Source organism: Miscanthus floridulus, chromosome 6 (assembly GCF_019320115.1).
Source record: "Miscanthus floridulus cultivar M001 chromosome 6, ASM1932011v1, whole genome shotgun sequence".
NCBI lineage: Eukaryota > Viridiplantae > Streptophyta > Magnoliopsida > Poales > Poaceae > Miscanthus > Miscanthus floridulus.
This window is the reverse complement of record NC_089585.1, coordinates 84,854,988-84,926,088: the sequence shown is the minus strand read 5'-3', so window position 1 is coordinate 84,926,088 and position 71,101 is coordinate 84,854,988. Positions and strand designations below refer to the sequence as shown.

Genomic DNA, 71,101 nt, shown 5'->3' with positions numbered 1-71,101 from the left:
TACAAATCTTTCATCACATGGAACCAAAGCAGAATACACATAGATATATATATATATATCAGCCCAGCCATCATCGCCAGGCTTGACATCAGAAGGCAGTAATCATACACAATTCACAGAAGTGCATACACATATATTCCACTGGTTCCAAACACAGTAGCAACCACATAGTTCCATCACAGATCCACCACATAGTTCCACCACAACTAAACCATAGAAGTTCCACCATACAAGCATAAAGCACCAAGTACTAACAAAGTTCCAACCATAGATCAAGTTGTAGCAAGGTAGCAATAACTTAGACAAAAGCCCCATCCACAGAAACTGCTTCAAACCTACCTCAATCTTTCTGAAGTTTCAGGACAGCTCACAGCAGTGCATTAGTCTCTTCAAACTTGGTATGCATCCCCTTCAAGCTTGGGTCTGGCGCAGCAAACTCTGGTTTTCTTGAAGTGTGGCCTGCTGAGCTTGAAGCTGTTCTTGCAATTCTTCCTGCTTCCTAGCAGCTTCATCTCTTTCAGCTTGGAGTCTTGCCTTAAACTCAGCTTGCATGCATGCTTGTGCTACTGTCGATGAGGCATGGCCAGTCTTCGATGCTCGAGGGACACCAGTGTTGGGAAGAAAGGTGGATGAATGGCTAATCTGGCTGAGACTGTCAGCAACAATCTTGGAGGGCGACTTTTGTGCTTCTCCTTCTTTTGGCTCTCTTTCCTTCTCTGCCACCATTTGTGCCTACAAAAATTGAATGTAGTAAATAAGAAGTCCATAGAATAGTGTTCAACCAGGCATGTAATTGAGTACAGTAGATGTATCCTATCATTTTGTAACTTACATATATTTCATTAGCAAGAGGAGTTCGACCACTTTGGGGACTATTCATGCATTCACCAAAGAAATCAACAGCATCAGGTTCCATGTCATTGTACTTAGCCCTCTGCAACATTTAAAAAACTTGGATTACAATGAAGCTAAAGAGAGGGTGAACTCTGAAATCTTAACTATGAGGTGCCACTGAAATTATTTGTGTGACCATGAAATCTAAACTAGGAACACTTAGCAGCAAGATTGGTTTTACTAAAATCTGATCTAGGAACTAGGAACACATGCCAATAGCTAGATGCCAATTATTGTGCTAGAAATCACTAGACATAAGATTGGTTTTTGTATATTCTAAGAAATCAAAGAGCATGTGATAACTTGACACAAACCAAGCACATGGTAAGTACTCTATTAAAATTGACCCATCTTTCTTGCTAATTATACAGAAAACACAATGCCAGCTTTGTAGCGAACTTTCAAGCAAACATGTACATACAGTTTGCATTGCACAGTAACAAAAAGGTTCAAGCCATTCATCAGGCAATCAGGTTTGCCTCCAAAACCTTTCACATTTCAGTGGAAGAAGCAATAGTATGCTTACCAAGCTGTACCGATGGCCAATATAGGACCTAGATCCAGTCCTTTGGTGTAGCTGCACTTGGCCTCGGTTGACTTTATTCTTAGCACATCTCTCCTGCACCACAAATGCAATACGAAGTTTACATTGACATGCACAGTTTGCATTCCATATTAACAAAAGCAGTCGATGCTGATCATGGACCTGATTCTTTGGGTCACACCAATACTCCACTAGTTTGATCCATTCCTCTTTCTTCATCTTTGGTGGAGGTTCTTTGGCCAACAACTGTTCTCTTGATAGTGACTCATTGAAGTACTTCCTTTTTAGGTGATACCTTGTCAGCCTTACTCCCCTCTTAATGATATCAGTGCATGCATCAAGGCTTGGTCCCTCGTTCTTAACGTCCACATCCAACCTAGACTATAGGCACACAAATGATTTAGTAGACACAATTTTCACATGGGATTAGACTAATGTAGGGAAGTACTTGGAGTGAATTAGATATCTCACCACCACTTTCTGAAGCACTTTTTTGACTTCTTGTTGCCCCGCCTCATCGTTATAATCCTTCCAGGATGGGAAGATAGGCAAGTTGTCTCTAAGGAGCACACCAGTTTCTAGTGCCAGCTTTGCTGCCTAAAGTGGTACATTAGGTCTTTTCTTCCCTTCAGCCACTTGGATAGCTAGCTTCTTTCTTCTATTTAGCATCTTCTCTATTCCATGACCCATGGTTTTCTTGCGGACTTCCTTTCAGCACACTGCATTGGCAAATAATAAGCAACATGTGTTGCTATAGCAGTAACCAAGGATCATACTGAATGGAGAAAATAATGTTTGGAAACATGTATTGTTTACCTAGAACCAAGTCACCAACTCATTCTCCTTCATCTGTATGACGCTCTGAAGTAGCAGCCCCAAATTGTTCAACTGACTCATTGAGGTCATTGCTTTGCCTAGAACTCTGTGCACCTGGCAAGGTTTCTAGCACTTGGTTTACACTAGTTGTGGGAGTAGGTTCACGAGATAAGGTACCAGGGTTTGGACTAGGCGTATACCTTGCTATAGTTTGCCTAGGAGGACTAGGCACTATGTTTGGAAGAGGTGAAGACATGGCTGCACCAGCTGTAGACATGGCTGCATCATTGGGAGTAGGTTGATGAGACAAGGTAGCAGTGGAGACACTAGGATGATACGTAGAGTTTGCACCAGCCATAGGCTTGGCTGTAGTTTGCCTAGTGAACTTACGAGGACTAGGCACTATGTTTGGAAGAGGTGAAGACATGGCTGGACCGGTCCTAGTGATTATTGGATGAGTAGGCACTGTGCTTGTAGTTTGGTTGGTCTGGCTGCTGCTTGTAGTGAGCTGGGCTTGCAGTTGGCTGGTACTAGAAATAGGTGGAGGTTTAGGGTTAGCTTTGGAAGTGTACTTAGGAGGCAAGGGATGTATTATTTTAGGTGGTGGATGGCCACTAGGCGAAGGCATGGCTACACTTTGCCTAGTCAATCTGGTTGGTGTGCGCGGTGGCTCCTAGTTGGTAGCCGCCTTTGTTGCCAGCTTTTGCTTCTTCGAGCGAGTTCCTAGCACCATTGGACTTTCCTGACAAGAGAAATGTATCTTATTAATTATGAAATAAGTGTCAAGTAGATCAATGAACTGCACTGAAGAATATGATTGAAATGGACAGACCATAAACTTGTCAATTGCCTAGTAATGCATCTCACCTCATCAGAATCATCAGTGTGAGATTGGTTATCAATATCAGATGATGGATCATAATCATTGTCAGAATCACGATTGTCAGATAGTAGTTTCTTCCCTTTGCCCTCGGGCTATTTTGGCATAGAACCTCTAATCTCTTCTATTAAGATTCGAATACCCAAAGATTTAAAAACATCCTGAATTTCCTTAACATTCTTGTCCCTGTCCCGCTCATACTTGGTTTTGGTCATTTTCTTCTATTACTTATTACATGCAAACGCATAGAATGAGCAGAAACTGGAGTCAGTTTCTGAAAAGAATTTGAAGAAAAAACTAACACATCAGTAGTGAAATTGTAAAGAAACAAAAAAAACCAGAATAAAATGAACAAAATGGGTTCCTTTGTCTTAACTAGTGGAATTATTCAATTAAGCAAAAGTAGTTTAGCATAATTCGATCACAGTGTTAAGCCTAGGCCCATCAATTCACACAACTAAAGGTAGGATCAGAGAGGACTCTCACAAGCAAGTGTAGTTTGTACTGTCTTTGTAGTTAAAAGAACACACAGTGAACTTGTGAAATACTTGGTGCCTACCATTATGAAATATTAACACAAAGCACTTAAATTTTTGTGTCAATGATTTTGCTGGCAGTGGCAAGGCATCAATTGTGTTAGGCAGACAACATGTACTTCACAAGGATCTAAAAGGATTCACATCTCCAACATACATCTCCAACAAGAGCACTTCCCATCACACAAAACCACATACATCTCCAACATAAATCTGAAAGGATTCACATCTCCAACATACATCTCCAACAAAATTAATAGAATTTGTCACATTGAGCACAAAGCATTGATCTCGACTAACATTGCAGGGGAGGGTGGGGTTGGATCTAGCAGTTGGTCTTACCATAGACGACGGCTGAAGCACGTTCCTGGAGGAATCCCAAAGAAACGACGACGTGTAGGCCGACGGCGTCTGCTTTGTCGGAGTAGAACGGTGGACCAACATGGAGGGTTACAGGGTGGTGGAGGTACCACTAGCATTGGTGTAGTGGCGGTGCCCCACCTACCTCGGGCCAGTGGTGGAGGTACCACCGGCGTTGGTGTAGTGGCGGTGCCGCTCCATCCTCTGGCCGGTGGCAGGTGCGTGGTAGTAGGTTTAGGGTTTTGGGATGGTGTGGTGGCTGGTTTAGGGGAGGGAGGAGGCAGGCATGGTTTAGGTGAGGGAGGAGGAAGCTAGGGTTTAGGGGAGGGAGGAGGAGGCCATGGTCTACGGTGTGAAGGTACGGAGGCGGGCAGTTTGGTGGTGGCGGGCGCTGTGGAGGCAGGGCAGCGGCGGGGATGGAGATTGGAGATTGCTGACCAGGCAAGAGGATAAGGCGAGGAGGTTTTGGATGGCTTGAGCGGGAGGCGGGGAGGGTCCATGTGTCGGCGAGCAGGAGAGCACGGGTGCGGCAGTGAAAAATTGGGCTGACGCATGGGCCCGATTTGTCGGTGGCACGTGGTGGGCTAGCCCAGATGTTCATCAGCTCCCACCATTTGTTCAAACGTTTTGTTTTTTAAATCTGTGGCAAAATCTTGTAACAAGTTTTCTCCTACATACTATCTCCAAATCAGACATTTTTTTTCCTAAAAATTTCTAAAATCATGATCTATCAATATGTTGAGTTGTTTTCGGCCATATTTTCATGGTGCAAACTTTGATCAAAGGAAGAAGTTCAACTTTTAAAAATTGCAACTTCAAACCAAAATTTGAAACTCCAAATCACTTCATCTGCAAAAGTCATGAATACAAGAGTTGAACAACTCATCAAGACCAACAATTCTTATTTTGGTCATTTGTCCATCCGACAATGTGATAGTAAAGTAGTTCATAAATTCTACAATCTAAGTTAGAGTTTCATAAACTAGAAGTGAGACATGTAATTTTTATGAACTACTTTACTATCACTTTGTCAGATGACCGAATGACCAAAATAAGAATTGTTGGTCTTGATGAGTTGGAGTTTCAAATTTTGGTTTGAAGTTGCAATTTTAAAAGTTGAACTTCTTCCTTTGATCAAAGTTTGCACCATGAAAATATGGTCGAAAACAACTCAACATATTGATAGATCATGATTTTATAAATTTTTAGGAAAAAACGTCTGATTTGGAGATAGTATGTAGGAGAAAAACTTGTTACAAGATTTTGCCACAAATTTAAAAAACAAAACATTTGAACAAATGGTGGGAGCTGATGAACATCTGGGCCCACATGTCATTGAAATGCTGGTCCACTTGGCACTAGCCTAAATAAGAACTGGGCCCACATGTCATATGTAGAAGGGTGCTTCACTTGTGCTGAATCAGAGCACAGGCCACAGAACCCATCACTGAGTTTGGCCGCTCGGCCACTATCACCGGCCACCCCTTTGACCCCACCTGTCGGCGACCGTACCTCCACCTACAGCCACGCCACCTCAGCCCCCCTCTCATCAGCAGCTGTAGCCGCCACCCCTCGCCCCTACAGATGTTGCCCCTCCCCCCTGCCTCCTGCTCCCCCTCCCTTCTCCTGCTTGCTACCGACGGCGAGGCAACTCGTGGTGGTGCTTGGCTAGCCAGTTGAGCTGCTCACCATCATAGAAGCCCCCACCATGCCATCACAGAAGCCCCCACCATGCCATCACAGAAGCCCCCACTAGTGGAGCTTGGCCAGCCAGTTGAGGCAAGGTGGATCTATTTTTGCTAAAATAGAAGGTGAGCTGAGTGAAGCAGTGTTCCCCTTTTGAATTTTTCTTACATTGCCTTTACTTGTTTGCACCTAAATACTTGTAGATCGAGATGGATAGGAGATGGATTTATAAGAGTGCACCATTTTCACTAGACTTTATGTCTGGCGTTCAACAATTCATGGAACATGTCAGAGGTAGATATGGTGCAGATGACAAAATCAAGTGTCCATGTCGAAAATGCCTGAACCAGAAAGAAATAAGCCAAGATGATGTACAAGAGCATATCAAAATCAATGGTATGTCTAGGTGCTATACAAGGTGGATTCACCATGGAGAGGAAGATAATGATGTTGGTCAAGATGATGATGGAGAACTTGCTGTTGTACCTGAAGATATGTCATGGGATGGAAATGAATAGGTACCACTTGATGAGGAAGGACAAGCTGAAGATGTCATAAAAGATAGTGCACGGGGAGTTTAGGGGATGATTCAAGATTTGCACGCGGCAGCAAGCCATGGCTTTGGTGGTGACTTATATAAAGAAATCATAGAAGAGGCAAAGCATGAACTTTATCCAGGTTGCACCGAAGAGTCTAGGCTAACTTTCATTATTAAGCTGCTGCATATAAAAGTGTACAATCGGATGACAATATCTGGGTTCGATGCATTCCTTGCATTGCTTTCATCATCTTTGAAGAATGTGCCCAGCCTTCCTAAGTCATATAATGAAACGAAAGCTCTGCTTCGGAAGCTTGGTTTTGGTTATGTTTTTATTGATGTGTGCAAGTATGATTGTGCCTTATTTTGGAAAGACCATGAAGGCGATGATCATTGCCCAGTTTGTGGATTCACATGATGGAAAGTGAACAAGGAGGGCAGAAAGAAAGTTCCTCACAAGGTCCTTCGTTACTTTCCAATTATTCCATGCCTTCAGAAGCTTTTTATGTCGAAGGAACGGGCACAATATGCAAGATGGCACAAGGAAAAGAGGGTACCAGTTGAGAATGAAATGAGACATCCTGCTGATGGGGAAGCTTGGAAAGAATTTGATGAGACTTTCAAGTCTTTTGCAAATGATCCCCGCAGTTTGAGGTTAGCCATTGCTATAGATGGATTTAACCCATTTGGGCAGATGACCAATTTATATAGCATATGGCCAGTGATAGTGGTTCCATACAATTGGCCACCATGGATGTGTATGGATCAATCCAATTATATGCTTGCTTTGCTAATTCTAGGCAAAAAAATCACCGAGCAAAGATTTCCATGTGTTCATGCAGCCTCTAATAGCAGACTTGATTACTCTTTAGGGTGGTGTCCCTACTTATGATGCTGTTGAAGGCAAAGAATTCAGACTGCGTGCAGCGATTCTATGGGGAATCAATGACTACCCTGCATTAGGCACCTTGTCAGGCAGAACCATAAGGGGTTACTTTCCATGTGTGCATTGTGATGAGAATCCATGTTCTGAATGCCTGAGAAACAAGATTGGTTTCATAGGACATAGATGTTTCCTTCCACATGACCATCCCTGGAGGAAAAATAGAACTTTTGATGGCCACCATGAAAATAGAGACCAGCCAAGGAAATTTAGTGCAGATGAGGTTATGGCAAGGTTGGATGAAATTAGCTATGTTCTAGGCAAGAATCTAGATATGCTAAAATCAAGAAAAAGACGCTATAATGGAGAACCAGTTTGGCATTTGAAGGTTAGCTTGTATGATTTGCCATATTGGTCAAAACTGAAGCTACAATACAACCTTGATGTTATGCACATAGAGAAAAACATATGTGACAACATTTTGTCAACTCTACTTAATATTCCTCACAAGACAAAGGACACAGTCACTGCTAGACTAGATTTGGAAGATAGAGGTATAAGAAAAGAGCTTCATTTGGTGGAAGACTCCTCAAAGCCCAAAGCTTGTTACGTTCTAACACCGGAGGCAAAGAAAAAGTTCTTGGAGTATGTGAGCAATGTTAAATTTCCAGATGACTACGCCTCTAATATATCAAGATGTGTCAATCTGGAGGGAGGAACAATGCATGGGCTAAAAACACATGACTGTCATATACTGCTTCAGCGTATTTTACCAGCTGCCCTTCGTGGTTTGGTGCGCAAAGATGTATATGAAGTACTTACTGAATTGGGAAGGTTTTTTAGACAACTTTGCTCAAAAACTATAAAGGCTGATGCACTACACCAGATGAAGAATGATATTGTCATTATCCTTTGCAAGTTGGAGAAAATTTATCCTCCTGCATTCTTCGATGTTATGGTTCACCTAGCAGTACACTTACCGGATAAGGCACTCCTTAGGGGACCAGTTCAGTATGGGTGGATGTATCCCATTGAGAGAAGATTGGGCACCTTTAAGCGTTTCATCCACAACAAAGCAAGACCAGAAGGATCTATTGCAGAGGCATACACTGTCCTATGAGTGTATGACCCAGTGCTCAACATATTTCAGTGACATTATTAATAGGTTCACTAGGCCCGAGAGAAACTTAGATGGAGACATGTCACCCAATGGTTACTCTATTTTTGCACATGGTATTAACCTATTGGGTGCTTCAAAGTTACATTACGAAGATAAAGACTATGACTCTATGGTTTGGTTTGTTCTAAATAATTGCGAAGAGGTTGATGAATACAAAGAGTGAGTAATTGTTGTGATGTCATTGCATATAACTTTATTCAATATTGGTGTCACAAAAACTAATTAACTTATTCCTTTATTGCAGCTTGTACAGGGAAGAATTAGAACACCAATAGGTGAATGATATTGAAAAAGTGATGTCAACACAATTTGCTGCATGGTTCGAGAAACATGTGTGTGTAACTTAAGAACCTTTGACTAAATGATTTATGATTCAGTATATTTTCAAAGTAACTAATTCTCTATCTTTGCAACCTGTAGATTACCAGATTGAAATGCGAAGGCACAACTGACATTGATGAAGACCTATACTCACTTGCATGTCAGCCGATCAACCGTGTGCATTCATACACAGCATGTATAATCAATGGGGTAAGGTACCACACTAAGGCTTGTGAAGAACATAGGCAGACACAAAACTCCACCATCAAAATTGAGGGTACTCACAATGATGGCACTATTGACTTCTATGGCACAATCACAGACATTATTGAGTTGGCTTATGCTAAGAACAACAAAGGAAATAAAACTATTATCTTATTGCGGTGTGAATTTTACAATCTTGAGGGAAGGACATACCAGATGAAAGATGATGGTTATTTCAAGAGCATTAACATCCAAGGCCAATGGTATAAGAATGATCCTTTCATTCTAGCCACAGAAGCTTCACAAGTATTTTTCTTGGAAGATAACAAGTTAGGTCCATCATGGCGAGTGGTACAAGATTTTGGCCACCGACATATATTTGATGTAGAAGAGTCCAACACAAACCAACCAATCCATGAACAAGTGCAGATGAGATGTCAGGAGGCATACCAAGAGGAGAATACTTCTTCCAAAGATGGTATAGTTGGGGACATTTATCTTGAAATGGATTTGCTGCACATGGATCAGCCAGGCAGCCCTGTCAGTAGAGACCTTGTCGAGAGCATCCGTCGACATGAACATACAGCTCAAGGTGAAGAAACATACGGCGAAGATGAAGATGACGAAGATGAAACCTTCCTTGAGTACCATAGTCCAGATGAAGGCAATATGTCAGATGAAGATAGTGATGATGACTAAACTTTGTATTTCTAGAGATTTTTGTGAACCATCCACTTCTATTAGTGATTCTGTTGTAATTCTGAACCATGAACTTCTATTAGTCATTCTGTTGTATTTGTGAACCATGAACTTCTTTATGTGCCTTATTTTGTTGTAAGACATTATATGCAATGGTTATGTTTCAATGGATATTTCATTCATGATGCAAGTTACTCAGGCTATAATGCTGCCTAGATTTCATGGACATGATATATGTATATACTGTTGCCCAGAAAAACATGCTGCAAGTTTATATGACACATGACATTGTCATGTAAAATACAAAGTTTGTCATGGAATGCCCAAAAAATCTAGAGCAGGTTATATTTCTGAGATTATGACCAAAGACTAATGTCATGGAAACTACAAAATTGTCATAATATATACATTGTGCCAAAATTTCATCCCTCATAGGTTACACATCAAACACAGATCACAATTGCACAGGTTACATATTCATGCACACAAGAGAGGTCCAAGAGCACAAAGGCCCATAGTTCATACATGTCTTGCCAACACATACATCCAGCACAATAGGTTCAACATGTTCTTGCCAACACTACAACTTTTGTCAACATTACAGACAAACACATAAAGGCCCACACTTCATCACAATTGCCTACTTCAACACAACAGCTACAACCAAGAAGATGGCCAACAAAAGGAATATTGTTACATTCACACATCCACACACAAGACAAATGCAGCTTCCTATGTCTTCACTATTCTTGCCAACCATCTCCTTGACCTTGTTCAGATTTTCCTCTAAGCTTTCAATTTTTCCCACAAGCTCAGGAACATCTGTTGTCAAAACTACTGCAATGGTTGGGTGAACTGATGGTAGGTATCCATTATCAACAAGAAACACCACATACTCTTCCTCGAACCAATACCTAGAACATGACCCCTGCATCCAAATTACAACAACAGGGAATGAAATTAGGGCAAGCAAGAACAAAATTTGGGCAATGCAAATTGAGCAATTGCACTGACATTTCCATAGCTCTTCCTAGGACACTTGAAAAATCTCTTTCCTTTGTTAGACCCAGACTTTGTCGTGGTAGCAAACACCCTAACATCCCTACAATCTGGGCATCTAATCAACAGCAACCCAGTCACATCATCGATTGGTGCCTGCAGATCAACGGCACTGGCCAGAGGCGTAGCATCCACAACAGCAAGGGGTCCAGGGTTCCTAGGGCACTCCTAGCTGCTGTTTGAACGACTGATTGCGAGCATTAGATGATGAAGCCTGCGACATTAGCCCTAATTAAGAGAGAGGGGATTGATTAGGAACTGTAATGGCAACACAAAGAGGAGCAAGGAGGGGGATGAGGGTGATACTGCCGACCAAATGGAGGGGGGACAGGAGGGGAATGATGGTGGCACTGCCAACCATGCACACCTAGGGAGTAGGAGCACGCAGGCCTACAAGGTGATGGAGTGGCATCGGTCACCGGAGATCCGCGCTCCGCCGGCCACTGCTTGCAGCGGATCTTGAGCTGCCTCCGCCCAGAGGCCGCCACGCCAGTCAGTTGGGGAGAGGTGAAGCTGTCTCCGCCCTGATCCCTCTTGATGCCGACCAGGCTCACCCAGATGCCGCGACCCACCCTTCGTTCGCCGCCCTCCGCTCTGACTAGGGTCCGCCGTCGGATATCCACCACCGCCGCCTGCTTCAGTCCAGGTCGAGGAGACGGGAGAGGGGACGACTGAAACTAGTCAACACAAAAATGGGTAGGGTCCACCTGCAGGGGTATATTGCTGTTGGAGCGCGTCTTTTATTTGGGAAAAAAATAAGGTGACGCCAGAAAACCGTCACATAAAGACAGGTACTAGCGTCACAAAAAGAAACCGTCAACCGACAACTGGTGAATGACAATTTGTGACGAAAATTTATACCTTTCTGTGACACAAAGTTCAGTGTCGTCATAAATAGTTCTGAACCTCGTGAGTTTGTGACGACAGGAAAAATTTCATCACAAAATGTAACATTATATGATGAAATTAGTCCTTGTCATGAGGAGTTTTGTCGTAAAAAGAAGGATTTCTTGTAGTGTTCCCCGGTGGAGAGCCAAAAGGTATTCTAGTGAATTGCTCGTGGCTTGTGTGATCATCATCTTGTGTTGGTTGTGCGGCACCCAATTGAAGGTTTGGCATGTGATGCCAATTAGCGCGTGAACCTCCAAGTGAGTGAATCGCCACAACGAAGACTATCTTGCCGGCAAGCAAGTGAACCTCGATAAAAAATCATTGTGTCATTATTTGATTTCGAGGTGATTGGTCTTCATTGGTATTCATTCTTGTGATTTATTGGTTCCTTCCTCGACACAGCGGTATAATCATCTTGCTCACTCTCTTTATATTACCGCAAACTAGTTGTCAAGCTCTTTAGTATAGCTAGTTGTGAGAGCTTGTTAGTTTGGTTAGTGTGGCTCTTTAGTTAGCATTTGAGGGCGCACTAACTTAGTATAGTGACATAGCCATTGTGTGGATAAAAACTATATAAACTAGAATTGTGGTAGGTGGCTTACATTTTTAGTAGGCTAGCGCAACACTTTCTTCGCCTTATAATTATCTAACCGATTTGTTAAGTGTTGTTGTAGAAATTTTTAATAAGCTATTCACCCCCTCTAGCTATTAGGACCTTTCACCCTCTCTGTTGAAGCTTTCAATCAACTTCATATTGTGCAGTCATTCATTGAACACTTCCCTTTAACTGATCAGCATGACTGCAGGAAATCAGATTGGAGGGATTTCTCAGTCTCAAAGACTCTGATGGGTCATAGGCAAGTTCACCAGGTTCACAATTGGCTCTGGGATTGTTTTTGTCAACCCAACACAAAGTATTTTTCTGGTTACTGCTAAAGGATCGACTCAGCACCTAGAAATATCTTAATGAGGAAAAATATGTTTCTGGAATCTTATAATTGTGTGCTCTATTAGCAAAATATTGAAGAAACAAATGCTCATCTTTTTCTGAACTGTCAGTTTGCTAAGATCTGTTAGAGTTTGATTGGCGTTACAATTAGGGAAAATGGTGTTCTTACCCTTACACAGATGTGCAATTGTGATTTTGCCCTCGTTTAGCTTCGTGATTTTGCCCTTAACTATAGCAAAGTCAACGCGATTTTGCCCCTGGTCAACGCGAATTTGCCCCTGTTTTTACCGTTGACCAGAGGCAAAATCGCGTTGACTTTGCTACAGTTAAGGGCAAAATCACAAAGTTAGAAAAACAAGGGCAAAATCACAATTACACATCAAAGTAGGGACAAGAACACAAGAACCTCTTACAATTAAGTCAGGTTCTGATATTCTGGAGGTAGTTATGCAAATCAGAGACCAAACTCACCCTAACTTCTTCCTGACTGCTGCTGTTATGATGTGTTGGGGGTGTCTGGACTGTTAGGAATGATCTTATCTTCAAAGGCATCCAGCCGATTGTCGAGTCTGTCCAAGAAATCTTCAGAAAGGAAATGAAGATCCTTTCTTTAAGGACAAAGGCTAGATATACCCATACTATTAATTTATGGATTCAAAACCTGTTGTAATCTCCCTTCTTGCTCTTATCTTCTTTGTTTCTTTTTTTTCCTGAACTCCCCCAGTACTGTCAGACTTTTGTTTCTTTTATAACTTAATAAATTTCCTGTAGGGGCTTGGCCCCTCCAGTATCGTAAAAAAAAGGGTGATAGGCTCACATGGCTTCCCATAACTTTTGTAGCATCTACACTATCAGTGCATCCCTCTAAACTCTAATCCTTTCGTCTGCCCAAGGCTTTTGCATTTTCCTTTCTTTCTCCAAATAATCTTTGTGGACCCTTTCATCTTCCAATGATAATTGTGGAGTCTACGCTCTTAGTGCACATATGTAGGGATGAAAACGGTATGGATATTTTCCGATCGTATTCGAAACCGAATCCGTTTAGAGGGGTTGAGATCTGTCCGTATCCGAGTCCGGATATCCAACATCCGATACCGTATCCGTATCCGAATACTCAAATCGCATATTTATGATGTCGATATCCAATCGTATCATATCCGACGTAGTTGACACTATCCGTATTCGAATCCGAATCCGGACAGAAATATGAAAACAAATGTAATATCGGTGATATCCGATCCGTTTTCATCCCTACACATACGAAAAGCATCACACTAGCGATTCGTACTAGTTGTTGGAGACACACTAAATGCAAACGAGAAAAAGCCCCATCACGATGTTATCTATCTATGTTTTATTCCCTTCAAACTTTTGTTTTGTGGGCTAGATCCCTCTCTTTGGATCTACATTATCAATTCTTTGTTTGCGGAATATATGCTAAAAAATAATATTGGTGCCGATTTAGTTTAGTTAATGTGGATATATGTTATCTCTGTAGCAATAACCATCTATTCCATGATCTAACAATATGGGCTCTGACTGAAGTCTAAAAATTTTGCACACGGTATGAAATACAAGGATAAGTGCAAAACCCGTTCGATCTTTCATTATCCTCGCAGCAATCGCCATCTATCCGGTGCTCTAATAATATATGGGCTCTAACTAAAGTTTAAAAAGTTTGCACATGCATGAAATGCAAGGATAAGCGCGAAACACCGTTTGATCTTGCAAAACGCTCATGGTCCGAGCGAGGCTTGAAGAAGGCAGACATAGATTACCCTGGTCCATGGATCACTTGGCAGAGTTGGCACGTGAAACCTACCATGGATCTCCCCCAGTTTCTTTATTCCATTCTTCCTGTCTACCTACCTTCTTTCCGCGCTCATGTGTCCGAGAATCGCGTCCCTTGCTTGAACCGGAGTGCCAGTGCCTGCTGTCACTGAGCAATAACAAGAGCCTCTTTAGCGGAGCTGTGCCAAACGTCTATTTTGGAAAGAGTTTTGTATGGCAGAGCTAGTCAAGAGCTAGAGTCATTTTTTTGCCTGCGTAGGAGAAGCTAAAAAACGAGCTTCGCGTGTCTCCTTGCTGTGGGTTCACATCGTCTAGTACGAAGAAGCTGTTTTGCCAAACGTTTTTTCAGAACGGTTTCAGCTCCTCCAGAGAAACTGCTCCTTTAAAAAAAAAACAGAGCCAAAACTATTTTTAGAGGAGAAACGCAACCGGCCCTAACAACCCAGCCCAGCTCCAACACCGACCAGGCGAGTCAAGTGATCGTGTCGTCATCGCGTTCGAGAGCCGTCCGTCCCCATCACCAGTTCACCACTCCCGCTACCAACGGTCCGAGTGAATCCTACCGATCGCGAGCGCCGCCGCGTCGTCGCCCCCACCCCGTCGTTGCCCCGCCTCGGCTTCCATCACCGTGCCGTGCGCGGCCGCGCTCGCGGAGTCGCGGTCTCGCTTCGCGATAAGGCTACTCCTCGTGTCCACTAAAACCAAGACCCACCACCTCCTGCGTAGAAAGGGGGAAAAAAAGGGGAAGCCCCTCTCTCCAAGTCACGCGCCTCTCACCTCGCCGGCGCCGCCCGCCCGCCCGCCCGCCTCAGCCGCCATGAGCGCGCTCCAGGCCTCCCTCCTCCTCCGCCCGCTCCCCTCGCCACTGCCCCCGCGCCGCCTGGCTTTCTCTCCCCTCCGCCTCCGCCTCTTTCCCCCGCGGCGCACACACGCCCCGCCGTGCCCCGCTCCGCCTCCGCGCATTGGTCCCCGGCGCGCCGGAGCCCGACGCCCCCGAGCCGCCCGCGGCTGCGTCCTCGGCCGCGACGGCGGCGGCGGAGGCTGAGCCCGAGCCGGAGGCGGCGGCAGAGGCCACGACGGCGGCGCAGCGCGCCGCGATGAGCGGGAAGGAGGAGCTGGAGGACCTGGTGGATAAGGCTAGGGCCTGGGCCATGGCGGTCGCGGCCGCGGTGGTGGCCGCGGTCAGGAGGTTCGTCGACTGGCTGGCGTCGAGGGACTGGATGAGCTGGTGGCCCTTCTGGAGGCCCGACCGCCGGCTGCAGCAGCTGATCGACGAGGCGGACGCCAACCCCAACGACGCCGCCAAGCAGAGCGTGCTCCTCCACGAGCTCAACAAGTTCAGGTGCGTTGTTTTGCTTTGACAATTGGGCGAATGTGGTTCGGGCTGAGTGGATTGCGTGCTGATTTATACGGTTTCGATGGTTTGACTTACCTAAGGATCAGTTGTAGCAAGGTTCTTGAGAAATTTGTGGCTATGAATTCCCAACTTTTGCGATGTTGAGTGGATTCTGCACCCTAGATATACCTCTATGTTGATTTGCCTCACAAAATTAATTAGAAGCAACGTGAGGAGTGCTTGACGATTCATATACTGATGGATCATTGACAGGAGAAAGCACAAATATTAATGATCTGGAACTTATATCAAAATAGTCCAATTTTTCTTATAGTTGGAGTCCTAGTACCTGCACTATCATTAGTAGTGGTTGTATTGTTGACATAAGCATCGGAGTCCTTTTCTCTGCCTTCTTTTGGTACAGTTTGAAAAAAAAATGACAATGAAGAAAGTTTTCTTCTTTTGTTGGTTTGGTTTGTACTGACCATTGCATCAAATCTTCTTCGAATTAGAAACTAAAGAATGGTATGTTCACCTATTTGAATTTCCTGTTTTGATGTGCACTGAAAATATGGCAGCCCTGAAGATGTCATTAAAAGGTTTGAGCAGCGAAGCCATGCTGTGGATAGCAGGGGGGCCGCAGAGTACCTGCGGGCTCTTATTCTCACTAACAGTATAGCTGACTACCTTCCAGATGAACAATCTGGGAGGTCTGCAAGTCTGCCAGCCCTGGTAAGTTCATTTTGCAACTCTGTAATACATAGATGATGAAGTTTTATGCACTATCTTATTCTGTCAATATAGCTTCAGGAAAAAAAAAAAAAAAACTGTACCACGTTTGGTAACTTAACTGATATTCAATTTTCCAAATCCATCTATCAGCTCAAAGCTTATAACTTCACACTCTATGCATTTCCTTCTACTATGCTTTCGGCCATTTTGTGTTTACTTCTACTCTGTATTAGTCACCATGTTGGCAACTTGGCATGTTGTAACTACTTCACTCTCTGTTATATGCATTTATGTCAGTAGTTGCAAGAGTTGAAGCAACGTGTATCTGGGAATGAGGACAAACCTTTCATGAACCCTGGGATATCAGAAAAGCAACCTTTACATGTTGTAATGGTAAGTCTACCAGATCTTGGAGGAATGCTACTGATTTATTATTCATGACCATTTTCATAGGCAAGGGGCCAAATTTTACCCTGTGATCTTAATTATTAAATCATGTTTTGATAGATTTTGTTGCATCGTTAGGTTGACCCCAAATCTACAGGTAGATCAACACGTTTTGCTCAAGAAATCTTCTCAACAATCTTGTTTACAATTGCTGTCGGTGTAATGTGGTATGCTACACCTTCCATCCTTCTTATTAGTTGTGTTTTTTTTTTTTAATTCCTAGTTATCTTTTACACCATAGTGTTTGTACCAACCTTTTTTGTCCAGTGCCTACTTGGCTTAATGGTCAAGTAACTGAGACACATTTAGCTTGAACCAACCAGCATGATGATACTATTTTTTTTTTCAGTTTTATGATGTGATGCAAATTAAACAGAATTCCCATGTTCCTGCTATCTTATGCTTTAAAATAGGCACATAATTGTTTCTGTTGTACCCAGACTTCTAGTGTCCATAGGTGGTTCCTACAGAATGTGATGCATAAAGAAAAGAACTTTGTCTATTTTCTTTTGAGAATTGATAAACACTTTTTTATTGAAATGAATAATTCTGAATCAGTTAATTGCTTGGGCCAAACTACTTATATGTTTAACTTTACTTTGTTGATGCTCACTGCATAATATTTTGTTCCAGGGTGCTGGGTGCTGCTGCACTTCAAAAGTATATTGGGAGCTTAGGTGGAATTGGGGCATCTGGTGTTGGTTCTAGCTCATCATATTCTCCAAAAGAGATTAATAAGGATATCATGCCAGAGAAGGTATCTGATTACTCTTCATAAAATATTTTATACAAGAAGAGTATCTTGGTCCGCTTTGGGTTAATACATAAACTTTATTAGTGTTTTTCTTTCGCACCATTCTGTCTTCATTGTGGTTGTTTGTTTGTAATGTGATGTCTCAGTACAGAAAACAAACACATATTCAAATGATCCTTCTATGCTGTTACAGAATGTCAAGACATTTAAAGATGTCAAAGGTTGTGATGATGCAAAAAAGGAACTTGAGGAGGTAGTTGAGTATCTCAAAAACCCTTCAAAGTTCACTCGCCTTGGTGGAAAGCTACCTAAGGTAATCACTCTATGCCATCCTGCGAGTAACATTTTGTCGTCACCTTGCTCTTTGTGTTCTATATATCTGTCGTTTTTATTGGATGATTGAGCTGTTGTGAACCTTGCTGTTTTGCAGGGCATACTTTTGACTGGTGCTCCAGGAACTGGGAAGACTCTACTAGCAAAGGTGAACTTGTTTGGAGCGCTCACCACTTAGCTATTTTACTTCTTGCACATTGCATTAATCTTTTTTGTTTATAGATATACCAATATGTGCTGTTGTGTCATCTCCAGCTGTTATCCTATAGTTTTCGTGCTACTGCTGTTGTCTTGAAAAAACATACCTTACATGAGTTGTCCTTTTGCTGCAGGCCATTGCTGGAGAAGCTGGCGTACCATTCTTTTACCGAGCAGGTTCTGAATTTGAGGAAATGTAAGATCTCTTGTAAGGTGCTATCTGGCGTTATAATTTTCCTGTGTTGTTCTGTAACCTTAATTTACCAAATTGTAATTGTCTTTACTGGTTCAGAAAATAATCCATGGTAGATGTATGCAATTTGAATTTATATCTCTTATAAAGCTAATCCCCACTACAAGTTCTATCTCAACATGCGAGCCATCCACATCATCTCCCACTAACTATCCACATTATCTCCCACTAATAGCCATGTCACCCCCCCTAACTTCCAACCTTTTTAATGCAAGCTATATCCACGTCATCTAATATACATGAAATATAGAAGGCATCCATATATTGCTATTTGTTTCGCCGTTCCATCATCTTATAATTTGATCTAGTTTTGTTAGTTTTTTTATTGGATTTTTCATTGCCTTGCTCAATTTTAATAGATGTAAAAATATGTAGATTTAACTAATACATGCAACATGTTTATTTCTAAGAAAGTCCGGCAGCAATGCAGCGGGATATTCTTCTACTTTATTATATTCTTTAACACAATTGAAAAGTTACTAGAATGGTAATGTCTTAGCATTCATGACAAACTTAAGTCTGTAACATCTGGAAATTAATATCCCCGCTATTAATATTTATTCCACCCTGCTATCAATTTTTTTTTTTATTTAACTATGACTTCATCTCTTCTCAGGTTTGTTGGTGTTGGTGCTCGGAGAGTGAGGTCATTATTTCAAGCTGCAAAGAAGAAGGTATTTACCCTTGTGCTCTAAACTTGTATTTTTCTGATCTTAGCTCCTTTAACATTTTCTCTCTGTCTATGGTTTATGGATCAGTCAGTTACTTTCTTTGACTACTTATTTGAGTATGCAGTAGAGGATATGCTATTACCGCATTGTTTTAGATTAAGTTGATGAGTCAATTGATTTCTTTCCATATAAGGGTAAATATTGATTCTTCTTTTGCTGCCATTGCAAAAGTAATAGTTCCATCCAGAAATATATCTTATTTAGGATCTTACTGGTCATGCTTTCTTTACTTTGACCATGAATATATACAAAAACTGCTAAGCTTTTTTTACAAGGAAACAGAAATAGTTGATTTAGTAACATGAATAATCTTATCATTATATATGTTATGAGAAGTTATTCTGAAATGCAATATTTTTATGTGTTTTACTGACAAAATACCATTGAAAACTAAAGGTTGAAGTTATATATTGGAGACTGATCTCGTCAAAGAGCCCTATATACTTGAAGAGAGAGGAGAATGTCTTTTTAGCCAGCTTTAACAGTCTCTCTTTACAGGCGCCATGCATTGTCTTCATTGATGAAATAGATGCTGTGGGTTCAAATAGAAAACAGTGGGAAGGGCACACAAAGAAGACATTGCATCAACTTCTTGTTGAGATGGACGGGTTTGAACAAAATGAGGTATTGCTAGAGATCACGTGATTGAATAGAGCATTGTTACTCAGAACTTTATCTTACTCTTGCTTCCAATTGATCTTTTATCTTACAGGGAATAATTGTGATGGCTGCAACAAACTTGCCAGATATTCTTGATCCTGCACTCACAAGACCTGGTAGATTTGATAGGCATGTAAGTCACCTGAGCATATATTTTCCTGATCTTGATGAAGTGTATCACCTAAAAGTTCTATCCAGTGCAGTGAAAAAAAAGAGTTTGATTAATTCTGTCGCTTTCTTCACTAGATTGTTGTCCCAAGTCCAGATGTGCGGGGTCGCCAAGAGATTCTGGAGCTCTATTTGCAAGATAAGCCAGTGGCAAATGATGTAGATATCAATGCAATTGCCCGTAGTACACCTGGCTTTAATGGGGCTGGTATGCACATTTTCCTTTGTTCCATTACTGAGGAAGTAGCATGTCACATTTCATTTATAAGTGCCATGAGGGATTTGAAAGGATTGTTTTATTCTTGTCATTAGCAGCTGCATCTTCCTGTTTTCCCTTTGTCATTTATGAGTTCACTTTGAATATGAATACTTACACATTTTTCATTTTAAGAAAAAGATGTTAAACATGCCTTGGGTATAATGTTTTAGATTTTAAGCTGATATTCATATTCTGACATCTCTTTGTTTCTTTCTGTTAGACCTAGCCAACCTTGTAAACATTGCAGCGATAAAGGCTGCAGTCGAAGGTGCTGACAAGTTGACTGCTACTCAGTTAGAGTTTGCCAAAGATCGTATTATCATGGGAACTGAGAGGAAATCAATGTTCATATCTGATGAATCAAGAAAGGCATGTTCTTGTTAACTTTCCTTTTTAGTAACTAAAAAGGAACTAGTAGTCCTAACATAAGGTTTCCAAAAAGTATTGAATGGAGAAACAGCGAATTCCAATATGTAACTAATTTCTTTTCTTTGTGTTCATTAGCTTACTGCGTACCATGAAAGTGGACATGCTATTGTTGCACTCAACACCCAGGGTGCTCACCCCATACACAAGGCAACTATCCTTCCTCGTGGGTCTGCCCTCGGAATGGTCACACAACTCCCCTCACAGGATGAGACTTCTATTAGCAAGAAACAACTCCTTGCACGTCTTGATGTTTGCATGGGTGGGAGGGTTGCTGAAGAGCTGATCTTTGGGGAGGACAATGTTACAACTGGGGCAAGAAATGACCTTCACACTGCAACAGAGCTTGCCCAGTACATGGTGAGTACCTCGTCTGTTGGGAAATGTTTTTGTATTAGATGTGTTATAAATGGCTTATCTAACTATGATTCTACAGGTATCAAACTGTGGGATGAGTGAAGCTATCGGTCCTGTGCATGTGAAAGAGCGACCAAGTGTAGAGATGCAATCAAGGATAGATGCCGAGGTACTTTTTAATAGACCGCTTAAATATTCTGATAACATTTCGGCTTTACTATTTCATTTTGCTAAACATTTAGCGAGCTTGCCTATATTTTTGGGCAAATGCTAGCTCATGTTGTATGCTCCTTCCATTCTCAAGTATATCACTGGTGCAAACTAGTGATCCGTGACTAATTTGCTTATGCATAGTCTGCATTAACTAGCCTCTTGATCAATGCCAAGAGGTGGTCTGCGTTAAAGACCTTAATGAAGTTACAAATTTCCTGTTGCATTTCCTGATTAGATGGTCTTGTAGGTGGTGAAGCTCCTAAGAGAAGCTTATGGGCGGGTCAAGCGATTGCTTAAGAAGGTTTGTCTCACAACTGTGATGGGTTCTGCCCTAGAATGATCACTTTCACATAACACCAGATTCTTTTAGTGCACTTAATGCTGATACATTTTCCAAACTTTGTTTTCAGCATGAGAAGCAATTACATGCTTTGGCAAATGCGCTGCTGGAGCGTGAAACACTTACTGCAGATGAGATCAACAAAGTAGTAAACCCCTACCAAGAAGAACCCCAGTTTTCCTTCCAAGACGAGGAGTTTGCCCTCACTTAAAAGATTCTTTTGTTGCATCAAGATAGCATTTGCCAACTGTGAATTGTAAATCCGTGTACAGTAAGTGGCGTCTAGATGAGCCATTGGAGTTCCTTCAGATGCCCCCTTCTGTAAAATAGGGCGCAACACCTATGGTGCATTTTTCATCTTGGCACCATTCCCATTTGACGAGCAGCCAATACATCAGAAACTGAGAAGATTGGTGTTGCAAAAGATGATGCCTGCTCATTGATAATTCTTGGGATGGAAGACTGCCATGGTGCCCGGCAAGGCTCTGGGTTGCAAAACCCTCCATACTTTGGTTTAGTTAGGATAGATATAGGTGTAACATTGCATATTCTGAATGTTAGGTTTCTGGCTAGGGTAACATGTTTACCACGTTCTTTTCACCTTTTGTATTGACATTTGTTGTAAGGAAATCGTACATATACGGTTGTTTTTTTGTCAAACAAGTATTGTTTGTTTTTGTCAAACGATAGACGTTCAATGTATTCGTATTACTAACATCTACTTGATGGTCCTGTCTGTTTTGTTTGAGCCTTGTTTCTCAGAACTGATGCACTGAAAACTGGAGCGTGGCGGAAAAGCTGCGAGGGGACACGGCGAGTGATGGTTTGGAGTTCAGTTGCTTGCGGAGAGGAGCGTGGTGGCGCTCTGGTTGATTCGCAAGGAATATTTGTTGCTCACTTGCTCAAAGTTCTTAGAATTCTAAGGCTTCATTGAAACAAGTTTACATATTGAACTCATGCGCGACAAAAACCATTGTCAGTCTTATTGAGCAGCCGCGGATCTTGCTGGCCACCCGGACGCCAAACCAGACACGCTCCTATTCCTATGCTATGCATGATTACAATTTTTACACGAACCTAAACGCCAAAAGAAGCTGTGCATTCCTATGTACCTCGTGCGGAACCAACCAAAGAAGAAAGAACCAAAGAATGTACACTGCTCAACAGGGCGAGCGAACCAAAGGAACGCAGCGCAAAGTTCTATGCCTCGGACACCAGCTCCTTGTTGCTGACGGCCACCGGTGCGGGAATGACGGTGCCGGCGATCCCCGGCCACCAATACTGCTGCAGCCGCTCGACGCCGGGCAGCTGCCACACGATCTCCGGTTGCTTCCGGCGCCGCGGTGGCGCCCTGGCCAGCGCGCTGAGCGCCCTGAAGTAGTTGCTGGACTCGTGGTCCCGGAGTATGGCGCCCCCCGCGCCGTAGGCTGACAGGTCGCTCAGCGTCTCGAGCGGGTGCGGCGAGTTGAGGAACGCGCGCAGCGCGCTGGCCACCAGGGCCCTCGGCGCGGCGTCATCCGAGTCCAGCCGGAACAGCGCCGCGCCCTCGGGGAGGAACGGGTGCCGCGGCGACACGCCGCTGTCGGGCTGCAGGATGTACGTGGCGCCCATGGGCGTGTACAGCGCCTTGTGCGTGTTGAGGCAGGGGTGGGTGCGGAGCACGCCGTTGAGGCGCTTTAGCAGCGCGATGGCGTGGCCCGGGTAGCGGCACGAGAAGGCCCTGGGCACGATGTCGCGGTGCATGGCCACGGACCGGACGTGCGCCTCGCCGACGCCCAGCGCCTCCAGCACGCGGTTCCCGCCGCAGAACACGGAGGGCGCCCCGAACGTGACGACCGGGTGCAGCGCGTCGGGCGTCACCATGCCGCGCGCCAGCAGCATGAGGCTGACCAGCACCGCGAGGCTGCCGCCGAGCGAGTGGCCCGTGAGCCGCAGCCGCGCCCCCGCGTGCGCCCGCAGGTGCGCTTCGATCTCCGGCATCACCTGCTCGTAGATGCCCTTGGCCGCCTCGTAGATGCCCCGGTGCACCAGCACTCCCGTGCCCTCGAACTCGGTGGGCTCGAACAGGAGGTTGGCCTGCCACGACGCAACCGAGTCGGAGCCCTGGATGACGAGGCACCGCGTCCGCGCGTCCGCCTCGTCGCACACGAACCACTCGCACGGCGACGACAGCGGCGACCGCAGGTCGCGGGCCGCCTCCTGCCGCGCCTCGTCCTCGGCGGCCACCACCGCCGTCACCGTCGACGCGGCCATGTACGCGGCCACGCCCGAGTTGTACAGCCTGCCCTGCTGACCCGCCTGCTGGTGCTGCTGCGGCGGCGTCGCGCCGAACGAGAGCAGGCCGCGCGCGCGCGCGTGGACGTAGGACGCGGCCGACGCCGCCACCTCGTAGGCCAGGTGCGACGACCGGATGGGCCGGCGCGGCTGCGGGCCGGAGGCCACCTCGTACGCCGGCGCGGTGCGCGGCCGCGTGGAGTCCGCGTCCAGCTTGGCGCTTATGATGCCGGCCTCCGCCTTCTTCTCCAGAGACGACGTCACGAGCCGCAGTCCGTAGTGCTTCTTCAGCTCCTCGACCTGAAACCAAACCAATCGACACTCATTCAGATACTTCGCATTTCATATCTGTCACTTATTAGTTAGTATTACTGATCGGCTTCATTCACGATCTACTAAAACTAACAGGTTCTCCATCGATAAAATTTCACTCAGAATAATGAGCATCGATCGAGTGTACGACTACAAGAATGTCGAAATATCAAGAAGAGTCAACACCAAATAGCATGGTACCATCACATCACGACATTGGTTTTTCAATAATTAACATAATTTTGCCGGTATATGGAACTTTCCAGCCAACTACCTAAAGGAAACAGCAGAAAACTACGTGATGATTTCCTCCATAATAATTCTAGAAAACTACACATCGACTGCTCCTAATCTCCAAGGGCACAAACCTAGCAGCTAACAGCAAAAACAACCATACAATTATTAAATTATGATCGCTAGTCCTCCAAGTCACAAGGCAGTAACAAAGCGTCCCCTGCCAATCAGGGGCAGCAGGCAGATTGCCGCTCAGCCGTTGTCGCATGTACCCACCTCCAAACGGGGCGAGATACTACTCATGCAAAGAATGGGCATCGCGCCGGCAGCGGCACCAGTTTCTTCCGGATGCAAGGAGCCTACGACGCCTATTTTCACTGGGAACTTGACGTCGAGCCAACTATAGCTGCGAGGCAAATTAAAGCCAAGGTCCTACCTAAATCTGTCGACCATTAATGGCGATTCCTCCATACCGCGAAATTCTTTATTCGAGTGATGGGGTATTCGGGTCAGCCCCACAAAATCAAAAAGGAAATTAAGCAACAAGTGGCAGTGGGCCCGCGTGCACCTTCAGGCCAGGCCCAGCCTGTAGGCGCGAGGATCCTCCTGGGCAGGACGACGAGCGGCCAGATCAGACGATCTTGGCCGTCGGGGTCCGAACGGACGGCCTAGGGTTTATCATTTTGATGCTACTATAGCTGTGTGTGCTCGCGCGATGGCTCACCTTGATCTCGGGGATGACGTAAGCCATGTTGCAGAGGAAGGCCAGCTGCGCGAACAGCCGCGCCTCTCCGAGCGGGGCCCGCGCCAGCAGCTTGGCGAAGGACTCTTGGTCCCACCTGGCATCCTCCGCCTCCTCCTCGCCGTCGTCCTCGTAGCTCACGCCGCACCCGCCGTCGTGGTGGTCAGCGCCGTCGAGACTGTAGAGGTCCTCGTCGTCGTTGTCTTCGTCGAGGACGTCGCGCTTGGTCGGGTCGTGGAAGCGGGAGCGGAGCTCCAGGAGGCGGTCGAGCCAGTGCGCCTCGGGCCTCCGTGCGGCCGGCATTTCCGGTGGCTCGGGCTCCGGCGGGCCGTCGTCGGCGTCCGCGACGGTGAGGAGCCGGGAGCCGTCGCCGCCGCCGTCGGGCAGCGGCGGCGGGCGCAGCGGCGCGGCGCCGAACTGGAATGGGAAGACGCCGATGGAGCGGCTGGTGGTGAGCGCGGCGCCCGCCGCGCCCCCGCGGCGCGGGCAGCGGAGGTGCGGGTCGGAGCGCGAGCGCCGGATGCCGGCGTGCATGGTCGCCGGCTCCCTCCTGCTGCCCCCGCGGTGGCGCGGCCCCGCCGCCACCGCCGCCGCTGCCGCGGCAGCGACGCTCGCCACCATGTCAGCGTCGCGCCTTCACTTTGCGATCTTGGAGGCGGAGAGGAGAGGAGAGGAGAAGAGAAGCGAGAGGGAGGTTAATTCGGGCCGGCAGCTGCCCCTGCCCCTCCGCGCCGCGCGGTGGAGGTGTTGGGCGTTGGTGGTTGGTGGTTAGCTTCTTGGTGGTGACCAGCTACAGGCAGCCTACAGAGACGGGTTTGGTTGGTCAGCCCGTGCGTTGTTGCCGGGGCGAGCGGAGCGGAGCAGAGCAGAGTACGGGGCAATTCTGCAAATGGCGATGCGGAGCTTTAAAGCGCACAGTTCGGGAAGGGCAGGTCGGCCGTGGCGCGCGCGGAGGTGGAAGTGGAAACCGAGGGTGCCGGGTCGTCAACAAGAAGCCGGAGACGCCACGACAGCGTGAGGACTGGTGAAGTAGGCCAATGACCGTGTTGACCTCACGGCGAATTTGGCCCCTTCACCCTTGCATAACAGCAGACTTCTTTGGGGAGAAAAATACTTGTAACCGACTTATAATAGCAACCGAACAGAGGCCCAGAACACTGAACACTAGCGGAATAGAGCCGGGAACCGTGGCTTATAAGCCGGCTCTTTGAGACCAGATCGGACATCGGAGGGGTATTTCCGGGAACACTGAACACTAGTAGGTTGTACGCGAGTAAAAGTAAGCGCTGGTGCACGCGGGGGCGGGTCGCGGGGGGGCGGCCGAAACGGGAGAAAAAGAAAGGGTCACAGCAAGTCGTCTCCGCCACCGGCAGGAGACGAAAAGAAAACGAGGCGGAGCAGCGTAGGCGCACTGGAATATGCTCGGCGCGGCTCGGTTTCGGTGCCCGCGATGTGATACGTGCCGCTTTCCGAGCGGGGGCGGGAGAACTCCTACTCCTAGTAGTCCTATAGTTTGGTTCTTTCGATTCCATCTTCATTTCTCTCCAGAGTCCTACAGTCCACAGACGTGTGCGGTGTGCCGAGGACGAGGGCGGCACAGACTTGTGCGCTTCCACGGCTGCAGGTGGCGTACCATTCAGGTGTCGATTCCACGCGAAAAAGGCGCAAAATCACAGGTGCCAGCTGCCAAGTCTGGGAATGCACCGCACCACCGTTCATGCTCCTGACGCGACGGGCCAGTGCAAGGTTTTACAAGTTTCAGATCGTTTCGTCCTGTCATAGGCCACAACGATACCAAATGAAGGGCATAATAAACATCGAAGGCCCTGTTCGCTTAGCTAATAAGTCATGGCTGAAAGTATTATTGGCTGATTTGTTGTAAAAAAATATTATTTATTGACTGAAAAAGTACCGCTTATAAAACGATCAGGTGTAAGTATGTTGGGATGAGTGAGTACCAGCAGATGGCGCTACCTAGGAGCAGTATTGTTGTAAGCTCCGTCGTAATATGTGCGCGATTTGACGTAATTGGAAAAATAATCGCCGACAGTTACTCCACACACCGTTCTTTTGTGTCAGTTACCACTACCGAACGCCAGCCCGGCCTGTTCATTTTCGTGCGGACAAAAGAGCTTCAACAACAGCAGGAGCTACCGAGCTAGCTAACCCTCGCCAGCTGCTTTTTCTGAGATTTTGATGAGCGGACAGAATATACGGATCGGTTTGGTTTCTTCAGGCGTCGGAGACGCCGTCCCTTGCGTGGACGCCAGCCATCACACCAACGATGCGGCCAACCTTGTTGCCGCAGCCAGTAACGATCGCTCACGCACGTCGTACTATATTTGCGATAGTGACAGCGATCGATTCATCAGCGACGACGGATTATATTTGCGCTTCCTTTTTCTTTTTTCTTTTCCTTGTATTAGAGGTAGAATGAAGTTGAGACCATTGGAGCATCATTCAGAATACTAGTATTATACACGTACAAGGTTTGATCGACGAGTACATTGGAGAAACTACTATTGTTGTGTATATACAAAGTCCCACTGGTAATCGCGAGGAGACCAATCTTGTCAGCATGCGCCCTACTCACCGCGGGCTGGCTTTACTCCGTCTCCGTCATGGGTATTTCCGATAGATCAGAGCGAGTGAGCGAGCGCGCGCGGTCGTCGTCGTCGCCTCCAAAAAGAGAGAGAGATGTGTGTTTGCAGACGCGATGCGAATACTTTTCAGTATAAGCATCGTTGTTTCAAATAAGTCACCTATTTATAAATTAAAAAATAAAATAAGCGATTGATTTTGTCAAACATCATCAACTTATAAGTCACATTTGTTTATAAGAAATAAGTTGTTCATCCATGCTTAAAACTTATAAGCCACTCTTTTTCACATGGGGGCTACACCTTTCACTTAACAGGTATGAGCTTATAAGTCATCTACAACCAACCTTTCACTTAACAGGTATGAGTTTATAAATCATCTACAACCAAACAGCCGCGATTTATAAGTCACTTGTTTTCACGCACCTCACTTAAACGGCCTCGTAAATTTCAGCGAAAGGCCACGGCTAAAAAGCAGAGCAGGTGTAACCGAACGAAATGGATCGAATACCGATGAATGCATTCCATGCCATAACATAACCATAAAGCTGGCCAGGCCGGCACACCGAGTACCACGACCGATCTGACCATGGAGGGCGGCGCGGTGCTGTTGCGAGAACAGTTGTGGACACAGCCACACACATGCCAGCCCTCTTTCACTCAGGTCTACTCCGACGTGTAGTCAGTCCGGCGCCCTCTGCAACTGCATGCATTCACTTCGACCGCCGCTTCGCGCTGTGCGGCTCGCTGCGCGCTACGTACCTGCCTGCCTCTCACTCCCATCGGCACGACGGGGGCGGTGGCCGGCCCCCAGCGCACATGTGCGAATGCTTGGGGAGTGCAGAGCGCATGCAGCCGCAGGCAGGCAGGCGCGCATGGGGAGCCCGCCCGGGGCAGGTGGTGCCCTGCATGCCGCGCGCGTCCTCCTGGCATCTGGTTCGTGGGGCTTGCTTGCCCTCAGCGTGGCTGCGCCGCCGCTCTGCGTGCCGCCACGTGCCAACTGTATGGGCTATGGCCCTACTGATGCCACCTCCGGCGCTCAGTATTGTATCTCAAGTTCGTCTCGTCGTTACGTACTCTAGACGATGTTCTGATTACATCCCAGATTCATGCTGTCTCCATGTAAATTGCAGGTCGCGAATCAGAAACAATGTTGACGGTAACCCTTGGATGATTGATTGGTCAGATCCTGCCAACAGCACTGAGCCCGAACCCAACACAAATGTCGTGACGTTGACCATGACGCGCCCACGACAGCCGCATGGCCCGTCGAGGTCTCTCTCTCACCGAAATTGACCAGGCGCACGCCTGGCAGTAACCTGCGTCTACCGATCCTTCCTAACATCTCACCAGTTTTCAGGATCCCCTCCCCTCCAATCTGATCCAGCCAATTCCAGTACAATTTGACCCAACCATGTGACATAGGCCACATGTGCCAGATTTCATAAGGTCATATTCCCATTTTTTGTTTTCGGATCTAGCCATGAATTCTCGATCAACTCTAGCGGATACTTCCTAAAGAGTCTTTTTTCTAGAAATGAAAGTGCATCGGAACAGTCGCCGGCTCATCCCCGATGATGACAAACTGTTTTTGGTCCAAAAAAAATTGATTGGCAAACTGAGCATTCGAGAAACGACAACAAGAGGCTGCTGCTTTGTACCGGCTACGGACAGGGGAAAAAAGCTAGCGTACCATGGCCTCAGCTGGCCATTGCACCGAGGGCCTTGTTTAGGTTGTAAGTTTTTTCACTCTCTTCGTCACATTAAATTTTTGATACATGTATGGAGTATTAAATATAGATAAAAAAATAACTAATTACATAGTTTGATTGTAAATTGCGAGACGAATCTTTTGAGCCTAGTTAGACTATGATTGGACAATAATTGTCAAATACAAACGAAAATACTACAGTGTCAAATACTGATTCCTAACGCTAATCTAAACAAGGCCGAGGAAGAAAAACGAGACGGGACTGAGTAAAAAAAGGCAAGCCCGAGGACAGAATCCCTGGACCCGGAGCATTGCCGACAAATACAATTAGTCGATCCTCAACACTACTTTAACAATATTTTTCAATAAACATGTAGTGTTTTTCTCCCATAATAAATCAGCGTAAGTCGAATTTTAACCAAACGAACAAGACCATAAAGCTGGCATCGAGGAGACGAGGACCAACCATAAAAGCTTGCGATGGATGAATGATGCACGAATGGAAGAAATGCAATACCAAGCCCTTGTTTAGATTGCAAATTTTGTACGATCTGGATACTTGTAGCACATGTTTCGTTTGTATTTGATAAACTTTTATCCGATCAGTGAACTAACTAGGCTCAAAAGATTCGTCTCATGATTTACAACCTAAATTGTGCAATTAGCTATTTTTTTATCTACATTTAATGCTCCATGCATACGTCCAAAAATTAATGTGATAGAGAGAGAATGAAAAAACTTGAAATTTGGAAGGTGATCTAAACAAGACCCAACAACTTTACAAATAATAAAGGTAGCAGGACAAGTGTACTGTTGCAATAAATACATCAACTGGCATGTCACATGTGGTGCTGCCAGCAAATACATACTAATCGCTGGGCCTGTTTGATAAATACATCTTTTTTTTTCCTTCCCCAAAATATATTCCACTAATTTATACGGGTCCGTATCTTTTTGAAAACTTTGTAGAATTGAATACTAATCGCTGGGCCTGTTTGAACCTGTCTGCTGTGGATACTGAATAAGTCCAAGATACGGCCTCAGATAAAATGAAGCAGTCGTGGTTGAAGACATGACTACAGAATCCGGTTCTTCGTAAGAAACCCCTGAACTTTAGCGCAAAAACAACAGCAACAACAACAGCATGCTAATAAATTTACAAATAAAGTAGCAGGACAAGTGTAATATTGCAATGAATAAATATATCAACTGGCATGTCACATGTGGTGCTGCCAGCAAATATGTATCTTTTTCTTCCTTCCCCAAAATAAAAAGTATATTTATGCAACATCATATCAGAAAGATATGTTTTTTTCATAAAAAGAATAGCCCTGGTACCCAATTAATATCCTCTTTTAAATTTATGTTATGTTTTACACATCTTAACGATCTGAAATGAAAAGCCACAAAAATGAGAATTTGTAGATCTCATTGGAAAAAAAATAGAGACAGGGAGGACACAACTGAACAAATTTAAGGGCCGGGTGATTTGCATGTTTAGGGATATAGATGATATAGACGAATAATTTTGAGGACCTAAACGAGCGATTTGCGAGTTTAGGTACTGGGATAACACAATTAAACAAGTTTGAGGATCTAAACGGTCGATTTGCGAGTTTAGGAACCGGCATGACATAGCCAAATAAGTTCGAGGATCACTAGTGGACTTTACTCGTTGCAATGGCTATACACATATGTTGCAAGTGTCTGTTTTAAATATTTCATCTGTTTTTTAGACGTATGTTACAAGTGTTTTTATTTAAATGTTGTATATGTTTCAGAGACATATACATTGCAAGTGCTTTTATCTGTTATATATGTTTTACAATGGCTTTTCAAGTATTTTTGCAAGTGTCTTAAATACATGTTTCAAGTGTTTCATCTGTCTTCAGACATATATTTTAAATATTTTATTTGGAATGTTTTAAAAGTAGATCGGACAGCTATACATATTGTAATGTGACTCACTTTCCATAATCGTATACTGCAGCTGCTAAGGCGCCGTGCATGCGTGTGGAAAGCGGTGGCATGGAGCGTTGCGCAGCTGTGGGTGCGGGCAGCAGAGGGGGAAGTGCGGGGAGCCACGTTGGGATACAGCAGCCGTGGACGTGGGGACTCGGGCTTGAAAGATATTACTTTTTCCAAAGCCGCCAGCACTTGTACTCGATTATTATGCTGCTACTTTATATTATTTTTCGAGCATTTTAACGACATCAAATGAAAAAGCTCAAAACTATAAAGTTGTAGATCTCATCGAGCTCTACAATTTTTATATAAAAATTATTTTCATCCAACGTCATATGAAAAAGATATGGATTTTTCTAAGGTTCAGCTTTGTCACGCCACTTGCGTTGACATAACAAAACTAACATGTCACACTAACGGACCGGCGCAACCAGGTTTTTCATATCAAAATCGCCGTCCAATGTTGCAAATCTTGCCACAGCAACGCATGTGGTAAGACAGCGTGATTTCGTGCCAAGCGTGTTAGCGCGACCAAAAGGATTTAAAATAAAAATAAAAATACGTGAAGCTATTTTTAAAATAAAAAATAAACAAGATTAAAAAATGAAAATATCTCCTTTATCTATTGCCTTGGTATATATATACAAATACAATTAATCAATGAAGATGGTATCGAGGAGACGAGAACCAATCATAGAAGCTTGAGATGGATGAATGATGCACGAATGCCAGAAATGCAATACCAATAACTTCACAAATAAAGGTAGCAGGGCAAGTGTACTATTGCAATTAAAATATCAACTGGCATGTCACATGTGGTGCCGCCAGCAAATACATATATCTTTTTTTTTCCTTCCCCAAATATATTCTACTAATGGATATTGTTTCGTATCCATTTGAAAACTTGATAGAACTGAAAAATAATCGCTGGGCCTGTTTGAAAATGTCTGCTGTGGATACCGAACGGGTCAAGATTCGGCTTCAGATAAAATGAAGCAGTCATGGTTTAAGTCATGACTACAGAATCCGGCTCGTCTTGAGAAACTCCTGATGAACTTTCGCAAAAACAATATTCTATTCTCCATGGCACAGCACTAACGTGCAGCAATGTGGAAGCACAGCGTTTACCAAGCTGAGAGAAGCACTGGTCAAATTCTGCTGAATTTGGATCACCACGGTTACGAAGACCGGAGCCCAGGAACATTGCTAAGGCCCATCTTCCGTAGAATGAGTTTGGGAATGGCTGGCGGGACTGCAAGCCCCATGCTCTGGCTGAACTCTTCAGCCAGCCTCACAAGTCTGGCCTTGTCTCTGCTGATGGCCTTGTTTGAGTTGTAGTACCCCAACCATGCCTGGTAAGCTGATTCCTTGCTCTTCATCTCCACTCTTCTGAATGCGTCTTTGACCTATAAAGTCAAGAAGGAATATGAAAACATAAAGGCACCAGGTTTCTTAATCTTTACAGGCCAAACTTGACTTCAGATTTCTTGGGCAGCCAAGATAAGACCTTTTTTTTTAACAAAGTTTGCACTGAGATTGACCAAGCTAAACGGGAAGATAGAAGACAAGCACTAATTTTATACTACTTACTGCTGCCTGAATGCTTGAATCAACCGAAGGTGTTGCAGCCTCTGATATTGACAAATCGTTAACTGTACTAAGAAAATGCATTTCCCAGGGAGCCAATAGTAAGATGCCTTGCCCTTCCTTGCCTTTCCGTCCAGTCCTTCCTAGTCTATGTATATACTGTTCTCTATCAGCTGGCAGACCAACCTACATGAGCAAATAAATTTCTTGATGAATCCACATCCTTTTCTTTTCTTTTCTTTTATTTTCTTTTCGCAAGAGAAACAATTATATCACCCACCTGTATGACAAGTGTGACATCGGGATAATCTACACCACGGGCAGATACGTCGGAGCTGACTAATATAAGGCCCTTTGATTTCCTGAATTCATCTGAGACCTTAGTTCTTGCAGATTGCGACTTTCTGGAATGAATCTCTCTTATATTCAGTTTTAGCTGGGAGAGTACCTCAGCGACAAGTTTTGTAACCATTGCAGTAGTACAGAATACTATCACCTGCAAAATCGTATTGTCACTGCCACACCAGATTCCTCAAGGCATAATCATGCAATTACTTGGTGAGGTAACTTACTTTGTATTCTGCATCTTCTGCAACATGCTTCTTCAATACATCATACAATATGGGCAAGTGCAGATCTAGAGGTGCAATCATGTACGTCTGGTTTACCTGATGCATCAGCATTAATTAATGTAAGGTTACATTGTAAGGCACTCAAAAGCTATGAAATTTTACCAACATAGCTCATGAAAATGGCATCCTCGAACCTGGGCATGTGTCTCCTCATCGCCTTCTTGAACAGTGTTAATGAAATCATAATCCCTTCTCATTGCAAGGTGAGAAATTTGGCGGACCTAACAGTAATGGTTCCCTTTTAAAATGATCTGATCATATAAGTTACAAAAAGGGACTAGTGAATTAATGACAAAAGGAGATACCTCTTCTGAAACAGTAGCAGAAAACAGCAGTGTCTGCCTCTCTTTAGGGATGAAAGAAATTATTTTCTCAATGTCTCTTCTGAATCCCATATCCAACAGGCGGTCAGCCTCATCAAGAACAAGAACCTTCACACCTTTAATTCGGGTGGAGAATCCAGGCGTGTTCTCAAGATGATCCTTAAGCCTTCCAGGGGTAGCAACAAGAATCTAATTTAAAAGTACCAGAGTATTAGTGCATGAGTTGCACCTAGATATGTATGCACTGTGCTACTGTGATTCATGGGTACAACCTGACATGGGTTAGCTTGCATGCTCCGTTGCTCTTGAGGTAACCGTGTGCCACCTATTACAACCTGCACACCCAGTGAGCGATGATACTTGAGAAGCTTTTTTGCCTCAGCAGCCACTTGGTTTGCAAGCTCCCTGGTAGGGCACATCACCAGTAAATTTATAGAAGTTGATCGAGGCAATGCAGAGAGAACTTCGATGGCTGGAAGCTAAAAGAAATTAGAACTCAGTCACATGGGTTAATCCTGTAGTTGTATCACTGCAATAGTTGAGAAAACCGCTATAACAGTCAAATTGATCAGTTGGTCTGAAGGCAAGGAGTACCAAAAAGGCAACTGTTTTTCCTGTTCCTGTCTTTGCTTTTGCAAGAACATCCTTTCCTGCAGGAAAAAGCAACCAAATGTTACTTTAGGGGTCCCAAGAAACTGGTGTCAGGGATTTAGCTGTAGTGTTTGGGCATGTATGCTGACCTTGAAGAATTATTGGCAGAGTAGCCTCCTGCACCTGGGTCATCCTTTCATATCCAGCATCTTTGATGGCTTTCAGCGACAGTGGAGAAATAGCACATTGATCAAACCTGTGACATGCATAGCGGCTGACTATTAAAGCTACAGGATGATGGGTCCTAATAGTTAAGATGTACACTAAAAATGCAGCCAGCAATGTGATAAACTTGCAAATCAAATCCAAAATAAGCTCCCAGTTCCAGATGATACTGAATTACAAATAACTCCTAATGCTGAAGAAGTTACTAAAAATTGTGATGTGGGACTAGAGATCTTACAAACAATACGGTTTACTGCAACATCGTGATGAATTATCGATTCTAGAACAAAGGAATAGACAATTAGGGAAAAACACCACAGAGCCATAAATTCGATCTTACTAACCTATGTTTTACCAATAACCATGGAATCACAGCAACAATAATCCTCCGTTCCAAGTTCCCATAATCACGAGAGTATTTCAGTGCACATCCTCTAACCTAATTCGTGACGCGAGTAAGCAAGACATTACCGTGTCTCGGTGAGGTACGTGCCGTCGACGCCACCTGCCTCGTGAGCGCTCCTATCAGCGTTCGACGCCGAACCCTCCACTCCGTCAGCGCCCTGCTCACCGGCACCACCTCCCCTGGTCGTGGTGGCGACCACCCTAGGGAACGCAGGTCCTTGCCTCGCGTCCCTCCGTGGCCCTTCGGCGCCCACCTCGTGGGCAACCATTGCCCCCACGGTGGCCACCATGGGGTACCTAGGGCCCTGCTTCGGCGGGCCCCTCCGCCGCCGCTTCGGCTTCGGGTTGGCGCTGGTCGACATGATCCGTCTGGCGGCGTCGGCGATGCTCGACCTACACGGCGGGCGGGGGAGAAGTGCGGCGGCGGCGGAGGGAGATTAGGGTTGTGCGAAATGTATTTTGGGACTTCGGGAGGGAGACCAGAATAGATAGGAAAAAGTCCCACAGGTCTCCAACTTTCGCGAAAGTCTGTTTTCTCTGACTCCAAAACTGAGCAAAAATCTCCCTCAATTTTCAAAACCGTTCATCTTATCCTTCCTAGCCCTGTTATAAGAGGTTTTGAAGACGACTTTGTTTTTTTTCTTTTTTATTTATTTCGACTGAATCTTTCAAAATCATAATAAATCACAAAAAAATCACAAAATGGAAAATTAAACTTTGTTGGACTCTACAAGAGTAGATCTACATAGCGAATAAAATTTTTACTGTAACTTTAGATCTATGTTTTTCTATAATGAATTAGAATAATTCATAGCTGCAGTTTCTATTATATTTAACAAGCATAAACCTAAACAAATATATAACTAAGTTATACATGATCCAATGTGTATGTAATTTTTACTACAGTTCAAGCATACAGTAATTAGCTCACAATAAAATTTTCATCACAATTGGACCATAGAAACTGTAGCTATGAATTATTCCAATTAATTATAGAAAATCATAGATTTAAAGCTACATAAAAAACTTTGTACTAAAGCATATTATATTATATGTTAACTGTATAGATCTACTCATGTAGAGTCCAACAAAATTAGATTTTCCATTCTATAATTTTTTTATAATTTACTATGATTTTTTAAAAGATTTCAGCCAAAATAAATAAAAGAAAAGACAAAACGTATCAAAACCGCTTATAACAGGACCAGGGAGGTAAGATGAACGGTTTTAAAAATTGAGGGAGGTGTTTTGCCTGGTTTTGAAGTTCAGAAAGAAAAAACGGACTTTCACAAAAGTGCCCAGTGTGGATTTTTTCCGAATAGATATACGGGATACCTAACTTTCGTTCGTTTCTGAGAAACAATTTGTCCGAATTTCAAACTGAACGCATGCCTTTCCCAAGTCAGGTTTGCTACTGAGATCTTAAAAAAAAGGTTTGCTACTGAGATATTTCAGACAAAGTATACTTTTCTTGCCAATCTCTAGTAGAGACACAAACACGCATACACAAAATTCATCAATATGAACGTATTCACGTATATCTATCTTTGAGAGCTCAAGCCGATAGATCTCGAGACTAATAAAGTTATCATGTTAAAAAGTAGTTGTCAAAATAGAATAGGTTAATATATAAAATATCACGCCAAAAAGTTGTTATCAATATTGGTCAATATATAAAGCTATCTCTTTTGATAAAAAATGAATGTTATGTTGAAATTTGAAAAGTTGTGATAAGATTGTCTATGAAATTATATAAGAAATTGTATTGAACAAGTTACAATAAGAAGTTTTGGTGATATGTTTATTTATAAAATTTGTGTAGAACTGTATTGAAAAAGGTATAGTGATGAGTTCGGTCCGTAAATGGTAGAGTGCATTTGTCAACCTTCAACTTGCACGAAATTTGATTTCAACACTAAACTATAAACCGGGTACTGAACATTCTCTAACCATCGTAACCGGACAAATTAAGCCCCTTTAGCTAGTTTTCAAAGGTGGTTTTCTATTTTTTAAAATAATAAAAACTATTTTAATATCTAAAAAATTATAACTTATTTATTTTAATTCAAAAAAATTGTGAAACTAATACTATTTTTCCTAAAAAATGTATTCATTGGTGCTCTATTTGGAGTCATTTGAATTTTATTTGTTCATGTTTCTAATAAACCAGACCACAAGCAACAAAAACAATAGAAATATAAATAAATAAGTTCTAAATAACTGTAAATAGATTACCAACAGTTAGATAAAAATGTTAGTAAATTGGTATTAATTTCATATATTTTTTGATTTAAAATGTATAAGTTATGAGTTTGTAGAGACTAAAACATGCTTTTATTATTTTAGAAAATAGAAAACCACCTTTGAATCTAGCTAAAGGACTAAATTTGTCCAGCGACAGTTGGAAGGTGTCCAATACCTGGTTTCATACTTTCGGGTTAAAAATCGAATTATCATGCAAGTTGAAAGTTGAAAAATACACTTTACCTTCCCGTAAAATACCAGTATAACTTTATAGCTTTCTAGAAACAGAAAATTGCAGAAATGCATCTTTTCAAAAAAAGGAAATACGCGGGCTATTGAGACCGTTGGCTGGTTTCTTGTTCAGCGAATAAATGAAACTGAACATCCCGTCCTCATAATCAAACATCCAACATGTATATGCCCCATCCAGCCATCTTTAAACCATGGATCAGCTCGTCCTATTCAACTTTGTTCTCAAACGGTCAAACCAAACATACCTCAAAAAGGACATTGTGGGAGCGTTGTTCTACGATGGAAAAAAGTAGCTATGCTGCTAGGCATACTATGCACATCCAATGGATGACACGAGAATTTCTGTTAAAAGAAACGATCGCTTGATTCATAGTAGCATCACCTTAACTAGCACGCTGATCTTTCTGAAATTTTTCTCCAACTGCAAACACATATGCAGTGATTCAACGCAACAGAATCCTAGGGAGCTTGTCTAGTGGCCGGATATGCAGTGATACCAATGAACAGAATATACACTATCTCCATGACGCTACACTATATGGTGCACTGTGGTACAGACGTACAATGAGCAAACACTCAACTATCCATGGCTTGTCTCAATGTGCAAGAACCTATCGCAAAAAGGTTCAGAAGCAATACATTTAAATATTTCATACTAATCACTATCCTTGTGACAAATCCTTGTATACGAAGTGTGTTTGAGCATTCTCTGCGAAGTGTGGATGCTTCGACCGAACAAAATTTGGCTTCAAAATGAATGCACATGTCTGTCTAGCTGCAGCCGTGGATTTGTGAACGGGTTGGAAGTGAAGATGCTTGTAGAAACTTCGGACCTTCAGCGAACCAATATGTTTATGGGTGTGTTTGGTTGAGCTGTGGCTGTGGAAAAAAGCTGTTGTGGGCTATGAGCTGTGAGAAAGCTGCTTGTGGGCTGTGAGCTATAGAAAAGCTGAAAGCTGTTTGGTTAAACAAGTATAAAATATACCTTCTATCTTTATCTTTCTTGAAACAACTATAGAAGAGCTTTTTATTCCACCAATTTCAAAAAGCATAAAGCCAAAAGTCAAAAGCAGGATCAAACCAACTTTCAAAAATGTACTACGAAAAAACAGCTGCTTCTGAAAAAGCAACCTCCAAAAACAAGCTCCTTTGATTGGGCTTTTGGCTTTTGGGGCCAAAAGCCCAACCAAACGGACCCTATGTTAACTGTAGCACTGAGGGCCAGCAGCGTACTTGTCGGGGACCAATATTAGGGTATCCAAAGAGGAGGGGTTAATAGTCATCAACATTAATTCATCCGAACAGTCAAGAGCGTGACTACGGCTCTAACCGAACCCCAGGTGCACGGGCTCCACCTCGACCGACCTCTGGGGAGCCTTTGGGGAAGAACTCCGCCTTCGCTCGACCCTTGGGTTTATGCTCCGCTTCACCCGACCATTGGGTTTGCGCTCCGCCTCGCCCGACCTCTGGGGGAGAGCTCCGCCTCGCCCAACCCCGAGGTCGCGGACTCCGTCTCGTCCGACGAAGACTCATGCCGCCGCCAACCACTCTAGGTCTAAGTGTATGGGCATTGGTCAAAGCTCTGACACCAGGGAGGAAGACCGGCATGCCCTGATGTAACCCACGGCCACGACGGGCCATACCCTGAGGATTCACATCAGGAACAACGTCGAGCGTACCGGTGTTGTTCTGCCTAACCCTCATACGAACACTAACAGACGCGTCAGTTCACCACAACGTCCACCAGGACGGAGTGGAGCGCCAAGACCGATAGACAACGCCTGCGCATGGCGCTAGTGACGGACAAGGCCATGACGTAGAGCCGCCCCTATTGACATCTACAGGGTCAGGTGGGACCCGCATGAAGGATAAGAAGGACCTATCGATCCTGAAGGCCTTCGGCTCTCTCTCGTTCTTCTCTTTCCCTTCCGCTGTAACCCGTGCTTTTCCTTGGCCTATAAAAGGGAAAGCAGGGCTGCCCCACGAAGGAGATCAATCGATCGATGGAGGCCAGACTCGATTCGAACCATCATGAACCCATCGAACTTCGAACCGACCTAGAACATAACACAAGCACACGGCTGATCAACAACTAAGTTCTCGGCACCCGTTCACTCTTTCCACCAGAGACTTGGGACATATCCCTCTCTCGCCCGTTTATAACCCCTACTACAAACTTTCAGTGCTGATAACACTGGACATCAGCAATGGGTAAGGAGCAGTGGGATGCCCCATGTAGGTTACGCCAACTCCATCATGAACAATGGATCTGGACCCCACATGAACATATCCGGTAAGAGCTCCCCAAACCCGTCACTCGAGCCGTCAAGGTAACTTTACCAATCTCCACTTTTATTTTCTAGTGCATGATCATTCATTCATCCATTCTCATGCATGCATTCATATATTTATTCATACATTCATCCCATACATCTAAGCATCACATATTCTATTATTGTATCACAATACTTCGCTGTCGCATCATGAAGCAGTAGTCGTCTCATTCGATATGAGCGATGACCGACCAAGGTTCGAAGGCCAGCCTGCGAAGGGCTCGAGGCCACCTCGCATCAAATAGAGCTAGGGGAGAAAAACATAGATGAGCCCCAGCAGCCCTTGCCCAATCTCACTCAGAAGCGGATAGGGACATCTCGAACTTCTTGTTTGATCCTAATCTCGAGCCAAGCCCATAGAATCTCCATCGAGGAGAGGCCAGCAGGGCCACCTGAGTTGGTCTCTGGAACAACTCGGGCATCTGTCGGGAGGTGGGTTAAGGAGCATTGGAATGCCACATGAGGGCTATGCTGACCCCTGTCAGCGAACGACAGACCCGAATTCCACTCGGATATACTCGTTAGTGAGCTAGCCGAGCACGACACTCGAGCCATCAAGGCAAGTGTCGTTAGCTCAACTCCTCTGGTTGCGAAAACCATGGATGGGGTGACGTATGAAATTTGGCCGACCCCTACCAAGCCCAATGGGGCTTGGGGGCTCGAGCCGCCTGACCCTAACTCAGGAATCCAACTGATCGGGGTTCAAAGGCTGCCCCGCAAAGGGCTCGAGGCCACCTCGCGTTGAACAGAGCCAGGGGAGAAACGTAGATGAGCCCCAACGGCCTTTTCATGACCCGCTCAAAAGCAAACAGGGTCATCTCGACCTTCTCATTCGATCCTAATATCAAGCCGAGCCCATAGAATCTCCATAGAGGGGAGGCCAGTAGGCCACCTGAGTTGGTCTCCAGAATGACTCGGGACATCTACCGGGAGGTGGGTTAAGGAGCAATGAAATGCCACATGAGGGCTATGTTGATCCCCATCACGAACGATGGACCCAGATTCCACTTGGACATGCCCGTTAGCGAGCTCACTGAGCGCGTCACTTGAGCCATCAAGGCAAGTGACGTTAGCTCAACCCCTTCAGTTGTGAAAACCACGGATGGGGCGACGATCACAAAGACGAGTCGACCCTCGATCGGACTCCCGCTACACGCGGGGGCTCAAGGAAAGTTCGACTCGCAAGGAGACCAAATGCATGGTCATAGAACAATGGCTCAGATCCTAAGGAGGGGGTACGTGCGAAAACTAAGAATAATGTTTCTAAAACAAGAGATGCTTTTTCCAGCTAGTTTCGCTATCCTCTCCTCGATCTTTAGTGACACTCGACCCCAGCAATGACAAAGGGTCAAGTCTCACTCGAGGGCTGATAAGGGTATGTATACCCTTTCTGAAACAATCGCCATGCCTGACCCCTTCCTCATGTTTAAAAATCTAGTGGCAAGGTTTGCGGAAATGAATGACTAAGTAAGGCTAGTCGGACTGTAAGAAACCTACGCCCTAACGGCTATGACACTCTTGCTCACTAGCGTGATTAGAGTTTGTTCACCCATGCCCCTAAGCTCTACTGTCTTAACAAACGGAAGGGTCAGAGCGCATTAACCCCTTTTCACACATAAAAAGGAAAAAAAACAAACTTGTTCACATCGAAATAAAATAATAGACTTGTTCGAACAAAACACAAGGGTCGGAACTTGTCCGATTATTACAAAAATGATTGTCTGACCTTTCTAACTAACTAGCCCCTCCAGGGGAGAACTACGTCTTCTATCCTGTCCGCCAGGTTCTACGAAAGAGGAGCCACCACCGCTTCCATCTCCTCTAGCTCATGGACTTCATAGCCAGGCGCATAGTCATGGCTCATCGTCTCTAGATCGATGTTGTCCTCATAATGAGAACGAGCAATCATGAAGGACTGATTGGCCCTGGCCCAAAGGGCACTCCTTTTGAGCTGGCGCACTCGAGCCGTGATCTCGGTGGCACGAGCCGCGAGCAAGCTAGTTCCCTCCGACCGCACCACCTAAAGGTCATTACAGACCACTCTAAGGGCTGGTGCTTAGGATACTGAACTCAATACTCTCCGCCTATAGATTCCTCCTCACCTCGGCGAGGTCCACAGCCAGCTCGGTAGAAACTGCTCTTAGCCTCTAGGTTCTGGGTCGTCGCACTTTCAAGCTCGCCCTAGAGGGAGCCGACCTTCTGCTATGCATCATCACACTCTTGGTAGGCCTGGTCATGCTCTTGGAAAGCCTGGTTGTGCTCCTTATGAGCCGTGCTGCATTCCAAGCAGAGCCTCTCCACGGTTTGGAGCAGCTTGTCTCGCTCCTTGCGTAACTAAGCAATCGTTGCGACATCCATGCTCGCCCTCTTCTCTAGGGCCGCGAGCTTCTCCTTGGCCCCTAGCTTTAGATCCCTTTCCTTCTTAACCTCGCCCAGAAGGTCTAGGATCCACTGGCAGGTCTCGACCTCCCTCTAGAGTAGCTCATCCCACTCGTTCCTGACCCTAGCGGCTTCTTCATCATCCTTCTGCGACCTTGCCGATTGGGCCTCGAATGCCTTCTCGGCCTTATCAGCATCTCGATGGGCCTCAGCCACTTGTGACTGAAGATTGGCCTCCTCCTTAGCGATGGGAGTCAACTCAGCCACCCTCAGCTAGGCAACAACAAGCTGAGCGGTCACCTTCATGCGTAGCCACGCCTCCTCGATGAGGTGGTCCCAGGTCTCCTTCTATTGATGAAGGAACTGAGACTTCCCCCAACTACGAGCTATGAGGGACTACATGAAGACGATGATCAGGTGTCGGTACGATGGAGCTAGAGATCCGCCTAGCTTCAACACAGGGATTATCGATCATACGCACTCCTCCCGAGACATGCTAGTTAATTTGACCCTTCAATTGACAAGGAGAGAAAGCTAATCAGTAATTTAAGGTAGAACATGCCGGTGTTGCCAAACAGTCCCGAATGTGTGGCTCTGAGAGTCAATGTGGAAGGAGATCAACTAAATAGCCGATTCTAGGATATTGATAAGAATAAATCAGTTAAAACTCATGGAGTTATGGAAGGAAAATCGGTTATCATTCAGGATAAATATAGCTATCTAGACAAATACTGGTCAATGGCAATAGGATGTCAACAATAATCAGTTTATGCTAAGCCAATGACTGCAAGTAACTGAATCCCTTTTTATATAAAAGAAATAGCTCATCATCATTTAACCATTTAATAGAGATAAATCTAATGAACATATTAGATGTCATCTATCGTTATGACCAGTGGGGCATGAGGCAGAATCATGCAGGCCGTAGAAACAACGATAAATTCGATGACCCTAACTTATTACTAATATCAGTGGGGCATGAGGCAGAATCATGTAGGCTGTAATATAATAATAAGATCATAGGGCTAACACATCTTTCAACCTATCTTTACTTCAACGGTCTCGTAACATGAACTGCATATATGAAAACACTCGATATCGACTAAAATAGTCGATTCAGGTATAACGCCCAATTAAAGTCATGCCCTATCAGGAATAGATCTACCAAATAATAATCTCCACTCCATGGTGTTAACAGTGGGGTGTGAGGCAAAATCACATAGGCCATGATAACGGGCCATGGAACGGTTCTCGTTAGCCAATAGATCTATTCAAGACTAGACATGCCTTAACCGCACACTATGCACGATCAAGATTAACATAAAACAGCCGATACAACATAACTCATCATTTAAAGTACAGATTAAATCAATTTATATTAATAAACGATCGGTTAAATAGTATATAAGGCTGATCTAGATCAATCCCAATCGAGCGAAGTGATATTGCTGTAATTAAATAAATAATGAAAGGAATTAGCAATATCGGTAACTTAATGAATCTATCCGAATGACACCACCCTTACATAGAGCCGATAACTTGACCTTAATCTAGTTCAAGTAGTGGAGGTTGACCGGATCGATGCAGCTGTATTTGAACTAAATAAGAGTCAATAACTAGCTTATACCAGAGTCACAATGGAGGTCGACCGGATCGATGAAGCCATACAAATAGAAGAATAAGCCACGACAGTACTTATAGACAAGCCGAAGGTCGGCTGGACCGATGCAGCCCTACTCGCTAAAGAACTCACTGAGATCTACTCTACTCCTACTCCTAAGGGGTGGTCGGAGCCAAAAAAATATAAGTAACTTGTATTTAATTGATTGTGTGTCCTTTTACAATAGCCGGGGTCCAATATTTATACCCGGATCCTATGCATGAATCCTACTTAAGCACGACTCATCATAATTTTTGGCCTAAGAGAAAACATTCCTAATTTAAGATAGCTTGGACCCTAATCTTTCTCTTTTTATAGAGTCCAACATGTTCTTCCCGGTGTCGGTCGTTGCTTTTGTCGTCATCTACTGACGCTATCTGAAGAGAGCCGATTCCAGTGTTGTATTCAAATTAGCTGATATCGACCTCTATGCAATTAATTTCTTGATGACATGATCTTGGGAGCTTTCGAGTTCCTGCAATTCTTTCTTCCAAATTTTTGTGTAAACACATGCCCCCCAATTTTGGGATAAAAGTAATTTTATTCCAAAATTATCACGTCTGCATCCTGATAGGTCCACAGTCACGGGTAGAGAATCTTGATATGGGGTCTACTGTTTGTCTCCATCTATGTCAGCTTATGAGCCCATGCTTCAAAACTTTTACGAGAGCATCATTGCTTCACGGGCGCTTGGATCCATCTTTCTAGGCCGACTATAAAATGTCTATCCGACTCTGGCGAGAGCAATTCAATAATTTGGCCATGTTTCTCTTCTATTTGCTTCCTCGAGTGTCTTTGACTCCACCTGACCCTCCATGGTCTATCTTTTTGCCATGAAGATCTTGAGTGGTTGGAAGAATTCTTGTGCATAGGGTGATTGTGTCGCTCATCTTAGTGCCTTGTCGAGCAAGAGGATCAGCTATTGCGGTTAGAAGAATTCTTGTGATATCACCTGAGTCTTCTCTCCATGCTCGTAGAGCTATTCTAGTGTTCGCAAGGGCTAAAATGTGTGGACACCTTTCCCTTTTTTGCTCCATCAAATGCACATCGGGAAAGCCACAGGCTTTTTTCCCATAGTTTCTCGATCACCGAGAAATCAACTGGGCATCTGTTAGGCCGGTGGCTTTTCCCCTTCTCTAGCATAATTTTATCAACGGACCGATGTGACTCGGTTCATGATGACCTTTGGCCTTGTGGGGATCCAGACTCCCTTCAATCCAAAGAAGTCTCGGTGGGTTGATCGTTGGTCAATGTAAATCTTTTGTATCCATCCCATGATATTTTGTAATTATGGGAAGCAATAAGTCTGAATCTGTTATCTTTTCGTTATCTGTCCTATGAATTTCTAGAGTGTTGATCCATTTCCGTATCTGGCTTCAATTCCACACCCCTGACGAAATCTATCTTCTCACCTTCCTAGGCTATATATATGGGCCATGACTGTGGATCAAAAAACATCCTACTTTGTCTCAAATCTTTCATGTTTTTAGCATGGTTTCCACTTTCCCATAGGTTTGAGGTCATAGAGAATAGTAAGAGGTCCACTGAGGAGGCCCTCAATGGAGCTACATCATCATGCCAGCGCCTTAATCACCAGAAGGGTGCAACTCATGATGCTCTCACTGCTTCGGGGCATAGGGCCTGACTCCGTTCAGCCTTTGAGGTTCTGTTTGTCAATAGCTCGCCACTAGCTTCCCTGCTATTCAAGGAGACGGGTCGACAATGATGACCTGCTTGCCTCCATTGACAGGCATGGCCAGAATCTCGCCGACTATTTCTCCCTCATAGAATTGGCTCTGGCCATGGTCCGATGCCGATTGCCTCCCGAGGTCGATTCGGTGGAGGATAGGTTGGCCAAGGCCGAGGCTAGAATCACGAGTGGGATATCTATCATAACTTTTGCTTCTTTTCAATTTCATCTTCAAGATTATGATCTTTTCCCCTTTGAATCTTTTTAGATTTGTCTGCTCAACTGGAAAGCCTCCGATTGGCTGCAGAGTACGCGACAGGGTTCATCAACGCCAGAGGTGCCGTCCTAGTGGTTTGCCTGCATGACATCCTGAACCATGTCAGGGAGGTCACTTTGCACGACGTTCGTCATGGTGCCGCCATGGCGTTGCCTGCTGCGCAAGCCCATTCGGGCCATGAACTTTGGTTTCTTCCCCATGGTTTTCCAGCCACTGGTGCACCCTGGGGATCATGAGCGTCTGGTTGAGGATTTCTCCAGCGTCGCCAACTCTATAGCCTTTATTTCCCATGCCGATGATATAGTAACCAAAGTGTTTTCCGGCCCATAGTTTGTAATAGGTGATATTTAGCAAACAATTTCTCCATCTTGAGTGATTTTCCTTTGCTTCGTACTTCATATTATATGCATCGCTTTGTCCGTGTTTGCTTTGCTCCTATAAGCGATACACATCGTACCGGCTTTTACCCCTTTAGGTTTATTTTTGCACTAGAGGCGATACATTTCCGGTATCGGCTATTAGAGCCGATGACCGAACAAATTGGTTGTCAAGTATTAATCCAAACGCTAGGGTAATATTTCTTTAGATATTTCCCATTGATTGCTCTACTAAATTCCTCCTCTTCTCTTAGTGTTTCCTAAAATATAAGCATTACTAGACGCACAATGTTTGATCCGATAGGGTCCTTCCCAATTAGGTGACCATTTGCCGAACTTACTGTCCTTTGACCCAATCGACAACTTCACTTTCCTAGGCCAAGTCTCCTTCAAAAAATGGCTTAATCTTGACCTTTTTATTGTAATATTTTGCAACCCTCAGTTTATTGGCTTTGATATTTTCAAGAGCACGCAGTCGTAGGCAACTCAAATCCTCTAAGTCATCTATCATAAGATTCTTATAGACTTCAGCTGACAAATCATTTTGCAATGTAACATGCCTCGATCCAGTCTGAAGTTCCTAAGGAAGAACTGCATTATGGCCATACACAAGTTCATAAGGCAACATTTTAATCGATCCATGACAGGCCATCCTATATGCCCATAGTGCCTCATGAAGCGTTGAATGTCACTTCCTTGGCTGTTCCTCAATCTTTTTCTTGATCAGCTTAATCATAATCTAATTGGACGCCTCTACCTAGCCATTAGCCTAAGCATAGTAAGGAGAAGAATTTAGTAGCTTGATTCCCATACTGGCAGCAAAATCTTCGAACTCTTCTGATGTGAATATTGTCCCTTGATCGGTAGTTATAGTTTGAGGAATCCCAAAACGATACACAATGTGCTCCTTGACAAAATCAACCATGTTCTTTGAGGTTACCATTTTTAAAGGAATCGCCTCAACCCATTTAGTGAAGTAATCTATTGCTACCAATATGAACTTATGTCCTTTGCTTGATGGCAGAAAAATTTGGTCAATTAAATCAATTCCCCAACCTCGAAACGGCCATGGCTTGATTATTGGATTCATGGCCGATGCAGGCGATTTCTAGACATTACCAAAACATTGACAGTAGCCGGAGCCAAAAAAAAGTAAGTAACTTATATTTGATTGATTGTGTGTCCTTTTACAATAGCCGGGGTCCAATATTTATACCTAGATCCTACGCATGAATCCTACTTAAGCACGACTCATCACAATTTTTGGTCTAAGAGAAAACATTCCTAATTTAAGATAACTTGGACCCTAATCTTTCCCTTTTTGTAGAGTCCAACATGTTCTTCCCAGCACCGGTCATAGCTTTTGTTGTCATCCGCTGGCGCTATCTGAAGAGAGCCGATTCCAGTGCTGCATTCGAATTAGCTGATACCGACCTCCATGCAAGTTGATTTCTTGATGACATAATCTTGGGAGCTTTCAAGTTCCCGCAATTCTTTCTTCCAAATTTTGGTGTAAACATCAGGATACAAAAAATAGAAAAAGGAAGATAAAGGCAAGAAGCAGGATGAAGCAATACCTAGCCGGAGGGAACGACGACGTCGCGCAACATGCTCATGGTGTGGTTTAGGGCCTCGAGCATAGACGCAATCCCTGCATTGAGGCTCTCTCGTTTCGTGCTGTCGGTGGCATTGTCAAGGGTGAAGAGCATCGACGCTGGATCCTATGGATTCATCCACCGAAGCAGGGGCTCGCCCCATGCGGGCAAGCCGCTGCCCACCAACGTTAGGGCCAGGGACGACTCCCCATTGGCTCTAAGCGCCGTCGACCCCTCTTACCGTGATGTCCCCGACGGGATGCCCCCTCTGGCAACAGAAGAGATCAGCGGCATGGATGTCGACCTCTCTCCAAGCACCACTGACTCCTAGGGACCCCTCGATCATGTCCCCCTCTGGCCGACCCATGCCAGGGTTCATTGCTTGGGCCAACGATGGCATGGGTTGCACCGATGCCTCAGGCACCTGCTGTAGTTATGCCTAGTTGTGACCCATCTATCATGACCGCCGCCGCCTCTACTTGGGTTGGCAGGGTTATGACCGGTGGCACTGTGCCCACCACGGTTGGTGCCACGAGCGCGGTCGGTAGCCCCATTTGTCCCACCATCGACAGCGGTATCAGTGGTCATCACCGGCTGCTCCACGACCTCCGAAGGCACCCCTTGGGCGAACGCGGTCACATTGGCGCCTGCTCCCACCCAAAACAGGCATGACATCAGCCGACGACTGCCACCTCAATTGGAGGGCAATGCTCTTCTTTGGTGCAAACGCCAAAGGATTACGCTGCCTACTGACACTACAAGGGATAAAAAACATAAGTCACGATAAAATCTGACCAAAATAGAAAAAATAGAGGAACCGATAGCTCACCTCAACGTCATCGAGCGATAGATGCGTTTGGGGGGCGAACCCCCTGACCCTTGCCTTGCCTCTTTAGAACAAGGTTGTTTTGAGCCCACCCCCTGCTCCTGGGCAGAGAGGCTCGCTCCCCTTGGCTCTTGGGGACGACGGCAGAGCCGCCCGCCTCCGCTGGCACCTCGAGCGCGATGGCAGGGCCGCTTGCCTCTATTGGCTCCTAGGGTAGGCCGATGGTACGGCCTGCCTCCGCTAGCTCCCCGAACATACCCTCCCCTCCATGGAACAGGGAGGGTCCCAATGCCTATAAGGACGAACCGATACCTGTCAGTGCATCCTCATCCTCTAGGTTGTCCCACTCGATATCATCGACTACCTCATCGTCATCCCAATCGTCATTGTTATCATCGCTATCAGTGTCCTCCCCTCATTCACACGCCTACAGCTTTTGTTGCTTCTTCCTCTTCTTATCCTCCTTCGCCTTCCTCAGCCGCTCACCCTCGGCGCGATTCACCATCCTCACGACCGAATCCCTCGGCAACGGTGCTGGGTGATCCATGAGGGTGAGGTCCCTCAACTGGTCTCGCCCCTCTCAAAGTTAGTATCAAGGGGTGAGGAAATCAATTGAAGAAAAGATAGAAGAAAAGGGGACTTACTGAAGACAATGTAGCCTAACTTTGACTGCATTGGAGGATGCCCCAGCACTGAGTAGATGAAGTCAAGGGCTGGCACCCACATCGTCCCATAAAGGCTCCATCGCCTCCTTGATGCATTGCGTGATCTCGGAGTTAGGGGAGCATCCCCTCGGTGAGCGTCCGTTCCATCGAACGACTGCCTCGGGTGCCATCGCATACAGCAGGGAGTGCGCGCATCATCAATGGCGCCACCCTCCTTGCGTGGTAAGCCCCGATGATGCTCGAACCCCTTCAGGCCATTCTCCTTCAAGATGTGGATGGCGGCGATGTGGTCTCGGATCTTCTTCTTGTCCTTCTTCGGGATGCCCCACTTCCTCCACGGCTCCAGGGCCTCTTTGATCAGGCACCCGGTGAACTCTAGCAGAGGGGTAGTGGTGGTGTTCTTGAGGTAGAATCACTGTGAGTGCCACCCCTTGATGGACGTTGACAGTCGCATCGACTAGTACTCGCCGACCCGATTGTTCCAGAGTTGGATGTCGGCGCACCCCATCGGCATGTCCAGCTCCTGCCTACCACTCTTTTCCCTTTTCTTCTTGAGGGTGACAACAAAGAAGTGCCTCCACAAGTGAAAGTGGGGGTTGATACCTAGGAATCCCTCGCATAGGGTGACGAATGCTGCCATGTGCTAGATCCTGTTGGGGTTGAGATGCTGTAGCTAGATCTTCTAGTAGTGCAGCGGCCCTCGAAGAAATTTTTGGGTGAGGGTTGCGAACCCACGCTCGTGGAAGTGGGCAAACAACACCACATAGCCGTTAGGGCGGTGACGGCAAATCCTCCTTGCCTGGGCAATAGTCACTCCTCGGCCGAGGTCCTCGTGTGGAGAAGACCACGACGGACAAGGCCCTCCATGTGCTAGGAAGGTGATGTCAAAATGGCACAATGGTTCCATTGGAGGTGGGGCCGTATAGATGCGGGGCTCAATGGCGGCGGAGATGTGGAGGCAGGAAACCTAAGCGATGGCGGCGATGGCGGAGTGGCTGTGGAGGCAAGGAATGCAACGTATGGAACCCGAGGGGCAAACCCTTTAGTTTTATAGGGGTGATGGGCACGAGGAAACCACCCACCCACCAAGATCTCCATGCCTGCCATGACCTACCACCATGACTCATCGCTAGGCGTGTGCACTGCTACGTGTGTCCGTTTCCTCAGGAAGACCCACCGGACATTTTGCCTTCCCGAACTGAGTCATGACCCATCATAGGTAAAAGGGATACAGAGCTAGAGACGCTCCTATGGCCCATATACGCCCAGGAGTTCAAAGGTTGGCCCATCGATAGGTTCAACAACCTGCTTCGGGCACCTTTAGAGTAAGGGGAGGAAAAGGATGGCCCATCTAGCGACCAGTATCTAAGGAGTCAAGAGCATTGTAACACCTCTAGTGTTATGAGCTCGTTAGCCACTGAGGTTATGGCCTGAGAAATAGATCTATATATATAGTGAGTTAGTTACTTAAATGTGCTAATGAAAATCTTAACAAGAAAATAGGAGAAATAGTTTTAATTGTTTGGCACTGAAAAGCAATTTCTGTAAACAAGAATAAAACATAACTTGTATATAATACTTAAATAAAAATTGAAGTACAAGTTTAGTAGATGGAAATGCAACATTAACTTTTGGGAAATAGATGTTGTTAACTAGTGTTGTGGGAGCTCAATGATCAAATAGGAAATTAAGATAAGCCTTTTCGTTAAGACGGCAAACACTTGAATTTATGTTTAAGATACCATTTTTGGCGAATCATATTGAGCGAATTCGTTAAATGGTGCTTATATATTTTGCTCCTATGAGTTAGTATTAGGTATGGACTATGGCATGAAGTATTTGTTGGTTGAGGTTAGCAAGGTTTAGATCTATTAAAAATTGTGACAAAAGAGTTAATGGTTACTTAGTCCTAACTGAAAACCTTAATGTTTCTAAGTATGAAGGGTGGTAGACAATGCTATTTTGGCATTTAATTTTTAACAAAAATGTTTAAACACTAGTTGCATGTTTTTATATTGTTGATTGCATCAAAGTGAGTGCTTTGTGATGGTATAGCAGTTGGTTTAGTCTTAACTGGTCTGGATTGGAAGTTGGGCACGCTTTAACATTCGTGCAGCGCACGATTCCGATCGTTTGGCCTGGTGTGCGCTGGTCACCACATGCTTTGGCGCTCACTGGGCTACCTTGCTCATCTTGTTGTCGCGCTGCACTGGCCGAACACCATGCTCAACTTGGCCATGTGCCCGAGCAAGGCCATGTGCTTAAATCACCTTGCCATTTTTCTATTAAAAATAAATAACAAAATACAATAGAAAATACACTTATACGTATCCTTTACCAGCATGCCATCGTGAGCCGTTCATTTCACCTACCATGGCTTGCTCTATCCTTGTGACCTTTCCACCAGTGGCCGCACACGCCGCGTCGCCCCTACCCTGCTCTATCCTTGCGTCCACTACCGAGGGGAGCACATGGCTCTGCTCCTGCCCACATCCTTGCCATGTTGCCTATCTACTGCCTCATGCACTACTGCTGTCCTCGCCTTTGCTCTCTCTCACTCTCTTGGCCTCTCCCTATGCTTGCCTCTACCGAGCCGAGCGCACGCCATAGCCGCCGTAGCGAGCTGCTGCTCTCGCCCTCCCCGCTCTGCTTCTCCCTATGCTGCTTGCGAACGCCATGGATGACATCGAAGCTTTGTCGACCGTAGCCATGCCCGCTGCCCCTAGCCACCTCACGCTAGGCTAGCTCCATCTCTAGCCCCATACCCCCGCTGTTGTGCCGCCACCCATGCACTGCAGCACCATCGCTGCAGTGACCACCTCCGTGCCGCTCATCCACTACCACCGTCCATGGCCATGCCTCTGCGGGCTATGGTCGGGCTTGCCGTGGCCATCGGCACCTATGGCCAGGATCTCCTCTGCCCCGATTGCGCCTCCTCCACTGACCCACGCCGCTCCCGGAAGCCACCATCACCGGTGCAGCCGCCGCCTACTCCCATGGCCAGTAGGCTGAGGGCCACCTCGGGCCACGTAGTGAGTGCCTGCGGGTGTGCCTCATAGCCGCGCAGCCCAACCAGCTCTTCCTAGTCACCTGCCAGACCTTTGTTCGGCCAGATCCCAGCCTCCTCGACGGTCGCTGCCTCTAGTTTCCCGTGCTCTGTGTACGAGCTGAAGAAGAGAGAAGGTGAGAAAATGAAATAGAAACTTTTCTAGGGTTCCCAATGCAAAACCGTGACTCATATAAATAGTGATGCATAGTGTGTGATGTACTGCGGGTTGAATAGAGAGAAGCTTAGGGGTCTCTTCACAAAAGTGCGCCACCGCCTTGCCTTAGCCGTGTGGGCCGGCTGCTGGGCCACCGCCTGGCCGCTCACACCCACGCCGCGTTGGGCCACGCCCTCCGCACCATGGGCCATGGCCTGTGGCCATGCACGCGCCCCACCCCCGCCTGGGCCTCTAGCTATTGGGCTAGTGGCTAGCCGAGCAGGCCATGCTGGGCCAGGCCGAGCCGACAAAGCTTTTCCTTTCTAGTTTTGTGTTTTGTTCCAAAGTAGTGATCTTCTAAAATTAACAATAAAATATAGAAAAATCATAAAAATGCCAAACTAATTTTGTTAAGTTTCTAAAATCATAATCTATCTAATAATGTATTTTGTTCGCATAGGTTCTGTATGTTTTTAGGGGTGCTCTAATTATTTTTAACATACTAAATATTGTTAAGACATAAACTTGTAGGAATTTCCGTGATAAATCGGTGGTAGTGTTAGCTCTAAAATTTTTATAGTATATTAGAAGTGTTATCAGGTGTCCTCTCTAATTTTTGTAGCCCAATAATAATTAGTTTACTAGAGTAGTTAATATGCACTAGTTTCAAGTATATTAAATCATTAATAAATCAAAAAGAGACTTGATTTGGTAAGAATTAGTACTTGTTGATGAAAAGGATGCTTTGTTTAGTGAAGTTAATACTTAGCTAATATATTAGACATAGGAGTTAGCTTGTTAGCTTGGTTTGTGCACTCGTATTTTAAGAATTGTTGTTGCCTTTTGATTGATTGCGTCATCCTTGCATTTGCATCAATACATATCATAATAGGAACGACGGTGGATCGATGGTATCAAATGGAGTAGCTGAAAAGATAGTGTCAGGGATCAGGACACGAAGATGGAATACTAACTGTTGGTTATATGTTACCCAGGCAAGCCTCGGTGCATAACCTCTACTTTTCTACACTTTATATTATGTTTGTACATTAAGTTTTAAGGAGTTGAATGAAAACCCACTTGCATATACATATCCTTATCCTATGAGTTTTACTAGTATGACAGGATCATGTAGATTGCTATGCTACAAGACTCTGGTAGAAGTCGAGTGATTACCTGTCACTCGCGAGAGATTGGAAAGATATTATTATTGCTATGATATTATTATCGCCTGGAAAATATATATGAATGATAATTGGAGACCGAGCAGAATGGTACTTTGGATCTGGACATGGTTTGGCATTCGAGCAAGGCTCGTGTTGCACTTGTTTCGCCTATCTTGGTTAAGGACCGGCCATTGCAATAGATGGTAGTTAGACCACAGACTTATTATCCTGAACACATACTTGTGTATGGGCACGGGAAGGCTCATTGCTCTCTTGTCATGTGTTTTAGCTCTTTCTAGACTGACTGATTGGAGGCAGAGATGGTGGAGGTTTAAGCACCGCACTGAGTCTGGGACTCAAGAGCGGGGGCTTGGAGTCCAAGTTTAGATGGGGACCTGGACCCCGTGATAGGAGGGTAGTGGGTTGGTCTTGCTTGTGCCTAGAATACAAGCGGGGCATATGTTTTAGGGTACCCAGCTAGGATACATTGGTTCACAAATCACCGGGTGATCCAATATGACTTGTCTACAGTCTAGCACCATAGTAAGAACTAGAATATGAAACATGTAAAACTAGTTCTAATTGCTTACCACCTGCTTGAAAGTAGTACATGTGCTTACATATTATGGTTAGTTAATGAACTAATGATGACTGCTAATAAAATTGAGTATAAGGACGTGTCGACACGGAATTTCGTCTCGTGCCGAGGACACACGAGCAAGCCGAAAGGGTCCACTTGATGGAGCTAGAGATCTGCCTAGCTTTAGCGCAGGGGTAGTCGATCCTACACACTCCTCTCGAGATGAGCCAGTCAATTTGACCCTTTTGTAGAGTCCATCATGTCTTGTCCCAGCGTCGATCTTAGCCTTTGTTGTTATCTGCTGGTGCTGCCTGAAGAAAGCCGATTCTAGTGCTACATTCGAATCAGCTGATTCTAATCTAGATAGAATTGATTCCCTGCTGACATGATCTTGGGAGCTTTCGAGTCCCTTGCGACTCTTCTTCTAAATTTTGGTGTAAACGCATGCCCCCCAATTTTGGGATAAAAATAATTTTATCCCAGAATTATCGTATCTGTATCCCCGATAGGTCTATAGTCATGAGTAGAGAATCTTGATCTAGGGGTCTACCATTTGTCGTCACCGATGTCAGCTCATGAGCCCACGCTTCAAAACTTTTATAAGAGCATCATTGCTTCACGGGCACTTGGATTCATCCTTCTAGGCCGGCTATAAAATGTCTATCCGACCCTGGCGTGAGCAACTCAACAATTCAACCATGTTTCTCTTCTATCTGCCACCTCAAGTGCTCCTGACCCCGCTGGACCCTCCATGGTCTATCCTTTTGCTATGAAGATCTTGAGCGGTTAGAAGAATTTTTGTGCATAGGGTGATTGTGTCTCCCATCTTAGCACCTTGCTGAGCAAGAGAATCAGCTACTGCGGTTAGAAGAATCCTTGTGATATCGCCTAGGTCTTCTCTCCATGCTTACAGAGCTATTCTAGTGTTTGCAAGGGCTAAAATGCAGTGGACACCTTCCTCTTGTTTGCTCAATTGAATGCCCATTGGGAAAGCCACAAGCTTCTTTCCAGCGGCTTTGAGAAATTAGCTAGGGCATCTGTTAGACAGATGACTTTTTCCCTTCTCTATCACAATTTTATTAACGGGCTGATGTGACTTGGTTTATGATGACTTTTGGCTCTGTGGGGATTCAAAATTCCTTCAATCCAAAGAAACCTTGGTGGGCTGATTGCTGGTCAATATAAATCTTTTGTATCTATCCCATGATATTCTATAACTTGGGAGAGCAATAAGTTCAAATCTGTTATCTTTTCGTTATCTGTTCCCTGAATTCTCAGAGCATCGATCTTTTTTCGTATCTGATTTCAATTTCACACCGCTGACGCAATCTATCTCTTTGCCTTCCTGGGCTATATATTCAGGCCATGATTGGGGATTGAAAAACAACTCACTTCACCTCAAACCTTCCACATCCTTAGTATAGTTCCTGCTTCTCTGTAGGTTTGAGATCATGGAGAATAGCAAGAAGTTTCCTATGGAGGCCCTCAATGGACCTGCATCATCACTGTCAGCGCCTTCATCGTCAGAAGGGTGCAACTCATGGTGCCCCCACTAGCTTAGGGGATAGGACTGACTCTGTTCGGCCTTTAGGGTCCTCTTTGTTAACATCTCATCGCTAGCTCCCTTGTTATCAGAGGAGGCAGATTGACAATGATGATATGCTTGCCTCCATTGATCGGCATGGCCAGAGTCTCACTGAATGTCTCTCTCTCGTAGAATCAGCTCTGGCCATGGTTTGATGTCAATCGCCTCTCGAGGTTGGTTCAGTGGAGGATAGGTTGGCCAAGGCCAAGGCTAGAATTACTGGGTGAGATATCTATCATAAACTTTGCTTCCTTTCAATTTCATCTTCAAGACTCTGATCATCTCCCCTTTGAATCTTTTTAGATTTGTCTGCCCAACTGGAGAGCCTCCGATTGGCTACGAAGCACGTGGTGGGATTCATCAACTGCCAGAGGTGCCATCCCTGATGGTTCACCTGCATGACCTCCCAAACTATGTTAGGGAGGTCGCTTTGCATGGCGTTCGCCATGATGCCGCCATGGCGTTGGCTTCTACAGAAGTCCATTCTAGCCATGAGCTTCGGTTCTTTCCCCACTGGCTTCCTAGCCATGGCACACCCTGGGGATTATGAACGCCTAATTGAGGACTTCTTTAGTGCTGCTAACTCTATAGCCTTTATCTCCTAGGCCGATGATATAGTAGCCAAAGTGTTTTCTGGCCCGTAGTTTGTAATAGATGATACTAGCAAACAATTTCTCCGTCTTGAGTGATTTTCCCTTTTGTTTTGTACTTCATACTATATGCATCACTTTGTCCATGTTTGCTTTGTTTCTACGGGCGATACACATTGTATCGGCTTTTACCCCTCTGGGTTTATCTTCGCACTAGAAGTGATAGTCTTCTGGTATCGGCTATTAGAGCTAACAACCGAGCAAATTGGTTGTCAAGTATTAATCCAAATGTTAGGGTAATATTCCTTTAAATATTCCCCATTTGATTGCTCTACCTAAATCCTTCTTCTCCTTTCAGTATTTCCAAAATATAAGTATTACCCGGCACACAACGCTCGATCCGATAAGGTCCTTCCCAATTAGGTGACCACTTTGCTGGATTTGTTGTCCTTTGATCCGATCAACAATTTTACTCTCCAGACCAAATCTCTCTAAGAGAATTACTCATTCTTGACCTTTTAATTGTAATATTTTGCAATCCTTGATTTATGGGCTTCAATGTTTTTCAAGAGCACTTTGTAGACTTCGGCTGATAAATCGCTCTATAACATAACACGCCTCAATCTAGTTTGAACTTCCCAAGGAGGGATTGTATTATGGCTATACACGAGTTCGTAAGGCGACTCTATCAGCTCTTTTGCTCTTGGCCATCAAGGGTAATTCATCCCCAGCCCTCTCCAGAGTCTTATCTCCTTTCTTCATTTTTGAAGATCAAGTCCTTTGTTCCGGCTAAAGAGCCGATTTTGAAAATAGCCAATTCTAGACTCTTAGTTTTAATTCTATCTAGGTCTAAAAACACGACCTTTATTAAGAGAGCCTTCGATCTCCTATCCTTAGTCAGCCAGCGTCGTATTCTCTTCAGCATTGGTGAAGTGGCGTTTTGCCTTTTATTAACTGCAGTTGCCTTTTACGTGTCCCGAGGCGTCTGCTTCTTCGCTTCATGCCTTCAAATACCAGTCGAGGGCTTCGGCCTCAAACACATCTCCATCTACAACTGTTCCTTCGCTCTCTTCCTCCTACCAAAACCCTATAGTGGTTTTCTTCCTTCCTTCCATAGATCCAATCATCTCTCATGGCCGGCGAGGGCAACCGAGGCAAGCGCGCGGCGGAGGAGATCTCGAAAGAGGACATGCTGTCTCCGACGCATGAGGTGAGATTGGCAACCTCTGTTCATGATGATGATTTGTTCTGACTCACCTATAGGTTTGTTGTGAATGACAGCCTTTGTCCTTTCCCTAGGACTAGCAAACCCACTGATGCTGCATCTTCCGTACTGGCTTCATCGTCGGATTCTTCTAACTCGTATAACGGTGACAATGCCCGGCGCTTTTTCCAAGAATGGAGGATGGCTGAGGACCGCTATTCTAAGGTGATTTGAAACAATGACTAGCTTGATATTTGTCTAGGGGTCTTCCAAGTGGCCCTTAATGCGGCTGAGGAGGAGGCCAGCGCTGTTCGAGCACGGCTGGCTGAGTCTGACACCGTGGTAGCAGGTAAGATGAGTTCCATGAATGTTTCTATTCTGGTTTCCACTACCTTTGTCTTGATAGTCTTCTATAATCGCCAGATCAAATGGTGCACTTGGAGTCTCCAACTGGCGGCAAATACGGTCGCGGACGCCGTCAATGCTCGGGGTTCCCTCATTGACGCTCATCTCTAAGACATCCCAGCCCATGTTCAAGAGATTGCTCTTCACGGCGTTCGTCACGGCACGTCGGTGGTGCTAACTGTAGCATAGGTCTAGACTGGGCATGACCTCCATGCCATGGAGGTTGGCTTCTCGATTGGCGATGGCCTTGAGGGACATGAGGACCTAATAGAAGAATTCATCATAGCGGCAGAGGCCATCATAGACATCACATCTGCTCAGGATGTGGTGAACAAAGTCTTCAACTAGATTGTACTTACGGGGGAAACAATGAACAAAGACTCCTCTTTCATGAATGCGCCTCAGTGCAATGCCCTTATGCATGACTGTTTTTGCTTTTTGTTTTTGCTCTATAGGCGATACATATTGTATCGGCTTTTATTGTCTTTGAAGATTTTTATTTTTTGAACTAGAGGCGATACCCTCCTGGTACCAGCTGTTAGAGCCAAGAATGAATTGGCTATCGAATGTTGATCAGATGTTAGGATAACATCCCATAGAACTTTTCATATCAAAGGTCAAAGGATTAATCAACCTAGGTCAAGCATCCTATTAAGCAAAATAGAACTTCTTTAAGAAATCCATTAACTCTGAATCGCACTTACAATTTGACTCAGCATCCACATACGTCGGCCTAAACCCATCTCCAGGGCTAATGCTTATTTTTCCTTAATCCAATGGCCAATGTGAAGCCGTGACTTTTTACTAAAACAAACTCTTAGAGCCGATCACTTGCATCGGCTGTTGGCTTTCATTGCTGATCTTAATGAAGCCTCCTTCCCATGACTTGCTAGAAAAATATTCGAAGTCTCCTAGTTCCCAGAAGACTGGATCGACTATTGTGATGCACACAGACTCATCAGTGCGAACTAGTTCGACATCACCTCCATGCCATTGAATCAAACACTGATGCATGGTTCATGGTATACAACAGTTCGCATGAATCTAATCACAACCGAGGAGCAAACTGTATGACCCTTTTCCATTGATGACGAAGAGTGTGGTGAGCAGAGTCTTGCTCCTGATTGTTAGTTCAACGTTTATTACCCCCCGGATCTTAGACGTATTACCTCCAAAATCCTTAAGCATCATGTCAGTCTCCATTAGATCTCCTGGTCCTTTGTCAAGCTTACAAAAACTGGTGTAAGGCATAAGATTGATAGAAGCACCTTCGTCCACCAACATCTTGTTCATGGCTTCCCATCAACAAGACCTTTCATATATAAAGCTTTTAAGTACCGATTTTTGACTGGTTTGTCAAATATTGCTTGTTGTACAACTGTGAACTTGGCAACTATCTCCTCATACTCTGATTCATCAAAATCCGAATAAACTTCTTAATCTGCCGGAGCTCTAAATTATGATGGCAACAGAAAAACCAATTGGATATTAGCCAATGGTTGCTTTCTATTGGCTATTTGCTTGGTACACCATACTTGAGGTTTACCGGATGCCTGAGCCTATTCCACCTCTTTATTCCTTAGGCGTTGCACCCTTCTCTTCTAGCTTCTTGTTAAACCTCCTGGACACCATTGGCCTTCCTACCAAATATATTTTCTTTCATTGCCTTCTTTATAATCAGCCCAGTCCTGGTCAACAACTCTTTTTCCTAGCCGATTTTGAACACTTTTATTTTTTAAGCGCTGATCCATGTTATTATGATGATATGCATCTTGAGCATGGATAGACCGGCGATTGGTTTGAGACTGCCTAAACTCCCAATATTGATTGCTGCATTCTGGACAGTCATGTCTAGTAGGCAACTTCAAACCTTCATTCCAGCAATATCTGAAGAAAGAACAATTCTAATATAATTTGGCTTGTTTCCTTTCATACCTTCCTTGTTTCAGTTGATGCTGGTATGCTTGATCCTTTAACTAACACTGATAATCCTTTTCTTTCTGCCACTACCATTTATTCAATAGGATCCGAGATATAACTCGCGGCTTTGTCGCCCCATCTTTTGACATTTCCCCCTGCTTATATCGGCTCTTTTGCTTAGCGCGGCATCTTCTAATTTCTCTGTACCTGTCAGTCGATATTTGCATCTTGGGATTTACTGTTCTAGCTTCTCTTGATTTGGTTGATGTTAGGACCTTAGTCTTTCCTTTGAGTAGCCTAGCATCAACCATGTTTTGATCTCCTAGGAAAGGATTATCATCAACTTTTATTTTCCGAGGCGTATAAAATTTGAGCCTCCCTTGCTGAATAGTCCTCTGTATATGCTATCGGAAAATTCTGCATTCATTGGTGAAATGAGAAGTAGCATTATGGAACTTGTAGAACTTCTTGTTCTTCAACTGATCAAGGGGCAACATGACATGACCATTGGGCAACTTGATCTGCCCTTTCTCAAGCAAGAAATAGAAGAGCTTATCTGATTTAGTAACATCAAAGTCATAGCTCTCCTCGACTCCTCCTCCCTAAGGATTTGGCACCATTACTGTCTTCTTGCCCCAATTCCATTCAGCCATAGCAACCTATTCTTCATCTTCATAGCCGTCATCGACTGAGTATGGATCATAAGCTTCAGCTACTGTGGTACTCTTCTAAAATCGGGTATCTCTGTGCTATACTCTGGAATTGGCTATTGAGCGCTGCCTACTCATTGAGCCAATTGACCCAAGTTGTCAAATTCTTAGTCCTAGCAAGCTTTTCTTTCCACATTGGAAGCATTCCTTGAATAGCTAAAGCAGCTAGTTGATCATCAACCAATTTTAAGGAGAAGCACAAATTCCTAGTCTCTTGGAACCTCTGAAGAAACTCAGTGCCCGATTTATTAGTCTTCTACCTTATAGTTGTCAAGTCAGTTATCTTCTTTTCTCTAGTCCTAGTGTAAAAATATGTATGAAACTTCTCTAGGTCAGCCCAATTGGCAATAGAATTGACTAGGTAGTGATGAAATCCAAGTGAAGGCTGGCCCTGATAAGGACAAGGAGAAGAAACGAACTCGATGGGCATCCTCAACTGATGCTTCACCCAATTGTGTAAGATACCGACTGACATGTTCTATCGTGCTTGTACTGTCTTAGCCTAGTGAACTTAGCAAACTTTAAGAGCCTATAATTTGTGGGAAGAGCGACCAAATCATACCATTCTGGATATGGGCGTTTGTATGAAAAAGTCAGCCCTTTTGGCTTCAGACCGAACTAATTCTTCATCATCTCGGTCACCCTCAGCAGCAACTCGTCAACATTTGAATTTGGATTTCTCTACATCTGCTGACTCATCTGTGGATTGAAATCTTATGTGCCTTGATATCCTAGATTTGGCATCATGTGAAGGGTGTTATAATCCGTACCATAGTGATACCCTTGTGGAATTTCGATCTACTGGGTTCTTTGCTGGCTTGCTGCTTGAAGTCTTAGATTGTAGACATAAGGATCTATATCTCTACGGATCCTTTGAATTGATGGTGCTATTTTTTGAGCCGACGATGGTATGTGACCTGATGTGCCAAAATTGATCACCTGGTTTTGACCTTGCCCCGCCTGACTGTTACACATGCTATACTGGTGGTCTAGGATTATACTGTATCTGATCCATAGTAGTTCCTTGAGTCTATTTAGATGAACCCTGAACTTCCTAGACATCACCATTACCAGCTGGTGCTGCTTCTTGATGGCTAGTATCGACTTGATTAGTCCCTTGGGTCAACAGATCTAGAATGTTGTAATAAGCCGGTCCACCTTGACCAACTAGAAACCCATGAATCGTCTCTCTCATGGCGTTGTGGAATATATCCAAGAAAGCTTCATTATGGCTTGATATGGCATCACGAATAGATTTGTCTATAACTTCCTTAAAGAAATGCATGTCTTCATCTTCAGTTGTATCCGTCTGCCCGTGTAGTAGAACTCTTGGTAGTAGAAATTTCTAAACAATTGTGTTGTCACGTGTTTTAGTGTAGGACAACAAACACTTGTTCTGAAACTCTTCTGTAGCTTTGCTGATGACACCTTTATCTCCATCGGGTAGATCTTCATAATGTATCATAAGGATGTCAGTTGTTGTTGTGAGCCGCCATGACGATTGTGGGGTGCCACCGAGCGTGCTAGAAACGTGTGTCGACATGGAAATTTGTCCCATGCCAAGGACACACGAGCAAGCCCGTCGCCACGACTAGGGGCATAGTTGCGCATCGCGGTGCTAGGTGGCGCGTAGGCGCGCGAGATGAGCGCGAGCTCGAGGGCAGGCCAATTTTGGCACGCCAAATCAGAGCGTGGGAGGAATTCCTGCGCTGCCACGTGACCCAGGCGTGGGAGGATTAGAAGAGAGCGCGGCGCCATTCGCTCGTCCCCGCGTAAGATTTGGTCATCCCTCGCCGCCGGTCCTCCTCGCTGGGTGAGGTCCATCCTGCCGGATGACCTCCTCCCCGTCGGTCCTGCTCCTCCTCTGCTCCTCTCCTGCTCGTCCAAGCTCATCCCCTACTCATCCCCGACTCGTGCAGCCACCGGTCCTGCTCGTCGTCGACTCGCCATCACCGTCCTACTCGTCCTTGACTAGAACCTCTCCCCGCCGGCCACCCCAAATTCCCAAGGTGAGCTCCCTTCCCTCCCATGCTCCTCTCCCCTCTCATGCTAGCAGCTCCTCCCCTGCTCATCTCCCCTGTATGACTAAATCTGCATGTGTTTGTTCAGTGAAGTCTTTTGTTTACTGAACTGAGTCTACTAAATATGAGAAATTAGGAGTGGGTTTGAAGGGGTTAGTACCTATCTATTATGAACATTTCAGTTTTAGTAGCATTACAATTAAATTGTAGAACTGAGAATGCTCTTTTTAAATTGTAGATACACACTAAGAAGAGGAATAGGCTTACTACAACCCGCCTCAACAAGCTGGTGTATATCCAATTCAACTCTAAGCTGCTTAGTAAGAGAGAAAAGATCAAGTCAAATTATGTGCTTGTGCTGTCCTTTATTTATAAATTGTGTTGTGCACTTGTATTACTGTCCTATCCACTTGTATTAGTAATTATCGGCTGCTGATATGGTGTGCTCAAGGATGGGAGGCTGCTGAAATCATCCAGATATATCACAACTTAGTGTTTTCTATTTTTTATGAACAGCTAGCTGTCTATTGACTAATTTACTAACTACTAGCTGTCAAAATATGTTGCAGGAGCTAGGAACATGCAAGAGTAAGCTAGCTAGGAATCAGATGTGTCTACTGGCCCTCTTTTTATACTTACTGTGACTCATATATAGTAGTTATATACATATATATAGTTATATACATAATATATATATAATTTATGGCTATATTGCCAAAACGCCTAGAAAAACTGCCTAGGACCCAGTACTCTCGACTAGGCGCTAGGCAATGGGTCAGCGCCTAGATTCCGCCTAGCGCCTAGCTGAACTTTGGCTTCAGCGCAGGGGTGGTCGATCCTACGCACTCTTTCCGAGACTGTGCTAGTCAATTTGACCCTATAATTGACAAGGAAAGAAAGCTTATCAGTAATTAAGGGCAGAACATGCCGGTGTTGCCAGACAGTCCCGAATATGCGGCTCTGAGAGCTGATATAAAAGAAGATCGACTAAATAGTCGATTCCTATCATATTCATAAGAATAAATCTATTAAAGTTCATAGGGTCATGTAAGAAGAATCAGTTATCGTTCAGGATGGATATCATTATTTAAACAAATATTGGTCAATGGCAATAACATATTAACAATAATTAGTTCATGCTAAGCCAATGACTGCAAGTAACCGAACTCCTTTATAAAAGAAATAGTTCATCATCATTCAACCATTTAATAGAGATAAATCTAATGAATATATTAGATCTCATCTATCGCTATGACCAGTGGGGCATGAGACAGAATCATGCAGGCCGTAGAAACAATAATAGACTTGACAACCCTAACTTATTACTAATATCAGTGGGGTATAAGGCAGAATCATGCAGGCTGTAATACAATAATAAGATCATGGGGCTAACACATCTTTCAACCTATCGCTACTTCAACGATCTCGTGATGCGAACTGTTCGTGAAAGCGCTCGATATCGGCTAAAACAACCGATTCAGGCATAGCGCACAGTTAAAGTCATGCCCTCTCAGAAATAGATCTACCAAATAACGATCCCCACTCCACGGTGCTAACAGTGGGGTGTGAGGAAGAATCACACAGACCGTGATAAATAGGCTATGGAACAGTTTCCACTAGCCAATAGATCTACTCAAGATCAAACACGCCTTAACCGCACGCTATGCACGATCAATATTGATGTAAACCGGCCGATAAAACATACCTTATCGTTTAAAATACAGATTAGATCAGTTTTAGATTAACAAACAATGAGTTAAAAAGGATATAAGGCCGATCTAGATCAATCCCAATTGGGCGAAAGTGATATTGCTGTAATCAAGTAAATAATGTAAGCAATAAGCAATATCGGTAATTTAATGAATCTATCCGAATGAACGTCACCCTTAGATAGAGTCGATAACTTGACCTTAATCTAGTTCGAGCAGTGGAGGTCAAACGGATCGATGCAGCCGTACTTGAACTAGACAAGAGTCGATAACTAACTCATACTAGAGTCGCTAGTGGAGGTCGACCGGATCGATGTAGCCATACGAATAGAGGGATAAGCCATGACGGTACTTACAGACAAGCAGTGGAGGTCGACCGGATCGATGTAGCTGTACTTGCTGAAGAACTCATCGATATCTACTCTACTCCTACTCCTAAGGGGTGGCCGAAGCCGAAAAAAGTAAATAACTAGTATTTGATTGATTGTGTGTCTTCTTACAATAGCCGGGGTTTGATATTTATACTCGGGACCTACGTATGACTCCTATCTAAGCACGACTCATCCAATCTTTGGCCCTAAGAGAAAACATTCCTAATTTAAGATAACTTGGACTCTAATCTTTTCTCTTTTGTAGAGTCCATCATGTCTTGTCCCGGCGCCGATCTTAGCCTTTGTCGTTATCTGCTGGCGTTGCCTGAAGAAAGCCGATTCTAGTGCTACATTCGAATAAGCTGATTCTGATCTGCACACAATTGATTCCCTGCTAACATGATCTTAGGAGCTTTCGAGTCCCCTGCGACTCTTCTTCCAAATTTTGGTGTAAACAGGATGCACGTTTAGTAATGCTCCCGCAGATGCAATAAACCCACAAGCTAGATAGCATTGCATATCCTTAGAGTCTTTTCTTTTCTTCTGATGGGTAAGTCTTGCAGGAGTACAATTGAGTACTCAGGGTTTGTTCTACCCTAGTTGCAGGTGACAAGCGGATGCTAGAGTTGACACAGAACCTCCTAGGTGGGCTCAGCGAGGATTCCTTTACACTGCGATCATAGTTTTTATTTATAATTCTCACTAAATATTTTTATAAATAGAAGTTTTATAATATGTTGTCATAGTTTATATATCATTGCTTCATCATGTCATGAATAGATATTTATTTTCGCTGTAACTCTGGTCACATGTTTATATTCCGCTGTTAAATTAAATTAGTTCATAACTCTGATAACATAATCATATTCCGCTATTATAAACAATAAATATTATACTCTGATGTTGCATGGAAATGGATGTAAGAAATGGCTAAAATAGTTGTAAGCTTTATTCTCTCATTTGTGATCCTAATGGAAAAATGTAGATCTTCAGGTTCTCCCTTGGGGTGTGCTCGACGGAACTACGTAATTTAGTATCCTCCATTGAGTACTTAATGTCTGATGGAAGACAAGTACTCCTGGGAGGCATTAGATTAGGCGATTCTGCCACAAAGCGCGACTACGGCTCCAACCGACCCCCAGGTGCAAGGGCTCCACCTCGACCGAACTCTAGGGAGCCTTTGGGGAAGGACTCCGCCTCGCCTGACCCTTGGGTTTGGGCTCCGCCTCGCCTGGGTTTGCGCTCTGCCTCGCCTGGCCTCTGGAGGTGGGCTCCGTCCTCGCCCGACCCTAAGGCCACGGACTCCGCCTCGCCCGTCCTCTAGGGGAGGGCTTCGCCTCGCTCGACCCCAAGGCCGTGTGCTCCACCTCGCCTGACCCTTGGGTTTGCGCTCCGCCTTGCCCGGCCTCTGGGGGAGGGCTCCGCCTGGCCCGACCCTAAGGCCGCGGGCTCCGCCTCGCCCGGCCTTTGGAGGAGGGCTCCGCCTCGCCCGACCCCAAGGCTGCAGGCTTCGCCTCGCCCGACCCTTGGGTTTGTGCTCCGCCTCGCCCGACCCTTGGGATTACGCTCTGCCTCGACCGACCCTGAGGCCGCGGGCTCCGCCTCACCCGACCCTGAGGCCGCGGACTCCGTCTCGCCCGACGGAGACCTATGCCGCCGCTAACCACTCTATGTCCAAGTGTATGGGCCCGGGTCAAAGCTCTGACACCTGGGAGAAGACCGACATGCCCCGATGTAACCCGCGGCCACGACAGGCCATACCCGAGGATTCACATCAGGAACAACGTCGGGTGTACCGATGCTGTTTTGCCTAACCCTCATACAAACACTAACAGACGCGTCAGTTCACCACGACGTCCGCCAGGACGGAGTGAAGCGCCATGACTAGATAGGGCTAGTGACGGACAGGGCCGCGACGTGGAGCCATCCTTATTGACATCTACAAGGTCGGCGGGACCCGCATAAAGGATAAGGACCTATCAATCCTGAAGATCTTCGGCTCTCTCTCGTTCTTCTCTTTCCCGTCAGCTGTAACCCGTGCTTTCCCTTGGCCTATAAAAGGGGAAAGCAGGACGCCCCACGAAGAGGATCGATGGATGGATAGGAGGCCAGACCCGATCGAACCATCACGAACCCATCGAACCTCGAACCGACCAGAACATAACACAAGCACACGGCTGATCAGCAACCGAGTTCTCAGCACCCATTCACTCTTTCCACCAAAGACTTAGGACTTGTCCCTCTCTCATCCGTTTGTAACCCCTACTACAAACTTTCAGTGTTGGTAACACGAGTAGCAGCGACGAACTGGACGTAGGGACATTCTACCCGAACCAGTATAAACCTCGTGTCCTCTAGGCACACCATCCGAGCCAGACGTGCAATACTGAAAATTTACTCGGTGGTGGTAACTCGAAACACTGACAACAATACTGTTTACACAGTGGACAGCACTATGGCTGGTCAAATGCATGTACTGTGCTCTAGCACCATCTCCTGATTGATATCGCAGCATCAGGATTAATGATGAACGAAGCCCGGGGACATTGTTAAGACCCATCTTGCGAAGAATGTTTTTAGGTATAGCTGGAGGAACAGCCAGACCCATGCTTTGGCTGAACTCTTCTGCAAGGTGAGCAAGTCTGGACTTATCTCGACCAATGGTCTTGTTTGAGTTGTAGTACCCTAACCATGCTTGATAGGCACATTCTTTGCTCTTCATCTCTACTTTTCTGACAGCGTTTTTGACCTATCAAATCAGGCAGAAATAAGAAAACAAGAGTGTGTTATATTTACAGGAAAGAAAAGTTGAGTATAGATTTTCTGAGTAGGTTAAAAAGAAGACATGCATAGCTAAATTTGGAGAAGACTGACTTAATCAGAGAGAGCCAGATGGAAAATAAATAGTATATGCTGCTTACTTCTGTCTCAACACTAGAATCAACTGGCGGTACTGCAGACTCTGCTATTGACAAATCCTTAACAGTACCAAGAAAATATTTTTCCCAAGGTGCCAATAGTAGGAGTCCTTGCCCTTCCTTGCCTTTCCGTCCAGTCCGGCCTAGTCTATGTATGTACTGTTCTCTATCTGCAGGAATTCCAACCTGCAAGAGAAAGTAATTTTTGGCAATCTTTTCTCACAAGAGGATAAACATACCCTGATCACAGAGTTCTCTTAAACATGCCCGACTGCCCGTGATGTAAATGTGGTCCACGATGGCAGTTTACAGACACTCACGAACTAAAGCAAATAATTCAGCATTACTGACAACACACCTGTATTACAAGAGTGACATCAGGATAGTCAACACCGCGGGCAGATACGTCCGAACTGACCAGTATCAAACCTTTTGATTTCCTGAATTCATCTGAGACCTTAGTTCTTGCAGACTGTGACTTTCTGGAATGGATCTCTCTTATATTCAGTTTCAGCTGGGAGAGAACTTCAGCCACAAGTTTGGTGACCATTGCAGTAGTACAGAATATAATAACCTGCCAAATTGTACGATAAATGACAGACTGAACTTCCTATGACATAGGCTGGCAACTTGAAGTCACTTACTTTGTAGTCTGCATCTTCTGCGCCGTGCTTCTTCAATACATCATATAGGATAGAAAAATGCAAGTCCAGTGGTGCAACCATGTACATCTGGCTCACCTGATGCCACAAAAAGAAAAAGGTAGGGTGTTTAACAGCGCAAGCTTTACAACTTTGCAGTTACAACTCAAAGCAATAATGGATATAAAGTTCTAAACCTGTGCATGTGTCTCCTCATCACCCTCTTTAACAGTGTTAACGAACCTATAATCTTTCTTCATTGCCACATGAGAGATTTGGCGGACCTAACAATAGAACTTCAGTTCATTAGATTGTTCATGATACGAAAGGGGACAATGAGATAAAAAGAGATACCTCTTCTGGAACAGTAGCAGAAAACAACAGTGTTTGTCGTTCTCTAGGAATTGAAGCAATTATTTTCTCAATATCTCTTCTAAATCCCATATCCAACAGGCGATCAGCTTCATCAAGAACAAGAACCTTCACACCCTTGAGCCTGCTAGAAAACCCAGGTGTGTTCTCGAGATGATCCTTCAGCCTTCCTGGTGTAGCAACAAGAATCTGTAAGATAACAACTAAGTGTTAGTACATATATCACTCGCAGATATTACCACATTGTAGTTGATGCCCACAACCTGACATGGGTTAGCTTGCATGCTTCGTTGTTCTTGAGTTAATCTTGTGCCACCAATTACAACCTGCACACCTAACGAGCGATGATACCTGAGAAGCTTCCTGGCCTCAACAGCCACTTGGTTTGCAAGCTCCCTAGTAGGGCACATCACCAGCAAATTTATAGGTGGCCGTAACTGATTCCGCTCACGAGGTAGAGTGGATAGAACCTCAATCGCTGGAAGCTGTAACAAAGGTCAAAACTTGTATAGTGACTAGATAGTTTCGTTTTTTTTTCTTTGACATAAATTGACCAGATAGTTTCACTGCAATAATTCAGCTGCTTCTAATAACATCAGATTGACCATGTGACTGAAGAACAAGAAGTAATACCAAAAATGCAACTGTTTTCCCAGTTCCTGTCTTTGCCTTTGCAAGAACATCCTTGCCTACATGGCAACAAAATATTGAAATGTCACCTTCAGGACTTCCCAAGATTTTAATGTTACAACGTTAAGCAATAGCATTTGCATTTTCACTAACCTTGAAGAATTATGGGCAGAGTTGCCTCCTGCACCTCAGTCATCCTTTCATATCCAGCATCTTTGACGGCTTTCATCGATAAAGGGGAAATAGCACATTGATCAAACCTGCAACATGCATCGCATTCAACAAACCAAAAATTGAAAACAAAAGCTGCAAATGCAAGACAAAAATAAGACGGAGTCTAACAGGTTAGCTCCCAATTTCAAATTATATCCAAACTCACTGAGCTCACAAGCCCTACAAAAAGGGTGGCCACAACTAAGTTGTATAGTTTGGTAGGCTTACTCTAACATGGGCCACTACTACAACCTGTGACACTTGATTATCTAAACGAGCAATGTAACCTTTCATTGTCAAATTGTAATTGTATCTAGCTTAATTTACTAGTAGAAAAACACCAACAACCCGAGGTTCTTATCTAAAATCGAAACCACATTGCAGTTCAAAATTTCAGACTCCACAATTGCGGCGCAAAACATTACCGTGTCTCACTGAGGTAGGAGCCATCCACACCTCCCGTCTCGCCACCATTATTCTCCACTCCCAACTTGAGAGCCTCCTCATCTTCCTTGTCCTGCTCCTCCTCCTCCCCCTCCTCATCGACGAGTTCCCTCCTCGTGGCCACCCCGGAGAACCCGAATCCCTCCTCTGCGTCCCTGCGCCGCCTCTTCTGGTCGGCGCCGCCCGACCTGACCCGTCGTCCAACGACGTCGGCGATGCCGACCTTGGAAGCGGCCAGAGGCGAGACGAGTCCGCTGCGGCGCCTCGCCGGGACTAGGAGGCGGCAGGCGAAGGCCCTCGCTAGGACCGGGGTGCCGGCGTGGGCGCGGAGGAGGAGGTCGCCGCTGGCCATCTCCGGCAAGCAGGGTTTTGTGAGGACACACGGGGTTCTTGGGGCTTGGTGCGGTTTGGCGCGCGGCGACGAGAAGATAAGATATCTCCAGGGCGAGCTTTTAAAGCATTTCGAGACGCTGGGTCCAGGTAACTCTTTTTTAATTTTTAATCAACCAAGGCAAGGCACTCTCGTCTGTCAGTCTTAGGGCATGTTTGGTTACTGCTGTGTCTCTTAAAATTTATGTCACAACGAATATTTGGACACATGCATAGAGTATTAAATATAGACTAATTACGAAACTAATTATATAACTTGCGACTAATTTACGAGACAAATCTTTAAGCTTAATTAGTCCATGATTTGACAATGTGGTGCTACAGTAAACATGTGCTAATGATAGATTAATTAGGCTTAAAAAATGGTCTCGTAAATTAACCTCCATCTATGTAATTGATTTTGTAATTAATCTATACTTAATGGCCCTTATTAGTATCTAAACATTCAATTTGACATGAATTTTAGGAGCGACTAAAGAACCAAACACCCCATTATCCCTTCCGTCCTGTCCTGTCCATGCTCAACCATTGACTCATGGTTTTGTTCGTTTGGCTGAAATTTAGTTTATGCCGATGCCGTGACCGAATTTTTTACATTTTAGCTTTTTTTAAAGTTTCTCACAAATAGACCCCTAGCGAAAAGATTTTAGAAAATGGACCCTTAGCTCGGCGCCATTGGTGCTAGCGCCGAG

At 44.9% G+C, this 71,101-nt stretch overlaps 4 protein-coding genes across 5 annotated transcripts; 1 reads left to right on the top strand and 3 right to left on the bottom strand.

The window, feature by feature from the left end:
* The first annotated feature begins 15,033 nt into the window (after nt 1–15,033).
* LOC136456238 (ATP-dependent zinc metalloprotease FTSH 9, chloroplastic/mitochondrial-like) lies at nt 15,034–22,159 on the top strand. The gene is given in 18 exon segments (XM_066456032.1): nt 15,034–15,114; nt 15,116–15,573; nt 16,146–16,299; nt 16,600–16,692; nt 16,825–16,913; nt 17,380–17,503; nt 17,694–17,813; nt 17,931–17,981; nt 18,166–18,227; nt 18,901–18,958; nt 19,514–19,639; nt 19,728–19,808; nt 19,922–20,051; nt 20,323–20,471; nt 20,607–20,888; nt 20,965–21,054; nt 21,346–21,399; nt 21,509–22,159. Coding segments are annotated over 18 exon segments (2,328 nt in total). The 5' UTR covers nt 15,034–15,048; the 3' UTR covers nt 21,650–22,159.
* Nucleotides 22,160–22,386: 227 nt separating this feature from the next.
* Nucleotides 22,387–26,105, bottom strand: LOC136456239 (phospholipase A1 PLIP1, chloroplastic-like). Its single transcript, XM_066456033.1, has 2 exons — nt 24,983–26,105; nt 22,387–24,012 (listed from the first exon to the last, which is right to left on the bottom strand). The coding sequence occupies exons 1-2, from the start codon at nt 25,619–25,621 to the stop codon at nt 22,639–22,641; spliced, it is 2,013 nt and encodes a 670-aa protein (XP_066312130.1). The 5' UTR covers nt 25,622–26,105; the 3' UTR covers nt 22,387–22,638.
* A 5,878-nt stretch (nt 26,106–31,983) lies between these two features.
* On the bottom strand, nt 31,984–35,524 carry LOC136458512 (DEAD-box ATP-dependent RNA helicase 26-like). 2 transcript variants are annotated; one of them, XM_066458453.1, is made up of 10 exons: nt 35,106–35,523; nt 34,559–34,665; nt 34,413–34,468; nt 34,091–34,297; nt 33,801–34,007; nt 33,630–33,716; nt 33,436–33,531; nt 33,144–33,359; nt 32,867–33,049; nt 31,984–32,682 (listed from the first exon to the last, which is right to left on the bottom strand). In XM_066458453.1, the coding sequence occupies exons 1-10, from the start codon at nt 35,399–35,401 to the stop codon at nt 32,455–32,457; spliced, it is 1,683 nt and encodes a 560-aa protein (XP_066314550.1). In that variant the 5' UTR covers nt 35,402–35,523; the 3' UTR covers nt 31,984–32,454. The 2 variants fall into 2 exon arrangements, with proteins under 2 accessions (XP_066314550.1, XP_066314551.1); XM_066458454.1 differs by lacking the exon at nt 31,984–32,682 and having other exon boundaries at nt 32,887–33,049; nt 33,144–33,225; nt 33,312–33,359; nt 35,106–35,524.
* Nucleotides 35,525–66,996: 31,472 nt separating this feature from the next.
* Nucleotides 66,997–70,453, bottom strand: LOC136458510 (DEAD-box ATP-dependent RNA helicase 25-like). The gene is made up of 10 exons (XM_066458452.1): nt 70,001–70,453; nt 69,516–69,622; nt 69,366–69,421; nt 68,996–69,217; nt 68,715–68,921; nt 68,558–68,644; nt 68,364–68,459; nt 68,078–68,293; nt 67,723–67,905; nt 66,997–67,550 (listed from the first exon to the last, which is right to left on the bottom strand). Exons 1-10 carry the CDS (start codon nt 70,369–70,371, stop codon nt 67,077–67,079), a joined length of 2,019 nt encoding a protein of 672 aa, XP_066314549.1. The 5' UTR covers nt 70,372–70,453; the 3' UTR covers nt 66,997–67,076.
* Nucleotides 70,454–71,101: the final 648 nt, after the last annotated feature.

Excerpts from the sequence above, each read along its gene's own strand:
- LOC136458512 (XM_066458453.1), bottom strand. The coding sequence starts at position 35,401 with ATGTCGACCAGCGCCAACCCGAAGCCGAAGCGGCGGCGGAGGGGCCCG. Across the intron at positions 34,469-34,558 it reads TCTGCCAATAATTCTTCAAG|GAAAGGATGTTCTTGCAAAA; the intron begins GTCAGCATACAT and ends TTTTTCCTGCAG. Across the intron at positions 33,532-33,629 it reads ATGAGGAGACACATGCCCAG|GTAAACCAGACGTACATGAT; the intron begins GTTCGAGGATGC and ends CTGATGCATCAG.
- LOC136458510 (XM_066458452.1), bottom strand. The coding sequence starts at position 70,371 with ATGGCCAGCGGCGACCTCCTCCTCCGCGCCCACGCCGGCACCCCGGTC. Across the intron at positions 69,422-69,515 it reads TCTGCCCATAATTCTTCAAG|GCAAGGATGTTCTTGCAAAG; the intron begins GTTAGTGAAAAT and ends GTTGCCATGTAG. Across the intron at positions 68,922-68,995 it reads TGCAAGCTAACCCATGTCAG|ATTCTTGTTGCTACACCAGG; the intron begins GTTGTGGGCATC and ends GTTATCTTACAG.
- LOC136456239 (XM_066456033.1), bottom strand. The coding sequence starts at position 25,621 with ATGGTGGCGAGCGTCGCTGCCGCGGCAGCGGCGGCGGTGGCGGCGGGG. Across the intron at positions 24,013-24,982 it reads ACGTCATCCCCGAGATCAAG|GTCGAGGAGCTGAAGAAGCA; the intron begins GTGAGCCATCGC and ends GTTTGGTTTCAG.